The sequence below is a fragment of the Nicotiana sylvestris genome, chromosome 11, assembly GCF_000393655.2.
Source record: "Nicotiana sylvestris chromosome 11, ASM39365v2, whole genome shotgun sequence".
Classification (NCBI taxonomy): Eukaryota; Viridiplantae; Streptophyta; class Magnoliopsida; order Solanales; family Solanaceae; genus Nicotiana; species Nicotiana sylvestris.
In genome coordinates, this window is record NC_091067.1 from 57,162,727 (window position 1) to 57,234,815 (window position 72,089).

The following is a 72,089-nucleotide window of genomic DNA, read 5'->3' on the forward strand; positions in this document are numbered from 1 at the left end:
AGAGTCTTGGGAATCGGTGCGGATACATTCGTACTTATCTTCCAGAGGCTATAAGATATTAGGAAATTACTCTTTGTTCATCTCCTATCGTGCAATTGATGTTGTACTAAGTATATTTATCTTATTCTCTCACAGATGGTGAGAACGCATGTGGCATATTTACCTGAACATGGAGTAGCTGCTCACCCTCTTGCTAGAGGCCAAGGCAAAGGATGAGGGAGGGCTCCAACTCGAGGCAGAGGATGACGACATCCTAGAGTTGCTCCAGTTGTGCCACCAATGGATCTATTGAAGGATCCTGTCATTGAGGAGTAGGACGAGGTGCTTGCATCGGGGCCAGCCCTAGTGGATTTCTTATCTGCGACAGGATTCTAGAAGGTCATGGGTCGTATGCTACGGTTCATGGATTCTATGACTCAGGCTAGTTTATTTCTAGCAGACCTAGCCACATATCAAGTGGGAGGGGGAGAACAGAACCCTACCGCTCTGGCTCCAGGGCATGAAGATGCCATATATTAGACCCCAGGCATATTACACGTGGGCGTAGCCTAGCCAATTGCAACAGCTACACCTGAGCCTAGATCAGCTGCGGCCGGCAAGACGCAGAAGCTATTGGATAGATGGACAAGGCTACTTCCTCCTGTCATTGGATGTGAGGGACATGAGGACCCCCAAGACTTTATTGACTGTTGTGTTGACAAACTGTACACCATGAGGATATTGGAGTCCCACGGGGTTGACATTACCACCTTTCAGTCGGGGGCAAGGCCCGTAGGTGGTGGCAGTTCTATCTTCTCGGCAGGCTAGCAGGTTCTCCTCCCTTCACTTGGGACTAGTTCACACGTATCTTTCTGGATGTAAATATTCCACCTCTTAGAGGGAAGAGTTGCGGTTTTAGTTGGAGCAGCTCTAGTAGGGTCAGATGTCGGTCACCGACTATGAGGCAAGATTCTCTGAGTTGTATCGCCATGTACTTATGATATTCCCCTCCAATGCAGAGAGAGTGTAGAGGTTTGTTGCAGGTTTACATACTGGCATCCAGGCCACTATGTCCTGAGAAGTTGATATGGGGACTTTTTATGAGCTGCTTGTGGAGATATCTTGGAGGACCGAAGGTGTTCGTCAGTAGAGCCAAGAGCAGATTCCGCACGACAAGCAGTTTTAATATTCTAGAGGGTTCAGTGGTGCTCCATCTGAGGGTAGAGGTTAGTTTGTGAAGGGTCAGTCTAGCAAGCCCACATATCCAGCACCGTCGCCTTCTCGAGGTGCTCCAATACGACCCTATTTCAGTGCCATTCCAGAGAGCTCCTACCATCCACCAGTTATCCAGCGTTCCTCCATTGGGTATTCAGGCTATCAGGGTCAGACATCATGTCAATAGTCTACCATTCTGAGAAGTTGTTTCGAGTGCGGGTATCTTGGTCAAGTGAGGAGGTTCTGCCATAGGCTCGGGACAAGGTAGTACAGTAGGTTCCTCAGCCTATTATTATAGCACCACCTATTGCACCAGCCATCCAGCCTAGGGGACATCCTTGAGGTGGAGGCCAATTAGGCGGAGGCCAGTCAGTCGGCGCTCCAACTAGGTTCTACGCATTTCAGCCACACCAGATGCAGTAGCCTCAGATGCCGTGATCACAGGTATTACTTTTGTCTGCGGTCGGGATGCTTCGGTACTATTTGATCCAAGGTCTACGTATTCATATGTTTCATCTCTGTTTGCTCAATTTCTTGGTGTTCCTATGAGTCTGTTACACCCCATGTTTTCATACGTGAGAGTACGTCGTAAGCCATTGATGTAAGCTCGGAAATGAGATTATATTTGGAAGCAAATAAAGTAAGTTAATCATGTTACCTTGGAGGTTATAAATATTTAAGATCATGAATAATGAGTACCAAGAGGGCTGGAAAGATTAAAAGCTAAACCAATTGAAGAAAATAAGTCGTCGAAAGCAACAAGTTTGGAATGTTATAACAAGTACTTTGAGGTGATACTAGGATTCTTAACATGATAAGGAGGTTATTCTATGAGTTATTTAGTCGTATGATATTCATTTTCTATATTTTTAAGGCAAGCAAGTTTTGGAACAAGAGTTGGCAAATGTCATCACAAGTTACATTTATAAATTTGTTGAACGTTAGGTCAAATGTATCTGAGCATTTCTCCAAATATACTTGGAATTATGGGGTGATCTACCTACCAAATTGAAGACCTACGATCTAGTTTCTGACTCATTAAACCGTTTGTCAATATGATCTCGGAGTATAGAGATATTCCAATTTTTGCGAGATTGCGCAGATTGGTAGGTGACAAGTAGGTGCATGACCTACTTGACAAAATGAGAGGACTCAATTGAAAGCCCCAAAGTCGGCCAAGAGGGGACTTTTAAGGGATTATCAACTCATTTATTTCACCAATCTTTCAGACCTTGAAAACCAAATTTAACCCCTGCAAATCCTCCCCAAAAATCCCACACAAACCCTAGGGTATTTCGGGTGTTACGATGTCATTCTAGTGCTGAAAAGTCCGGACAGCTTGCTAGTTTCTCTTTTTCCTTCTTGTAGCCACGTTTAAGAATTGATTTTTGATGAATAAGGACCAGGTTTTGTGAGTTATACTCAGTACAAGGTAAGGTTATGCTTCTCCTTCCATTTTCTATGCGTTTGCGAGTTGTAACTCGATCGTAAAGAATAGACCTAGCGAGTTTCGAAAGAGTGGTATGTTGTTTGTTCTTGTGTCATGCTTGTCTGGTTCTGAACTTATTTTTAAGTTGAACTCATGGCTAATTTATTGTATAAGAGGTATAATTATGTACTTTTGGTTGTTTTTCTCAATCTAAAAGAAAAGACAAGTCAAAATGTGTTTAAGTAAATTGAACAATTAATTTTGAGTTGCTGAACTTGTGGGACTATTTTGTTGGTTGTTTCGTGTTACTATTGGGTTGTCTCTTTTGCTATTGTTTTTATGGAGTTGAGAGGAGGAAGTGTGTGGAGAAATATCACATAATGGCAGGGTTTTTTGTTGGTCATTTGTCGTAACATTTTCCAATTGTTTGACACTATTATGGTTGTCGTGTTGTGTATGAAGTGATAGGGGTATGTTGGGCTATTTGGTGATTGTTTTGACTTGTGTGAAGTCATATATATAGGGGAGGTGATGTCTGTTTCATCGTAAAATAGGTTGTGGTCAATAGCTAATAGTTATGACACTTAAACGATAACAATAGTGTCATTTCTCTTATTGTAGACTAAAGAGTCGTGACATTTGCATAGCTTGAGGTTGGGCAGTACATATACAAGGTATGTGAGGCTATTCCTTTCCTTCTTTTGCATGAATTCGATTGTACATAATGCAATGAACGAGCTTCCAAAGGTCTACTCTTAGAAGCTAGCAGTACTTACATTGTTTCCCTTCTTATGGAACAATTGATGTTAAGGTTGCTTCTCTTATTCTTATGTTATCAATGTTGTTGGTACTTTTTGATTCTTATAATATTCTTGATGAAGAGTTATTCCTAATAACATGTATGGAGAATATCGACCTTACGTCACTCCGAAAGGTTCAGAATATGATTCTAATGCATCCTACATGCATTATTTATATGTATCTATTTTACTCTACCGAGCCGCACTATAGTCGGCCGAGTATGGCACCTATTGTGCAACCACTGATCAGTTGGGTTTATCGAGCTCCACGTGGCGGGGTACAATTCTATCGAGCCTTATGATGGTCGGGTACGTTTTTACCGAGTCCTCTTAGAGGCCGGGTATGATATGATAATGATGATGCCCATAGAGGCGTATATATTTAAAAGTTTTTGTATATATATATGTATTATGCATTTCATGTCAGTAGCCCTAGAGGCACTTAGATGTTACAGCTTGTATCTCCTCTATCTCACTTTACATTACTGTTCTTGTTTATGCTTTCCTGCCTTACATAATCGGTACTTTATTCGTACTGACATCCCTTTTGCCTGGATACGCTGCGTTTCATTTCTGCAGGTTTCGATAGATAGGTTGACAATCGTCCTAGTAGGCTATCAGCTCAGTGGAAGGTGTTTGTGCACTACACTTGCTCCGGAGTTGCCTATTTGGTCGGTATGCTTTGGATATGTATTGATTAGTATGGCAGGGCCCTATCCCAACCTTTATGATTTTATGTATGCCTAGAGGCTTGTAGATAGATGTCAGGTGTATGGATACTTGTATGGCCTTGTCAGCCTTTGTTTTGAGTTTACAAATGGTCATGTCGGCCTTATAGGCCCGTATATCACATGAATTTATTTGTAGATCATGTTGGGTCATCATATGTTGAGTATTCCCTTATGTTTTATTTTAGTTATCTCATGACGGGTTTTCTGGCACATTTACCCATGATAGTATGATAAAAAAGATATGTTATTTGGTACTTGGTTAAGTAAGGCATCGGGTGCCCGTCACGGCCCTTCGGTTTGGGTCGTGACAGAGTCCTTAGGTACTAATCATGTATATGTGTGCACGCAGTGGGCAATTTTATTATTGTGGATCCGATCTATCAGTCTTGTATCATGACTTTCTGTGGTTATGAGACTAGAGAGGATCTTATGTTGCTTGATATGACCATCTTTGAGGTCATCCTGGGCATGGACTGGTTGTCTCCTTATCATGTCGTCATTGATTGTGATGCCAAGAATGTTACCTTGGCGATGCTAGAGTTGCTTTGGTTAGAGTGGAACGGTTCGTCTATCAGTGCATCTATTTGGGTTATCTCTTTTATGAAGGCTCGACGCATGGTCGAGAAAGGTTATTTGGCTAACCTAGATTATGTTCGGGATACGGTCGCAGAGACTCCGATGATTGATTCAGTGACTATAGTCCGGGAGTTCTCCAATGTGTTTCCTTCTGATCTTCCAGGCATGCCATCAGATTGTGATATCAATTTCTGTATTCATTTGGCCCCAAGTACCCAGTCTATCTCTATTACACTATACCACATGGATCCAAAAGAGTTGAAGGAGTTGAAAGAACACTTGAGGAGTTTCTAGCAAAGGGGTTCGTCAGGCCGAGTGTGTCACCTTGGGGTGCACCGATATTATTCATGAATAAGAATGATGGGACTATGCGGATGTGCATTAATTACTGCCCATTGAAGAAAGTTTCCATTAAGAACAACTACTTGTTACCACATATTGATGATTTGTTTGACCGGTTGTAGGGTGGTCTCTAAGATCGACTTGAGATCGAGGTATAATCAGTTGAAGATTCGTGATTTGGATGTTCTGAAGACAGCTTTCCGGACTAGATATAGCCTCTATGAGTTCCTAGTAATGTCTTTCGGTTTGACTAGACGGCGTTTATGGATTTGATGAACCGGGTTGTTACGCCCCGCAATATTACGTCGATATTACATCCCGTAGTATTATATTATGATGATGTTACATCCTGCAGTATTATATTACAATGATGTTACGCCTTGCAGTATTACATTACGATGATGTTACGCTTCGCAATATTAAATTACGATGATGTTGCACTCTGTAGTATTATACGTGAAATTGTCATAATATAATTGACCTCAGTTCAAGGACAAGATTATTTGGAGATTATAAGCATTATGATATTTCAAGCAAGTGATGAGTAAATTCGTGAAGGTGAGAGAGGAAGCAAGTCAAAAAAAAAATTTCGTCCAAGTTTGACATGTTGGGATAAAAATACGACCCGAGCTAAAATACCTGGTATTTATAGACTAGTACCATACAAGGTACTACATGGCCATGATAGTAAGGTGTATAAGGTATGTTAAGGCTATCCTTTCTTTCTTTTTAGCATGATCTATACGACACGAACGAAATAAGCAAATGCACAATTTCCATAAATGACTCTATTCATAAAAGTATTAGAGATGCCTATGTTCTTCAATTCCCATATTTCTTATTATTCAATCATCGTTTCATGGGTCTCAAAAAGTATGTAAATTGATTTTATGATATTAATCAGAGGCATGATGGTCTTATGACATTACGAGAGATTTTATTAACATAATTCTCATGTATTGCATTCATTTATACATGTACATTGACCCATGACCATATGGATTTATATACGTATATATATGTATATTTATATATGTATATGGGATATGGGAAAAGGTTACGACGTTATATATGCACCACCACCGAATCAGCTGGTATACATTGATGATTTTGCCCAGCCGAGATGATATGATGGGGTTCCCTCAGAGGCCTGATGATGCTATGAAACATGTACCTATGCATGACATGATATTCATACGCATATGCATGACACTATAATTATTTCATGATTTACAAAATTATTGTAAGGCCCCGTGAAATTTCTTACCCAGTTATTGTAGCAAGCATAACTTTTCGTTAGTTTCTTCTTCTTTCAATGGAGTTTTGAAGAACTTCATGAATACATCGTCCTCTCCCCAGCCTTTGGCTGTGGGAGAGAAATTTAAAATCATCCCTTCAAATTCATATGCAGCTAGTTTGATCAATAACCAAACAGCAGGACAAGTTACAAAAACAACTTTGAAGCCAAGCGAAGTAGTTAATGGAATCCCAACGCTATTGTTTACAATGGAGGAACGGGAAGATTTTGCAAGGGAGGAAGGTTTGCATCAAGCCATTGTCGTGAAGGTTTCTCCTAATGCTCCAGATTTGCAAGACTTGCGTACAATTTTGCCAAAACTGTTTGGCGTCAAAGGCCAATGTTTGATTGGTCTTCTTGCGCAAAGACAATTACTCATATTACTGGATCATTACGACGACTTCGTAATTTGTCTCACCAGGTCAGTTACTTATTTTATGAGCAAAGAAAAGGAACATCAGGTTAGAGTATTCCCATGGACGATTGGATACATCCCAAAAGAAGAAACACATATGGCAGCGGTATGGATTTCGTTTCCAAGTTTACCCCCTGAATTATTTGCCAGGCGTGCTTTAATGTCCATTGCAGCAACTGTTGGGAAGCCTATTGCTATTGATAAGGCTACTCAACTTAGGTCTAGGCCAAGTACAGCTAGGGTCAAGGTGATCCTTGACATTTTGGACAAACATCCAGAACAAATAAGGCTTAAATATGTTGATGAAGGAACTGGAAAGATCGTTGAACAGCTTCAACAAGTTACTTATGATAATTTACCTCTATATTGTAATCACTGCAAGCATCAAGGACATGACGAATCTAATTGTCGCATCCTTTTAGGAAAAAAACGAGTAGTACATGATGAAAATATGGAGGACGAAGCTGATGCAACATGAGTAATGGAGAAACTACAGGGTGATGCAAGGAATTATCTGAATAAAAAAAAGCTAACCAACAACCGATTGAAGGACCTGGAAAAAATACAAATTCTGGGCAGCAGCATACTTTGAAGGCCACTGTGAATGATGGTAGTAGAGGGGTGGTTGTGAACACGAAGATTGATGACATACAGGTCCAACAAGTGCAAGATCAAGCTGGGAATAAGGTTGAGGGTGTATTCGTAGACCAGGTACAGAAATAATAGACTGTTGAGGATAGGAGGTTGATGGATTTTCCTGCTTCTACTAGTGTGCAACAGGTGATTTTGCAACCTAATGGAGGACAGCAATGTGTTACAGTTGATGAAAAGGTAAATAGTGATTTAGTGGTGCCTAATGCTGGACAAAAGGGAGATGGTGAATGTATACCTGCTGGTAGTTGAATAGGTGTGCAAGTGGTTGATTTAACTACTGGCAATAAGCAACAAGGGTTAGAAGTAGGGGATGCATCTACTCCTAAGAAAGCCAAACTCCCAGCTGATAGACCTACTACAAAAGATTTTGAACGAATGAATGAAGCTACAGTTGGTGCTTTGAACATTGCTACTGATTCAGTTGTTACAATTTCTGGGCAGAATCGCCAAGGGGATCGAAGCAAAACTGATCCAAAGAGTGTTAAGGCAGTGATCAAGGATCTTACGCAGCCTCAATATTGGGTGGACCATCAGGCAACTGCTGCTGTTCCAGCAGCTCCTTTGAGGGTTGGAATTTCTGCTGGTGATCGAGCTAAAATAGGGATTCAAACTCTTAGTATTCAAGGTGTAGTGAATGTACATAATGGAACAAATGTTATCATGGCTGAAGAAAAACTAGCAGGTTCTAATGAACAGGAACAAGCTGGGCAGTCGAAAAAATTTGCAGATGATTGGATAGATGTGATGAGATCTCCTAGTCGACAAGATACATCTCCAGCTGTGAAGGCTAAGCAACAACATTTGAGTGTACCAACATTTCGACAAGATATAATCACTCCAAATTCTTTTGATGCACTTGTACATGAGGAGGAAATTGGAATCAACTCATCAACACTAAATGGTAATATGGTTCAACAGCAAATTGTTCCATGCACTACAAGTGAAACAAATGTCCTACGCAACGAGCTAGTAGCTAAACAAGCACAAAGTTCCAACACTCCAACACTAATTTTTTCCAGTCCACATGTGGAAAAAATCATTAAAGACGCGCAAACTGCAATGATAATGAACACCAATATGGTTAATCCATCAATTGTGACGTTGAGCAAATCCGTCTTTGAAATACCATCACAATCTTTGGAATTGTTTGGAGAGTATGGTATTAAATCTAAATTTTGGGATAACCAACATGAGGATGATGACGATGAATACTGGGGTGCTGGCTTTGTGGGGGAGATGGCAGTTAACTATAAGCAATGGATTGATCAGCGTGAATATGATAATAAAGAAGATCTGGGAATTTAATTTGTGGGGGATTCTGCTGAAGATGGTGAGAGGTGTAGTGGTGATGAAGAGACAGTATTCTCACCAAATTTGCCAAAGTTTGGAAGTTCCTCCAAGCTAGGATCCAGTCACAGGCTTAATGCCACAGCTCCGGAATTCATCCCCAACATTGAGCAACAACAAAGATGCACAAAAGCTGAATCGAAAGGAAAAGCAATAGCAAAGAAATCTGGGCAGCAGCAGCAACTCAATTCAACCACTGTAGCTGGAGTTGTTACTGAATCTGGGCAGCAGCAGCAACTCATTGCAAACACTGCAGCTGGAGTTGTTACTGAATCTAGGCAGCAATATGTGGTGACAACCAAACCAGCTATTATGCAACAGTGGCAACAGGAATATTTGGCTAGCTTTGAATCTGAACAACAACTGCAGATTGCTAACACTCCACTCCAACGGCAGCAGCAAATAGATAACACATCAATAGCAACAGTCCTTTCATCAAATTCAAGACAACAATAGGACATTAATGTAATCAATATGACTGGACAACAACAAAAACAACTTGAAAGCACACCAAGTACTGCAATAATGAACTCAAATGCTGGACAGAAACAACAGGATTCCAGTACTCCTATGATTTCTGAGGAAGATAGAAAACTGCTTGATGCATTGGCAGACTCTACACATCGAAACTCAGTAAGTTCAATGCAAATTGTTAGTACAGGAAATGTGAGTAATTACAGGAATAAAATGCAAGTCATAAAGAAACATCACAACACGACAGCTTTGGCAAATACACAACAAGGAAATGCATTGATGACACAGGACCTCGTCGACAACTATCCTCATCCTGTGAATATGGGTAGAGATATGTATGAGGAAGGAGATGAAGATGCTGTTTTGAAAGAATGCCGTTCACACGCAGCAAAACAAGGCGATTTATCACCTATGCATAGTGGCAAAATAAAGAAACCACATACAAGGAAAAATAGTTGGGACGACAAGGTTAGTGATTTTCTTAATGTTAGGCGACCTCCAATGAGAGTTGCCAAACAAAATAAGGCTGCCCCAACTACGTCAACGAGGTCCAACCGTTCAAAAAAGAAATGATGATTTTTGATTAAGTTTTGAACACGGTTGAGGAAAACAACAAAGAATTACAAATTAAAGATTTTACAAGTTTGGAAAAGAAGGGACAAGAATTAAATTGGTACTACATTCTATTTTACCACTTTCTTAGTATTCTCATTTGTAATATCATCACAGAGTATGTTATAAACTCTGTGATGATCATTGAATATTTGGTCAATTCAAGTTCTTTTTTTTTACATGCTTACTAGTAGGTGAAGCCTTTTCTTTGCCTCAATAGGATTAGTAAGGTAAGGTTTAGCCCGAGTTGTGTTGCCTTAGTCTTATGCTTTTGGAAATTATCCACATGGCTATGAGATTATATGCACTCGTGAGACGTTGCCGACAGCTACACCATGAATCCTCTACATGAGGCTGTCATCATAAGGCAGTGTGAGGCGCAGAGGAGTGATTATATAGCCAAGGCATATGGGTAACACTAACGGTGCTATTGTCCCCCTTATTTATGCTTTTCCTAATTGTTGTATTTTTCTTTTTTCTTTTATTAATAAAAAACTAGCCCTAGGCGCTTCCCTAGAGGATTGCCAAAAAAAAAGAATAGTGTTTTCCAGAAAAGTGCAATTCTGCAGTCAACTCTACGGTCACATAATAGCTATGCGGACCGCATAGTCACCACAGAGTCAGGCAGTATGAAGGTTAATTTTGAGGTCAAATATGCGATCACATAGTCGATATGCGGGTCACATAGTCGTCGCATAATCCCCTTGGAACTTTTGCGAGGAGCGGTTCTATAGTACATTTTGCGACCGCAGAACGGGTTTGCGAACCACATTCTGGTCGTATACCCAGGCAGATTGTTCAGGTTTTTGGAGGCAATTTTGCGGTCCATTCTACGGGCTGCATGTCAATTTTTCGATCGTATATCTGAGTCGGGGTTCCATATTTCTAAATTTTAAACCTGTCCGCCTGTCATTATATTCTGTGCAATAGCTCATTTTGAGCCTATTTCCTGGTGCTTTTAGAGTGAGAGGAAGGGTCTAAGAGAGAGCAAGTGCCTTTCATCAAAATTGCTCCACAAATCCTTGTTAAAAACATTGAAGATAATCAAGTGGAGCACCGAAACCTTCATCCCAGGAGGTAAGAATTAGTCACCTCAGCTCTTAATTTTACACATAGCTATAAGGGGTCATTAGTGAGGAAATCCATGGGGATAGGGGTGATTGCATTGCATGCATGTGTTTTTAGAAGATATGGGGAAATTATAAATAGAGAGGCATGGGGAATGGGCTAAGTGTAATCTTGCATAAAAGGACCATAAAGCCTTAATGAACACTCAATGCTTAATAAAATGCTCAAGTGAGCTTGGATTATGATATTTTCCTTATTATGGGTTCAATTGGACTATATTGCTTAAATAGATTGAAGTGCGAACATTCCGGAACGTTATAGGATTAAGGAAAGCTCAGTTGAGGTATGTATGGCTAAAACTACGTCTTAGAAATCGAGCTCTGTCGGTCTTTGCGTAATTATGGTAAGATTAAAGTTGAATTGTTGTATGGATTGTTGTTTCACATGAATTTGGGGTTGCAACTTTATATGTGTGAAAGATGTGTCTCAATATGATAAATGTGTTATTCTTGATAACTTGAAAGGCTACAAAGAATATGAATCATGTACTGAAATACTTAGACCTTAAATTGAGATTGAAGCTATATATGTTGTGTCCTCTATATGAAGTCTCATCTACACTTACAACTTTATTTGCTCTTGTGTGCACATATTATCCTAAACTACCAATCTAACATTAACATTGGGAATGGTGTGAAATGTGGCCTAGTGCCAAATATATGACGTGATAGTTGTGGCCCCAAGTGCCTATGAAATAATATATGTGATACAAAGATTCAATTGAGATGATTGATGGAAAAGGGAAACGCTTTGGTAAGGCGGCCTAGCTGATCGGGCCGAGATCAGATGCCATGCCGCACACATGGTGGTATTGTGTTGATATTGAAACCCGGATAAAAAGGGGAAATGAGATTGTGATTGAAGTGTATGTCTCAAATGAGGCAACCTAGCCGATCGGGTCGAGATCAAACTCCGCTCAAACTCCGCGGTGGTATAGCGAACAATGATGAACAGTATGAAATGCCCCAAACTTAAGGCTATGGAAACATAATGCGAAAATAGTATGATTCTTCTACATTGATAATGTTGTGATCGTTTAAAGCTTTTGAGTTATACTTGTGCGAAAATAGTATGATCCTTATGTTTGGTATGAAAGTTATTTCTAATTAGATGGTGTTTAGTTATACATACTAGTACTATTCCATGGTACTAACGTCCTTTTGCCGGGGGCACTACATTTTTAAATGAATGTAGGTTGCTCCATTGCGGATAGTGTCGATTGCGTGCAACGGAGTACCTTCTTCTCAAAGCCTTGGTGAGCCCCTTTCTCTTTCAAGGGGTTATATTGCACATCTTTTGTTGTGGACTTCCACTTTTGAGGTATAGCCAGGGCCTTGTTGCCAACATTGTGATGCTTGTCTTTTACATATTTAGAGACTCCGTAGACATATGTGAGGGTTATGTACGGGTGTTGTATGGGTCTACGAACTATGTTGTAATTCTAACTCTCGCTTCTCTAAAGTGTAATTGTATGGAATCTTTGAACTTAACTACTGCTTAACGTTGTGATATAAAATGGACTAACAACGTTGAATGTACTATCTTTCCTCGTCTAAATAAATGAAAGCATGGTTTCCTTATTCATATTGAGTTGGGTAGGAAGTGTTTGATAAGGCTTGCTCAGTTGGGTTCACTCGATTGAGCGTCGGTCGCGCCTCCTAAGGTTGGGGCGTAACAGTTATCCAAACTTACAAATTGAGTCATTTACTCTATATTTCTTACACGTCTATTATGTACTTATTTATGTGCATTACATACTCGGTACATTATTCGTACTGACGTCCCTTTTGCGTGGGGACGCTGCGTTTCATGCCCACAGGTCCCGATAGACAGGTCGAAAGCCCTATCTAGAAGCATATTGTTTGGTATGGCAGGGCCCTATCTCGACCTTTATGTTAGGTGTGTACTCTTAGAAGCTTGTAGATAGATGTTATGTATACGAATGTTTGTATGGCCTTGCCGGCCTATGTTTTGAGTTTACAAATGATCATGTTTACCTTATAGGCTCGTATGTCATATGTATAAGTTTCTATGTTAGGTTGGGTTGTTCTATATTGAGTATTCCCTTATGTTTATTCTGGTTAGCCCATGACGGCCCATTTGGCCCATTTGCCAATGAAAGTACAGTAAGAAAGATATATTATATTGGTACTCGGTTAAGGAACCGAGTGCTCCTTTACGGCACATAGGTTTGGATCCTGACAAAAGTGGTATCAGAGCAGTTTTGTCTTAGGGAGTCTACAAGCCGTGTCTATTAGAGTCTTATTTATGGGTGTGTCGTACACTACACTTATAAGCAGGAGTCTACAGGGCATTTAGGACTATCATTCTTTCTTCTTACTCTAGATTGTGTGGAAGAGCTCAGTTGTAAGAACTAAATTTCCTAAACTCTATCTTATTCATAATATGATGATGCCTACAATTTGGAAAGATGGTTGGTAAGGGGTTGAATATGGCCGTGGAAGAATTGAGTTAGAAGGAACTCGATTTTGCATCAGGCTTATGATGAGTAAATGTAAGGTGTCCAACAGAACATGTGGATACTAAGACATGTAAGCTTCTTGATAAGGATCCCTAAGGCAAGAATACCTATCCACTCTTATGGTAAAAATAATAAGAGAATCGGAAAGTAGACATAAGTTCCAGCAAATAAAAGGAGCAAGGTGAAAAAGGGTATGAGGTACCTAGTTAATGAAAATTATCAGTATTTTCAACTCAGGCAGAAAGATATAAGCATCTTGAGTTACCTTCAATAGTAATAGAGGTATGTACAATTGGTCACACCCATTCCAGTTATGCCCTAGGGGGTTAACAGAAGTAGTATATGAGAAGGACGGGATAGCAAGATCCGAATGGGGTTAGAGTAACCCAACATGATGGATGGATTGACTGAGTTAGTTGATATTTTCGAAGGATATTGCAAATGTGCTAATAGATCTCCTTGTGAGACACCCAGATGCCACACTCTAAAATAGTACAGTTAGATATGAGTACCACAAAGATGGGCACTGGAAGCCTGGAACGGATAAATATTATCTTAGTGTGGATTCCGTGCCCAGTAAAGAGAGAATGTAGGCAATCCGAAAATCTAGTGGATGGAGCAAATGGAAGCTAAAAGAAAAAGAACATCTTATTGATGTTTTCAGAGTAAAGTAATAGACATAAATGTTAGCGGGAAATAAGAAGATACTCAATGAAGCATTATGAGTAAGATATGATACATGGATGACAATGATAGACAAAAAAAGATGATAGTATTAAGGGGTCCATAGTCAAGCGAATGAAAAGTTGAGAGGTGACAGACCTTGAGACAATAAAAGAATATAGGCCATAAAGTCATATCATCATTTTGAAAAATAAGTTCATGACTCTAACATAATTACCAAAAGGAAAAGTTAGACCCCAAAGTAATACCAATCAGTATGGGCTAGTGAACAAGGTAAACTAAACATCAATTAGGGACTGAATGATTTGATAATAGTCGGCATCATGAGAAATTCAGAGTATGTTCATTCAGGAAGACGCTTATTTAAAGCAAGCAATGTGAGAAAAGTTAAGATTAAAGGACTGTATGTGCCAATTACACTAAGTGTCACCATCACGAGTAAGGAATTTTGTTATCTTTGGTACAGAAGGATTACCGCAAAGCTAGTAAAGGTCATTGATGTTATGAAACGACGCCAAAGATGAAGAGGTAAGATATCTATAGATAGATCCTCGTGGCTTCAACTTTTAGTACTCCCCTAAAGGGGGGAAAATAGAGTGATGTGGCATTAAGTTGTTCTAGTGACTATGGAATGATAAAGGAAGAATGCGATAAAAATGAAAAAGAAATGAGATGGCACTTATCCAAATCATATAGATATGCTATTATTCCAGAATATTGTGCAAGCATGATGTCAAGGAGAGGAAGTAAGGGTTCATGCCCGAGTTGTTATTAATAAATATGGAGCCAGTGCGAGACGTAAGTTAAGACAAAGAAAATAGCCCAAGAAAGATTACGCAGAATATTGAGATGAGAATGGGCTAATGAGTAGTTAGTAATTGATCAGGAAGAGCCTAAGTACAGGAGGTTACAGACGAGTCAGTAGATCGTGTAAGATAAACATAGTAAAACCCAATATAGTGAATGCAGCCTCGCAGTTATGACATCGTGATCACTAAGAAATATGTACATAGGAGTTGGGGTAGTTAAAAGTACCATATGAGTGTTACAGAGATAAAAGAGAGTGCCACTAGAAAGTCAGTCAAAATATCAAGTTCAGAAGCAACCCTACAAGCACAAGGGGGTAGAAGTAAGTAACAATGGACAATTATAGGCAAGAAAGGACATTAAAAGGTCCGTCGAGTATACAATGTAATAAGCTCACGGCTTTACAAGAGTCAGAGGATCCTCCCTAAGTACTACAATGAAAGAATAGCTGAGGAAGTAAGAAAGAAGGCTTCAACCTAAGCTCAGTAACCTAAGGAGTAAATAGTCCTATAACAACTGTCTCACAACAACATTGCATGCACTCCATAATAAAATAGCACCTACCGTGGCTAATGAACGGGAAGTAAAATTAAAAGTAGTATTCGAGATCATATGAGTTGCACGAAAACTTTGGCATACATAAGAACTAAGACAAGCTAATTATGCCTGCAAAAAGTGGGCATAAAGACAAGGAAAAGTAATAGATTACGTTAAAAAAAGCTGAGAAGGAACGAAAGGAATTATTCGATCAATGATCCGGAATTAGTTACATTATGAACGCACTTAAAAACTTTTGAGTATTACCCATGCATCATATATGTTGACAATCATACACCTATAGAAAGACTCCGGTATAAGTTAAAAGTAGAAATTGAGTCCAGGTCATAGACAAAGGGTTGAATTGTTAGAAGAAGTATCAACATCATAAGAAGTCAGTATGAAACTCCCACCAAATTGTGTGTGCCCCAAAGGTGCAAGTATTATAATAGAGCTTCAAGTTGTGGACGTGAATTATACCTATATGGAAGGGAGGTCATGAAAGGGATAGAAGATACGATAGAAGATTTTAAGGTAAAAAAAGGGTAAAGGTGAACAATGTACAAGATACTCAAAAGTAGAAGTTGTGAATAGTCCTTACTTCGGATAGAAGGCCAGAAGTGCGGGGATTCAGTATCTAGGAATCATAGCAGCGTCGTGAGTGTCATACCTTCTAGCCTATGGTTTCTAGGTACCAAAACGTATAATTATAGAGTGAAAGAAGAGTTAGAGACAATGTGATGTCTTGATGTTCCAGAAAAGCATAAGGGAATCGATCACAAGCTAAAGTATGATAGAGCGACAAGGTTTTAGAAAGACAAGAGTAAGGATAAGAAGAAGGCAAGTGAGAAGTTAACGAAAATAGATAATTCCTCAGGACTAAGCCTGTGAAAACAAAGAAGCTGATGGTTACTCTAAGTTATAGAAAGCTCATTTTAGCCTGAATGAACTCAAAGGAGTCTAAGACAAGTAGCATTTAGAAGATATGGGATGTTGCCCTGGTAGCAGAATGAGGGTGTAACTGTGATAAACAAAGGATGACGTTTGGGCCTTCGCTTGAGAAATGATTGAAGAAAAATAAAGGGAAAGGGGATTTCATGAATTTTAAGGGACTAAATACCCATATAAGGTGAGTCACATTGGGATGCTATAATGTACTGTTATGGAAGTATAGTATCACCCCTAGGTGGATCAATCTAATCACTCCAAATGTCCCCGATGAGACGCGAGCCCTAGCGGTGGTGTTACAAAAAAGATCAAGTTATCAGTGGTAGATGATGAATCAACATTAAGGTAAATCAACAATAGATTGATAAAAGCTCTACAGTATGAGATGAGATTAGACCATCACTCTTAAGGAAATGCAACGAGAGTAACCTGGAGTTGGTTGCAGACCGCAGTAATGATAAATTGAAGTAAGAATTATGGTATAATAGGACCTACATAGATGCAGTAAAGTCATACGAATGGATAACAAGATCTATGAAATAAGATATGGCCATATTCGCAAGTTCTATAAAGTACCGAGCGAAAAACTTCAGTATACCTATAGATGCCCAGAGGGACATCTTGTCAAGCTATGTATATGTTCACAAATTAAGGCCTAGAGATTGGCTAAAAGTTGGAGAAAAATGGAGAGAAGAGTTGCATAGGAACACTTACAAGGTCTGTATCGTAGAGGCTGCATGATAGAAGGTAGCAACAGTTACGACATTGGAAGGAATTCGATCACAGGTCATGGCGTGGGAAAGAGGCATAAAGGGGGGAATGACCTGCCCTTTGGATTTATTCACAGAACAAATGCCTAAATGGAAAGGATATTAAGGTATTCACAAGAGCTATAAGTTATGAAAATGATAAGAGCATTAGTCAACATTCGAGGACGAATGTTCCAATGGGGGGAATGATGTTATGCCCCACAATATTACGTCAATATTACATCCTACGGTATTATATTATGATAATGTTACGTCCTGCAATATTATATTATGATGATGTTACGCCTTGCAGTAGTACATTACGATGATGTTATGCTTCGCAGTATTAAATTACGACGATGTTGTCTGTAGTATTATACGTGAAATTGTCGTAAGATAATTGACCTCAACTCAAGGACAAGATTATTTGGAGATTATAAGCATTATGCTATTTCAAGCAAGTGATGAGTAAATTCGTGAAGGTGAGAAGGGAAGCAAGTCAAAGAAAATGAATTTTCGTCCAAGTTTAACATGTTGGGATAAAATACGGCCCGAGCTAAAATACCCGGTATGTATAGACTAGTACCATACAAGGTACCACATGGCCATGATAGTAAGGTGTATAAGGTATGTTAAGGCTATACCTTCTTTCTTTTTGGCATGAACTATACGACACGAACGAAACGAGCAACTGCACAATTTCCATAAATGACTCTATTTATAGAAGTATAAAAGATTCCTATGTTCTTAAATTCCCATTTGTCTTATTATTCCATTGTCTATTCATGGGTCTCAGAAAGTACGTAAATTGATTTTATGATATTAATCAGAGGCATAATGGTCTTATGACATTCCGAGAGATTTTATTGACATAATTCTCATGCATTGCATCCATTTATACATGTTCATTGACCCATGACCATATGGCATTATATACGCGTATATATGTATATATATGTATATGGGATATGGGAAAAGGTTACGACATTATTGTAAAGCCCCAGAAAATTTTTCTAAGTAATCTAAGATTTCGTGGTGCCAAGATAAGCTAATTATTTTATCTTGTGTGCAAGTGAGAGTTCATGATATAATGGATATCAATTAGATAGGTTAATAAGTGTATAAGTCATATTATAAGTTGTTTGGGGTCTAAGGAGAGGTCTAAGTCTAATCCAAGTTGGAAAAATTCATAATAGGCTAAGTTGTAAGTGAATGCGCACAAGATCTCACTTTGGACAAGCATATCTCTAGTTATATAAAGTGTTGTGTGATGAAAAACCTATAAAATTAAAGCTTTTTTAGTCTAGTTTCCAACTCATCAAACCGTTTGTCATTTGGAGGTGTATACAGAAAGCTATGACCATTTTACCGGACTTGTGTCAGACGCATGACCGCGGCGCGACCGCGGAAAATCGCGGGAAAACTGGGTGCTTCTGTCTCCGAGCGCGGAAAACCGTGGCCCTGCGTCCAATAGCCCTATAAATACCCAAAAACCGGGTATGGAGCGCCCCTAAGTCATTTTTTTGAGCTAGGGCTTGTTTGGGGAATCCGTCCTATACTTCCCTCCTATGATCCAAGGTAATATTTTTGGAGTATTTTGAGTTGATTACTACTCCTAAACACTTATATTAACAAGGACTAATCTTAAAAATCCATAGATTCCCATTCAAATCCCTAAATTGATCGAGAACACTACAAGTGGGGATTCTTAAGATCCTTACTACAAGAGGTATGTCTATCATCTCTAGCTACTATATGGTGATTATTTTTGTATAATATGTACGTTAGAACTCATGGGATGGTGGTTGGAAACAATAAGTGCCTAACCTAGGTTGTGTTGGTGTTGTAGAGATTGGGAGATGGGTTATTGAGGTATAATTCTTGGGAGTAATAGTATTATGTATACGTGCATATACAAATTACGTTTGTGGGAAGATTGTTGAACATAAATATGTAAAGATTGGGTTGGGGAATGAAGGAAACCTTGTAAATGAGATTTGAAATCAAGATGCTCAACTAGTATTTGATAAAATGCTCAAATGAGCTGAAACCATGAATACCTTCCTAAATTGTGTTCAATTTTGTTATGTCTCAAGTAGATTGGGATTGCTAGAATTTCCGGAATATCATAGTAATTTAAGGAAAGCTTAAACGAGGTATGTATGGCTAAAACCCCCTTTTATTAGAAATTGAGCTCCATTGGCGTTTACAAAGGTGTGGTAAGATTTGAATTGGTTAATGTATTGATTGTTATTGTACATTAATTTATTTGCAATTAACTACACATATACATGAAGGATGTGCCTCAATGTGAGTAATGTACCATTCTTGATAATTAGAGAAGTATGAAGAATACAATTATGTGTTGAAATGCTTAGGCTATAAGCCAAGATAGAAACTGAGAATTATTCATACTAGCTATGTGCCCACTAACATGTACTGCAACTTGAATTACTTTTGTATATGCCTATGATCACAACCTGCAAGATGAATATTGAAAATGGAAAACGATGTGATAATGGTGGCCCTGAGTGCCAGGGAATTGATATGCTATATATATGAAATAAAGATTCAGATGTGATGACTAATGAGAAGGGAACAACGCCTAGATAAGGCGGCCTAGCTGAAAGGGTCGTGGTCGGACACCATGCCACACCTGGTGGTAATGTGCTGATATTGAATTCCGGATAAGGGAAATGAAATAGTGATTGAGATATATTCCTCCAATGATGCAACCTAGCCAGTCGGGTCGTGATCGGACTCCGCTCAAGATAGCGGTGGTATTGAGAACAGTAATGAAGATATGAAAGAAATGCCCCAAATTAAGTTTTGGAAATTATATGAAGGATTGAATGAATTGCATATTTGATTTACTCATGTGATTTACTTGTACTTGCTTGATAGTTCTTTCTAGTAAAATTGTGTTTAGTTATACATACTAGTGCTATTCGATGGCACTAACGTCCTTTTTGCCGGGGGCGCCACATTTTTTTTTGAATGTAGGTGGCTCCATTGCGGATAGTGGTGATCGCGCATAGCGGAGTACCTTCTTCTTAAAGTCTTGGTGAGCCCCTTTCTCCTTCAAGGGATTATATTGTACATCTTCTTATTTTGGACTTTCACTTTTGAGGTATAGTCGGGGCCTTGTTGCCGGCATTGTTACCATGTTTTTTGTATCCTTAGAGGCTCCGTAGATGTTTGTGTGGGTTATGTATGGGTATTGGATAGGTCAATGAACCATCTTGTAACCTTGTAATCTTGCTTTCTTCTACACTATAACTTGTATGGAACCTTGGAAGTTTAACCACGTTTTAAATGTTGTGATATAAAATGAACTAAGATGTTAAATGTACTATCATTCCTAGTTTAAATAAAGGTAAGCATGGCTTCCTTATTCCTATCGAGTTGGGTAGATAGTTGTTGATAAGGCTTGCTCAGTTGGGTTCACTCGATTGAGCGTCGGTCGTGCCTCCCGAAGTTGGGGCGTGACAGTTATATACGCACCATCACCTGATCAGTTGGTATACGTTGATAATTTTTTCAATAGTGGCCGAGATGATATAATGGGATGCCCTCAGAGGCCTGATGATGTTATGAAACATGTACTGATGCACGACATGACATTCATACGCATATGCATGACACTATAATTATTTCATGATTTACAAAGTTATCTAGACTTACAAGTTGATTCATTTACTCTATATTTCATACATGTCTAATATGTACTTATTTATGTGCCTTGCATACTTAGTACATTATTCGTACTAAAGTCACTTTTGCTTGGGGACGCTGCATTTCATTCCCGTAGGTCCCGATAGATAGATCGAGAGTCCTCCAAGTAGGCTATCAGCTCAGCGGAAGATGTTGGTGTGCTCCATTTGCTCCGGAGTTGCTTGCTTGGTCAGTATGATTTAGACGTATATTGTTTGGTATGGCGGGGCCCTGTCCCAACCTTTATGTTAAGTGTGTACTCTTAGAGTGTTGTAGACTGATGTCATGTATATGAATGTTTGTATGGCTTTGTCGGCCTATGTTTTGAGTTTACAAATGATCATGTTGGCCTTATAGGCCCGTATGTCACATGTATAAGTTTCTATGTCACGTTGGGTCATTCTATATTATTGAGTATTTTATATTTATTCTGGTTAGCCCATGACGGCCAGTTTGGCCCATTTGCTAACGAAAGTACAATAAGAAAGATCTATTATATTGGTACTCGGTTAAGTAAGGCACCGGGTGCTCGTTGCGGCCCATAGATTTGGGTCGTGACAAAAGTGGTATCAGAGCAGTTATGTCCTAGGGAGTCTACAAGCCGTGTCTAGTAGAGTCTTGTTTATGGGTGTGTCGTGCAACACACTTATAAGCAGGAGGCTATAGGGCATTTAGGATTGTCACTCTTTCTTCTTACTCTAGATTGTGTGGAAGAGCTCAGTTGTAAGAACTAAATTTCCTAAACTCTATCTTATTCATAATACGATGATGCCTACAATTTGGAAAGATGGTTGGTAAGGGGTTGAATATGGCTGTGGAAGAATTTAGTCTGAAGGAACTCGATTTTGCATTATGCTTATGATGAGTAAATGTAAGGTCTCCAGCAGAACATATGGATAATAAAACGAGTAAGCTTCTTGATAAGGATTCATAAGGCAAGAATACCTATCCACTCTTACGGTAAAAAGAATAAGAGAATCGGAAAGTAGACATAAGTTCCATCAAGTAAAAGGAGCAAGGTGAAAAAGGGTACGAGGTACCCAGTTAATGAAAATTATTGGTATTTTCAACTCAAGCAGAAATATATAAGCATTTTGAGTTACCTTCAATAGTAACAAAGGTATGTACAATTGGTCACAATCATTCCAGTTATGCCCTAGGGGTTAACAGAAGTAGTATAAGAGAGGGATGGGATATCAGGATCCGATTGGGGTTAGAGTAACCCAACATCATGGATGGTTTGTTTGAGTTAGTTGACATTTCTGAAGGATATTGCAAATGTGCTAATAGATCTCCTTGTTAGACACCCAGATGGCAAACTCTAAAATAGTACAGCTAGATATGAGTACTACAAAGATGGGAACTGGAAGCCTGAAACGGATAAGATCTCTTAGTGTGGATTCTGTCCCCAGTAAAGAGAGAATATAGGCAATCCGAAGAGCTAGTGGATGGAGCAAAGGGATGCTAAAAGCAAAAGAACATCTTATTGGAGTTTTCAGAGTAAAGTAATAGATATAAATGTTAGCGGAAAATAAGAAGAGAGTCAATGAAGCATTATGAGTGAGATATGATACATGGATGACAATGGTAGATAAAAAAGATGACAGTATTAAGGTGTCTATAGTCAAGTGAAGGAAAAGACGAGAGGTGACAGGCCTTGAGACAATAAAAGAATATAGGCCATAAAGTCATATCATCATTTCGAAAAATAAGTTCGTGACTCTAACACAATTACCAAAAGGAAATGTTAGACCCCAAAGTAATACAAATCATTATGGGCTGGTGAACAAGGTAAAGTAAACGTGAATTAGGGACTGAATGATTTGATAATAGTTGGCATCATGAGAAATTCAGAGAATGGTCATTCAGGAAGGCGCTTCCTTAAAGCAAGCAATGTGAGCATAGTTAAGATTAAGGGACTGTATGTGCCTGTTACACTAAGTTTCACCATCACGACTAAGGAATTTTGTTATCCTTGGTATAGAAGGATTACCGCAAGGCGGGTAAGGGTCATTTATGTTATGAAACAAATCCAAAGATGAAAAGGTAAGACATTTACAGATAGATCCTCCTGGCTTCATATCTTAGTACAATCCTAAAGGGGGGGGAAATAGAGTGATGTGGCATTAAGTGGTTCTAGTGACTATGGAAAGAATGCGATAAAAAAGTAAAAGGAATGAGATGGCACTTATCCAAATCCTATAAATATGCTATGATTCAAGAATATTGTGCAAGCATGATGTCAAGGAGAGGAAGTAAGGGTTCATGCCCGAGTTATTAATAAATAAGGATCCAGTGCGAGACGTAAGTTAAGACAAAGAAAATAACCCAAGAAAAATTACACAGAATATTGAGATGAGATGGGATAACGAGTAGTTAGTAATTGATCAGGAAGAGCCTAGTTATAGGAGGTTACATACGAGTCAGTATATCGTGTAAGATAAACATAGTAAAACCTAATATAGTGAATTTAGCCTCGCAGTTATGACATCGTGATCACTGAGAAATATTTAGATAGGAGTGGGGGTAGTTAAAGGTACCATATGAGTGTTAAGGAGATAAAAGAGAGTTCCACTAGAAAGTTAGTCAAAATATCAAGTTCAGAAGCAACCCTACAAGCACAAGGGGGTAGAAGTAAGTAACTACGGACAATTATAGGCAAGAAAGGACATCAAAAGGTCCGTCGAGTATACAATGTAATAAGCTCATGGCTTTACAAGAGTCAGAGGATCCTCCCTAAGTACTACAATGAAAGAATAGCTGAGGAAGTAAGAAAGAAGGCTTCAACCTAAGCTCAGTAACCTAAGGAGTAAATGGTCTTATAACAACTGTCTCACAACAACATTGTATGCACTCCATAATAAAATAGCACCTACCGTGGCTAATGAATGGGAAGTAAAATTAAAAGTAGTATTCGAGATCATATGAGTTGCATGAAAACTTTGGCATACATAAGAACTAAGACAAGCTAATTATGCCTGCAAAAAGTGGGCATAAAGACAAGGAAAAGTAACAGATTACGTTAAAAAAAGCTGAGAAGAAACGAAAGGAATTATTCGATCAATGATCCGGAATTAGTTACTTTATGAACGCACTTAAAAATTTTGAGTATTACCCATGCAGCATATATGTTGACAATCATACAGCTATAGAAAGACTCCGGTATAAGTTAAAAGAAGAAATTGAGTCTAGGTCATAGACAAATGGTTGAATTATTAGAAGAAGTATCAACCTCATAAGAAGTCAGTATGAAGCTCCCACCGAATTGTGTATGCCCTAGAGGTGCAAGTATTATAATAGAACTTCGAGTTGTGGACATGAATTATACCTATATGGAAGGGAGGTCATGAAAGAGATAGAAGATACGGTATAAGATTTTAAGGTAAAAAAAGGGTAAATGTGAACAACGTACAAGATACTCAAATGCAGAAGGTTGTTAATAGTCCTTACTTCAGATAAAATGCTAGAAGTGCGGGGATTCAGTATCCAGGAATCATAGTTGCATCATCAGTAGCATACCTTCCAGCCCATGATTTCTAGGTACCAAAAGGTCTAATTATAGAGTGAAAGAAGAGTTAGAGACAATGTGATGTATTCATGTTCCCGAAAGGCATAAGGGAATTTATCGCAAGCTAATGTATGATAGAGTGACAATGTTTTAGAAAGACAAGAGTAAGGATAAGAAGAAGGCAAGTGAGAAGTTAACAAAAATGTATAAGTCCTCGGGACTAAGCCCGTGAAAACAAAGGAGCAGATGGTTCCTCTAATTTATAGAAACCTAAATTTAGCCTTACTGAACTAAAAAGGAGTCTAAGACTAGTAGCATTTAGAAGAGATGGGATGTTGCCCTGGTAGCTGTCATGGCCCAAAATTCGAGGAGCGCGACCGGCGCTCAACCGAGTAAACCCGACTGAGCAAGCCTATTGGATTTCATTCTACCCAACCTAGTTCATGAATAAGGAGGGAATGTTATCCCATTTTATCAAAAACTGAGCAATCTTCCATTAGAAACTCCCATTTCATTTTCCGTAATGACATCATTCATAGTTTTCCAAAATATTACAAGTTTACAAGTTTAATGAAAAGCATGCTTGTCAAATACTAACATTTCTAGTCCTGAAGCCCAACACCAACTAGCACTCACAAACAGTCTATGAAGCCTCTAAATACAATAGAAAAGAAATAGGGAAACGCTGGCAACAAAGCTCCGGTTATACCTCCAAAACGTGATGAGAAAATGAACAGAAAATACATGACATGACCCCGGGATAGAGTGGGGCTTACCAAGTCTGCTGGAAAGATAATACCTCTATCACTGGCCGATGTTGTTCGCTGCGGAACCACCTGTATCTTGAAACGATACAGCACCCCCGGCAAAAATGACGTTAGTGTCGTCGAATAGCACTAGTATGTACGGCTAAAAGTCCTCTTTCAAAATAGAATGCCCATATAAGCTGAAACGACACATAGAAGCAGCAAGTCCCAATCAACAATATCCAAATAACTAATTGAAACATAATGATTTTCAAGTAAGAAAATAGTATATATATATTTGGTTGGGAGATCATTAGCACCGATATTACCACCGTCTTTGTTAGCACGGAGTCCGATCATGCCCGATCGGATAGGCCATCTCCCCATGGAACAATGTAGATTGGCATTGTGATGCAAAAGAAAGTTGTCACAAGAATAGTACCACCATGTGCGCAACATGGAGTCTGATCTCCACCCGATCAGCTAGGCCGTCTTCCTACATATGCCGTGTGGGTTGGCTTTTTCCTTCAAATACACAGGTATTGGTTTCACCATACTTTGGGGGAATAGTCACGAGTTCACCAATATTTCAAGTTCATCCCAAGTCACACTCCACTCCTACACCGGCACGTGTAGTTTCAGGTGTGGGCCTTATGACCCACCATTCCTCGGTATTGCTAATGATACTCCCAAAATCATTTTTGATTCGATTTAATATTGCACACAATTGTAGTATAAATACAAGTATACAAATATAGCATAAATGCAACCATGCTTACCTTAATACCTTTCACATTTTATATTCTTTTTATTAATGTTCTCAATCTCTCCCGATAACAGTATCTCTTTGGCCCTTTGGGCCTTTCACAAGATTCATCTTTTTTTTTCATGGCACGAAGACCGTATTTGGTTTTTCCACATTTTCATCCTTTTATTTCCAAGGATCACCAACCAATATCAATGTACCAAATATTCCGGGAATCATTTATTTTCGAGTCAATAGTAATAGAATCATCAAGCATAAAGGATTCATCCCAAAGGGGGTCATGACAACCAACAATTGAAATACGCATAAAAGTTATAAGAAAGCAATCACCTCAATTATCCTTGAATTACCCCTTGTTCCATCATGACAAATGCATAACTTCAACATAGGAATGTGTACGGACTAGCATTACATTGAATATATTTATAAAGAAAAGCATTATCTAAAATAGCCACTTGTGAGTATAGTTCATGTACAAGGCCGTTAGGCCATTCTATTTTTGGAAGTTAGTTCATAAGAGTTTAGTCAAGACTTATTTCATAATCTGTTTCACATATTGTCATTTCATAGGCATCACTACGCACAAATATAACTCAAGTCCTTAGCAAGTTATCCACATTCATTTTCCACAATTCGTTTAATGCATTTTCAATCATCTTTATAAATTATTAACAAATAGAAATATTCAGTTAAGGCATTTAGTACACATAAGATCAACTAGGAGCATTTAAACAGATCGAATTCTTCTCACCCAATTAGTACACTAACCTTCATATAAAATGTGACTCAAGGTTATACAATCTTGGTAGGCAAACCACACTTAAACTTACAAAAATAATATGAAATTCACTTCTGAGAGAGAAAGTTTAGCCTACATACCTTGATTAAGTTTTCCTTAAGTTACTACGACATTCCGGAAATGCTAGCAATCCCAATCTACCTTGAGACATAACAAAATTGAATACAAATTAAGAAGGTATTCATGGTTTTAGCTCATTTGAGCATTTTATCAAATACTAGTTGAGCATCTTGACTTCAAATCTCTTTTACAAGATTTCATTCATTCCCCAACCCAATCTTCACTTATTTATGTTCAATGATCTTCCCACAAACCTAATTTGTACGTGCATGTATACATAATACTATTACTCCCAAGAATCGTACCTCAATAACCCATCTCCCAATCTCTACAATACCAACACAACCTAGGTTAGGCACTTATGGATTCCAATCACCATCCCATGAGTTCTAACGTACATATTATACATAAATAATCACCATAGAGTAGTTAGAGATGATAGACATACCTCTTGTAGTAAGAATCTTGAGAATCCCCACTTGTAGTTTTCTTGATCAATTTAGGGATTTGAATGGGAATCTAAGGATTTTCAAGATCAATCCTTGTTAATATAAGTGTATACGAGTAGTAATAAACTCAAAATACTCCAAAAACATTACCTTGGATAATAGGAGGGAGGTATGGGACGGATTCCCCTGGATAAAGCAAGCCCTGGGTCAAAAAAATGGCTTACAAACTCTCCATACCCGGTCTTGGGGTATTTATAGGGCTGCTAGGCACGTGACCACGGTCAAACTGCGCTTGGGACACAGTGGCTTGGTCTGGCCGCGCTCGGAGGCAAAAATTATCAGTTTTCCCGTGGTCGCACCGCGGCCGCGCTGCGGACGTGCATCTGACATAGGTCCGGTAAAATGGTCATAACTTTCTGTATACACCTTCAAATAAAAAACGGGTTGATGCGTTGGAAACTAGACTCAAATTATTTAATTTGATAGGTTGTGCATCACACAACACCTTATATAACTGGAGATATCATTGTCCAAAGTGAGGACTTGTGCGTACTCATTCACAACTTTAGTCCATTATAATTTTCAAACTTGACTTAGACTTAGGCCTCTCCTTAGACCCCAAATCAATTATAATATAACTCATACGCTTATTAACATATCCAATTGATATCCATCATATCATGAATTCTCATTTGCACGCGTGATAAAACAATTAGACTACCTTGGAACCACGAAATCTTAAATTACTTAGCAAAATTTTCTGGGGCATTACATTCTCCCCCCCCTTAGGATCATTCGTCCTCGAATGAGGATTATAGTCCGCCCTAAATGCTTAACATAGTATATCCCCCTTTTTTTCACCTACCTCAAGTTCCTAAATTTTAACTAACTCCCAACTTTTTCATAAATTTCGGCAGAGTCTCCTTTGTAACTAGGCCTATCCACCTACCAGAGAACTACCAAAACCATCCTAACAACTCATCCACAACTCAACAAAGCACCACAAGGTATATATCCATAACACTAATCTCTGTATTACAAGCACTACATTATCATAATGTTACCTGAACATGGACTGCACATTCTTTAATCACAACACCTATAAGGTACCTTTCAAATCAAAACCAATTGTTATACAATCAAGCGAAAATATTTTCTTTCTATGACACTTTCAGCCTTCAAAGTGGCCTCCTCGTCTTACAAGCTTTGCCATAACACATTTACGGAAACAATCCCAAACTCCAAACTTATCTAACAAGGATGACAGCTAGATACCTCGCATAAGCTAACTTTCCATTAACTTCTCCTTTGATAATTCTCACCAGAATGATATATCAAAGATTCCCAATTACCTTTATAGACATAGATACATGGAACATCGGAACCATGGAGGGAAACGATAAGATGGAGAGGGGGGGCAGGGGACATCATACTCATAACTTGATCCATCTTTTTCAAGGTTCCATAACTTCTGAAGTGCACTACACCTACTTCATCCTTATGGACAATTCACATAGCATCTTCCTAGAGGGAACCTTGAGAACAGCTTGCTTACTTTATTTGACACTAAATCTCTATGCCGGACACCCGAGTCGAACACTTAGTGACTTTTAACCATTATTCTGTGAGGGGCTAGAATGAATAAGACTATAGAGTTCCTACCCGATATGATTGACCATGGAATGACGCTACCTTTTGACATGTTTGAACCCATACCCTTAATAGATTTACCATAAATAGGAACAACGAGGTTCGACATTGGACTGGAAATATCTCAAGAATTCATCAATGCAGATGTGTTGAGCACGATGTCTTATGATGTTATATTATTTTAGGAAACATTAAGCTTACTATGGATCATGATGTCACGATTAATCATTGAGATGAAATCATTTGTTTGAAACAATGAGGCATAGAGTTTAGATGACACATCGGCAATAGAAATCATTTATGGAGGTATATTCAAGTACGTGCCCCCAGTCATCTTCTGGAGTGTAGGAAAGATCTTATCAAGAATGAGAATACTCTGGCACGTTGAATGAGATAGGGGTTTTCAAAATATAAAGCTGAATTACATTCCTAACATTAATTGACACAAGGAATATGTGCCACAAGCCCATGAGAATGAAATAGAAGTTAAACACTCGTGAGATTACTATAATTCAAACCGCTCAACCCTCCCCGATAGTTGATCCTATACAAGACTACTAAAGATACGACAACTTGTCTTTCAAATTAATATGCTATGTGTCAAACCCGTGACATCTAATATGAAACTCTTATGATAAAATCCACATTGCTAGGACTTCTCAATAGTGGGGGGGAGGGGATCATGTGCTGGCTGGAGAGGGAATGAACTGCTTCCTATGAGATTGACATAGTTCTGCTATCATAATTCTCTAGTTGCGATACCGGGTGTAAAGCCCCAGAAAATTTTGCTAAGTAATCTAAGATTTTGTGGGGCCAAGATAAGCTAATTATTTTATCTTGTGTGCAAGTGAGAGTTCATGATATAATGGATATCAATTAGATAAGTTAATAAGTGTATAAGTCATATTATAAGTGGTTTGGGGTCTAAGGAGAGGCCTAAGTCTAAGCCAAGTTGGAAATTTCATAATAGACTAAAGTTGTAAGTGAATGCGCACAAGACCTCACTTTGGACAAGCATATCTCCACTTATATAAAGTGTTGTGTGATTCACAACCTATAAAATTAAATCTCTTTGAGTCTAGTTTCCAACACATCAAACCGTTCGTCATTTGGAGGTGTATACAGAAAGTTATGACCGTTTTATCGGACATGTGTCAGACGCGCGACCGCGGCAAACCGCGGGAAAACTGGGTGTTTCTGTCTCCGAGCGCGGCAAACTATGGACGCGCGCCCAACAGTCCTATTAATACCCCAATACCGGGTATGGAGCGCCCCTAAGTCATTTTTTGAGCTAGGGCTTGTTTGGGGAATCTGTCCCATACTTCCCTCCTATGATCAAAGGTAATATTTGTGGAGTATTTTGAGTTGATTACTTCTCCTAAACACTTATATTAACAAGGATTAATCTTGAAATTCATAGATTCTCATTCAAATCCCTAAATTGATCAAGAACTCTACAAGTGGGGATTCTCAAAATTCTTACTACAAGAGGTATGTCTATCATCTCTAACTAATGTATGGTGATTATTTATGTATGATATATACATTAGAACTCATGGGATGGTGATTGGAAACCATAGGTGCCTAACCTAGGTTGTGTTGGTGTTGTAGGGATTGTGAGATGGGATATTGGAGTATGATTCTTGGGTGTAATAGTATTATGTATACATGCATGTACGAATTACGTTTGTGGGAAGATTGTTGAACATAAATACGTAAAGATTGGGTTGGGAATGAAGGAAACCTTATAAATGAGATTTGAAATCAAGATACTCAATAGTATTTGATAAAATGCTCAAATGAGCTGAAACCATGAATATCTTCCTAAATTGTATTCAATTTTGTTATGTCTCAAGTAGATTGGGATTGCTACAGTTTTCGATATATCGTAGTAATTTAAGGAAAGCTTAAACGAGGTATGTATGGCTAAAACCCCCCTTTATTAGAAATTGAGCTCCGTTGGCGTTTACGAAAGTGTGGTAAGATTTCAATTGGTTAATGTATTGATTGTTATTGCGCATTAATTAATTTACAATTAACTACACATATACGTGAAGGATGTGCCTCAATGTGAGTAATGTACCATTCTTGATAATTAGAAGTATGAAGAATACAATTATGTGTTGAAATGCTTAGGCAATAAGCCAAGATAGAAACTGAGAATTATTCATGCTAGCTATGTGCCCACTTACCTGTACTGCAACTTGAATTTATTTTTGTATATGCCTATGATCACAACCTGCAAAATGAATACTGAAAATGGAAAACGATGTGATAATAGTTTCTTAAGTGCCAAGGAATTGATATGATATATATATGAAATAAAGATTCAGATGTGATGACTAATGAGAAGGGAACAACGCCTAGATAAGGCGGCCTAGCCGATCGAGTCGCGGTCGGACACCATGCCGTACACATGGTGGTAATGTGATGATATTGAATTTCGGATAAGGGAAATGAAATAGTGATTTAGATATATGCCTCCAATGAGGCAACCTAGCCGGTCGGGTCGTGATCGGACTCAGCTCAAGATAGTGGTGGTATTGAGAACAGTGATGAAGATATGAAAGAAATGCCCCAAATTAAGTTTTGTAAATTATATGAAGGATTGAATGAATTGCATATTTGATTTACTCATGTGATTTACTTGTACTTGATTGATAGTTCTTTCTAGTAAAATTGTGTTTAGTTATACATACTAGTGCTATTCGATGGCACTAACATCTTTTTTGCCGGGGGCACTACATTTTTTTTTGAATGTAGGTGGCTCCATTGCGGATAGTGCCGATCGCGCATAGCAGAGTACCTTCTTCTCAACGTCTTGGTGAGCCCCTTTCTCCTTCAAGGAGTTATATTGTACATCTTCTTATTTTGGACTTTCACTTTTGAGGTATAGTCGGGGCCTTGTTGCCGGCATTGTTACCACGTCTTTTGTATCCTTAGAGGCTCCGTAGACGTTTGTGTGGGTTATGGATGGGTATTGGATTGGGCAATGGACCATGTTGTAACCTTGTACTCTTGCTTTCTTCTACACTATAACTTGTATGGAACCTTGGAAGTTTAACCACGTTTTAAATGTTGTGATATAAAATGAACTAAGATGTTAAATGTATGATCTTTCCTAGTTTAAATAAAGGTAATCATGGATTCTTGGGTAGATAGCGGTTGATAAGGCTTGCTTAGTTGGGTTCACTCGATTGAGCGCCGGTCACACCTCCCGAAGTTGGGGCGTGACACCGGGCCACTTCACGGGAAACTTCAATACCAAGAACAAAGTGAGCTACTTATTGCAGAACAATTTAAGTGAGCACTAAAGTCATATTACAATGGGCAAAGAAAAGATCTTTTTATGGCGGATTTGTGAAAACCTCAAATTTCTCAGAAGCTTATACAGACAAACGATCTACTTCAACTGGTATGAATACATCTGATAGGAGCTGAGATAGGCTCTCATGTTATCAGATAGTGAAAATACTTTGTGATAATATGGACGAAGGAGCAAAGTGATTGTTTGAAACAAAGAAACTACCTACACCAGGGAGAAAAGAGTGACTCAAGAAGGATCACAACACTGTGCTTCTTTACATTGCATTTGGCACCATATAGGCAAATTTTTACGACGGTTCATGCGTAACCACAAGTGAGTAGATGCTATCCATTTGAATAAAACGACCTGTAAGAAATTTATCAGATATAGTTCCTTGGTAAGGGTCTAGGAAAGCAAGTGGAAATAGTTACCCTCGGATTCCGACTCAATTTAGGAAATCATCATGGGACTCAATTCCTCATGAGGCTGCGAGTAAGATAATTGAAATAAAGAGGCTTCATGAATAATGCATCCCGCTCAAAGAGTAGATACACATAATGGATCATAAGGTTGCCCTGACTCTATCCCAAATCCCATAGAAATGTAAGGATTGACATATGATAAAGCGAAACCGGTGTCAATTAGAACATATACACCACGAGATTGAAAAGTCAATATACCTGTAACCATACCCGAAAAAACCTCCGACCTTTGATGTCCCTTCATAACATAGAACCTGTCGGGCCCTCCCAAGATCTGAATACTACCCCTGACTGCTCCACGTCCTGAAGGCGCTATAGATAAAGTAGCTGAAGAACTGGCTGGCTGTGCCACACCCCTGCCCATGATCCGGCAAGATGAATGACAATCTCTTTGAAGGTGTCCTGACATACCACACCGGTAGCATACATTTGTACCATAGCGACATACTCTCGGATGACATTTCCCACATTTCACACAACGGGAACGAGGTCCACTAAACTAACTCGCCCCACCGACCTGATACTCACCATTTTTGCATACATTATAAACTTCCCCCTTATCCTTCCTCTAGGCTTCCGATGTGGGAGTACCAATTCCAATATTGGTTTGATGTGCAGGACCTTGGAATTGCCCCGATCTACCACCCCAAACACGTGGCTGGGCATACTCACAACATATCGTCAAATATTCCTTCCCACATATCAGGTAGACTAGGATAGGTGTACCTAACCTAGGGCATTTATTCTTCTTGTACCCCTCTTTCCACAATTGTAACATATCTCGAGAGTCATCCAGCATATCTCCAAGTGATGCTTCTTGTAAACTGAACAATCCGGCTCATTAGCACCAACAACCCTATTTCGTTTCTTAGATGCTCTCACTACATGCTCTGGCGATGCGGTGACATTGGCAGGGACAAGGACACTTCCCTTAGAAATAAGTTCTTCCAAACCTTCCACGGCTTGGCGCATCCTCCCTATGAACTCATGCGCAATCTCCCCCAAATTCAATGGCGGGGTTATTACTTCCTCGCTGCTTCGGACTCGTGGATTACTCATCTAGAAAGAGGGACATAACAAGGAAATTAGATCTCTACCTTGAGCTCTATGGCACGATCCGGAATATCAAAGAAGAGTGGAATGCCTAAATGTCCAAATAGCCGTCAACTTATAGATGTGGTTGACAACACACCGATAAGAAGGACTCTACTAGAAACGGCTCTGAGACATCATAGGACACTTTAAAACCTTAGTCTCTGATACCAAGTTTGTCACGCCCCAAAATCCGATGAGTGCGACCGGCGCTCTAACGAGTAAACCCGACTGAGCAAACCTATTGGATTTCATTCTACCCAACCTATTTCATAAATAAGGAGGGAATGTTATCCCATTTTATCAAAACACTGAGCAATTTTCCATTAGAAACGCCCATTTCATTTTCCGTAATGACATCATTCATTGTTTTCTAAAATATTACAAGTTTAATGAAAAGCATGTTTGTCAAATACTAACATTTCTAGTCCTGAAGCCCAACACCAACCACCACCCACAAACAATCTACAGAGCCTCTAAATACAATAGAAGAGAAATAGGGAAATGCCGACAACAAGGCTCCGGCTATACCTCCAAAACGTGATGAGAAAATGAACAGAAAGTACATGACATGACCCCGGGATGGAGTGAGGCTTACCAAGTCTGCTGGAAAGAGAATACCACTATCACTGGCCGATGTTGCTCGCTGTGGAACTACCTGTATCATGAAACGATACAGCGCCCCCAGAAAAAAGGATGTTAGTGCCGTTGAATAGCACTAGTATGTAAGGTTAAAAGTCCTCTTTCAAAATAGAATGTCCATATAAGCTAAAACGACACATAGAAGCAGAAAGTCCCAATCAATAATATCCAAATAACTAATTGAAACATAACGATTTTCAATAAAGAAAATAGTACATATATATATATATATAGGGCTAGGAGATCACTAGCACCGATATTACCACCGTCTTTGTTAGAACGGAGTCCGATCACGCCCGATTGGCTAGGCCATCTCCCCACAGAACAATGTGGGTTGACATTGTGATGCGAAAGAAAGTTGTCACAAGAATAGTACCACCATGTGCGCAACATGGAGTCTGATCTCCACCTGATCAGCTAGGCCGCCTTCCCACATATGTCGTGTGGGTTGGCTTTTTCCTTTCAAATACACAGGTATTGGTTTCATCCCACTTTGGGGGAATAGTCACGAGTTCACCAATATTTCAAGTTCATCCCAAGTCACACTCCGCTCCTACACCGGCACGTGTAGTTTCAGGTGTGGGCCTTATGACCCACTCTTCTTCGGTATTGCTAATAATACTCCCAAAAACATTTTTGATTCGATTTAATATTTTACACAATTGTAGTATAAATACAAGTATACAAATATAGCATAAATGCAACCATGCTTACCTTAATACCTTTCACATTTTATAGTCTTTTTATTAATGTTCTCAATCTCTCCCGATAATAGTATTTCCTTGGCCCTTTGGGCCTTTCACAAGATTCATCTTTTTTTTCATGGCACGAAGGTCGTATTTGGTTTTTCCAAATTTTCATCCTTTTATTTCCAAGGATGCCCAACCAATATCAATGTACCAAATATTCCGGGAATCATATATTTTCGAGTCAATAGTAATACAATCATCAAGCATAAAGGATTCTTCCCAAAGGGGGTCATGCCAACCAACAATTGAAATACGCATTACAGTTATAAGCAAGAAATCACCTCAATTATCCTTGAACTATCGCTTGTTCCATCATGACAAATGCACAACTTCAACAGTGGAATGTGTACGGACTAGCATTACATTGAATATATTTATAAAGAAAAGCGTTATCTAAAACAGCCACTTGTGAATATAGTTCAGGTACAAGGCCTTTAGGCCATTCTATTTTTGGAAGTTAGTTCATAAGAGTTGAGTCGAGACTTATTTCATAATCTGTTTCACATGTTGTCATTTCATAGGCATCACTAGGCACAAATATAACTCAAGTCCTTAGCACGTTATCCACATTCATTTTCCACAATTCGTTTAATGCATTTTCAATCATCTTTATAGATTGTCAACAAATAGACACATTCAGTCAAGGCATTTAGTACACATAAGAGCAACTAGGAGCATTTAAACAGATCGAATTCTTCTCACCCAATTAGTACACTAACCTTCATATAAAATGTGACTCAAGCCTATACAATCTTGGTAGGAAAACCACACTTAAACTTACAAAAACAATATGGAATTCACTTCCAAGAGAGAAAATTTAGCCTACATACCTTGTTTAAGTTTTCCTTAAGTTACTATGATGTTCCGGAAATTCTAGCAATCCCAATCTAATTTGAGACATAACAAAATTGAACACAAATTAGGAAGGTATTCATGGTTTTAGCTCATTTGAGCATTTTATCAAATACTAGTTGAGCATCTTGATTTCAAATCTTCTTTACAAGACTTCCTTCATTCCCCAACTCAATCTTTACTCATTTATGTTCAACAATCTTCCTACAAACCTAATTTGTATATGCACGTATACATAATACTATTACTCCCAAGAATTATACCTCAATAACCGATCTCTCAATCTCTACAACACCAGCACAACCTAGGTTAGGCACTTATTGTTTCCAACCACTATCCCATGAGTTCTAACGTACATATTATACAAAAATAATCACCATATAGTAGCTAGAGATGATAGACATACCTCTTGTAGTAAGAATCTTAAGAATCCCCACTTTTAGTGTTCTCGATCAATTTAGGGATTTGAATGGGAATCTATGGATTTTCAAGATCTATCCCTGTTAATATAAATGTTTAGGAGTAGTAATCAACTCAAAATACTCCAAAAACATTACCTTGGATCATAGGAGGGAGGTATGAGACGGATTCCCCTTGATAAAGCAAGCCCTAGCTCAAAGAAATGGCTTAAAGACTATCCATACCCAGTCTTGGGGTATTTATAGGGATGCTAGGCGCGCGACTACGGTAAAACCGCGCCCGGGACGTGGTGTCCGCGCTCTTACCGCGGTCTAGCCACACTCGAAGGTAGAAATTATCAGTTTTCCCGCGGCCGTGCCGCGGACGCGCATCTGACACAGGTCCGGTAAAATGGTCATAATTTTCTGTATACACCTCAAAATGACAAACGGTTTGATGCGTTGGAAACTAGACTCAAAGAGCTTTAATTTGATAGTTGACCATCACACAACACCTTATATAACTGGAGATATGATTGTCCAAAATTAGGTCTTGTGCTTACTCATTCACAACTTTAGTCCATTATGAAATTTTCCAACTTGACTTAGACTTAGGCCTCTCCTTAGACCCCAAATCACTTATAATATAACTTATACACTTATTAACATATCCAATTGATATCCATCATATCATGAATCCTCATTTTCACGCGAGATAAAACAATTAGCCTACCTTGGCACCACGAAATCTTATATTACTTAGCAAAATTTTCCGGGGCATTACAATAGCAGAATTAGGGTGTAACTGTGATAAATAAAGGATGACGTTTGGGCCTTCGCTTGAGTAATGATTTGAAGAAAAAAAAATGGGAAAGAGGATTTCATGAATTGTAAGGGACTAAAAAACCTATATAAGGTGAGTCACATTGGGATGTTATAATGTACAGTTATGGAAGTATAGTATCACCGCTAGGTGGATCAATCCAATCACTCCAAATGTCCCCTATGAGATGTGAGCCCTAGTGGTGGTGTTACAAAAAAGATCAAGTTATCAGTGGTAGATGATGAATCAACATTAAGGTGAATCAACAATAGATTGATAAAAGCTCAACAGTATGAGATGAGATTAGACCATCAATCTTAAGGATAAGCAACGAGAGTAAACTAGAGTTGGTTGCAGACCTCAGTAACGATAAATCGAAGTAAGAATTATGGTATACTAGGACCTACGTAGATGTATTAACGTCATACGAATGGATAACCAGATCTATGAAATAAGATATGGCCATATTCGCAAGTTCTATAAAGTACAGAGCGAAGAACTTCATTATACATGTAGATGCCCAGAGGGACATCTTATCAAGCTCTGTATATGTTCATAAAGTAAGGCCTAGAGATTGGATTTAATTTGGAGGAAAAAGGAGAGAAGAGTCGCATAGGGACACGTACAAGGTCAGAATCGTATAGGTTGCATTATAGAAGGTAGAAACAGTTACGACATTGGAAGAAATTTGATCACAAGTCATGGCGTGCGAAAGAGGCCTAAAGGGGGGAATGCCCTAGCCTTTGTATTTATTCACAGAACAAATGCCTAAATTGAAAGGAGACTATTAAGGTATTCACAAGAGCTATAAGTTATGAAAATGATAAGAGCATCAGTCAACATTATAGGACGAATGTTCCAAAGGGGGGAATGATGTTATGCCTCACAATATTACGTCGATACTACGTCCCGCGGTATTATATTACGATGATGTTACGTCTTGCAGTATTATATTACGATGATGTTACACCTTGCAGTATTACATTACAATGGTGTTACGCTTTGCAGTATTAAATTACGACGATGTTGCACTCTGTAGTATTATACGTGAAATTGTCGTAAGATAATTGACCTCAGTTCAAGGACAAGATTATTTGGAAATTATAAGCATTATGCTATTTCAAGCAAGTGATGAGTAAATTAGTGAAGGTAAAAGGGGAAGCAAGTCAAAGAAAATTAATTTTCGTCCAAGTTTGACATGTTGGGATAAAATATGACCCGAGCTAAAATACCTGGTATTTATAGACTAGTACCATACAAGGTATCGCATGGACATGATAGTAAGGTATATAAGGTATGTTAACGCTATCCCTTCTTTCTTTTTGGCATGATCTATAGTACACGAACTAAACGAGCAAATGCACAATTTCCATAAATGACTCTATTCATAGAAGTATTAGATATGTCTATGTTCTTAAATTCACACATGTCTTATTGTTCTATCATTTGTTCATGGGTCTCATAAAGTACGTAATTTGATTTTATGATATTAATCAGAGTCATAATGGTCTTATAACATTCCGAGAGATTTTATTGACATAATTCTCATGCATTGCATTCATTTATACATGTACAGTGACCCATGACCATATGGTGTTATATACTCATAGATATGTATATATATGTATATGGGATATGAGAAAAGGTTTCGGCATTATATACACACCACCACTTGATCAGCTGGTATACGTTGATGATTTTTCCCACAGTGGTCGAGATGATATAATGGGATGCCCTTAGAAGCCCTGATGATGTTATGAAACATGTACCTTTGCAAGATATAACATTCATATGCATATGCATGACACTCTAATTATTTCATGATTTACAGAGTTATCCAGACTTACAAGTTGAGTCATTTACTCTATATTTCTTACATGTCTATTATGTACTTATTTATGTGTCTTACATACTCGGTACATTATTTGTACTAACGTCCCATTTGCCTAGGGACGTTGCATCTCATGCCCGAAGGTCCCGATAGATAGGTCGAGAGTCCTCCAAGTAGGCTATCAACTCAGCGGAAGATGCTGGTGCGCTCCATTTGCTCCGGAGTTGCTTGTTTGGTCAGTATGATTTAGATGTGTATTGTTTGGTATGGCAGGGCCTTGTCCCAATCTTTATGTTAAGTGGTGTACTCTTAGATGCTTGTAGACAAATATCATGTATATGAATGTTTGTTTGGCCTTGCCGGCCTATGTTTTGAGTTTCTAAATGATTATGGTGGCCTTATAGGCCTGTATGTCACATGTATAAGTTTCTATGGTAGATTGGGTCATTCTATATTGAGTATTCCCTTATGTTTATTCTAGTGAGCCCATGATGGCCCGTTTGGCCCATTTGCAAACTAATGTACAGTAAGAAAGATATGTTATGTTGGTACTCGGTTAATTAAGGCACTGGGTGCTCGTTACGGCCCATAGGTTTGGGTCATAACACGGGTGTTCATGCGATATATTGATTCATTTGTTATTGTCCCCATTGATGACGTTTTGATCTATTTGCGTGGCATGGAGGAGCATGAGCAACATTTGAGAGTGGTGCTTCAGACCTTGCGGGAACAGAAGTTATATGCTTAGTTCTCCAAGTATGATTTCTAGTTAGATCTATGGGATTCTTGGGCATGTTGTATCAGGCAAGGGTGTTAAGGTAGATCCCAGGAAGATTGAGGCAGTTCAAAGTTGGCCTCATCCGGCCTCAACGACTGAGATCGGGAGCTTATTGGGGTTAGCAGATTATTGTTGCCAACTTGTGGAGGGCTTCTCATCTATTGCAGCACCTTTGACTAGATTGACCCAGAATGGTGCTCCGTTCCAGTGGTCTGATGATAGCAAGGCGAGCTTTCAAAAGCATAAGACAACTTTGACTACGGCACTATGTCTAGTGCTGCCTTCCGGTTCATGGGTGTATATTATGTATTGCAGTGCTTCACACATTGGCCTAGGTTGTGCATTGATGTAGGAGGGTCAAGTTATTGCATACGCTTCACGTCAGCTGAAGCCCTATGAGAAGAATTACCTCGTGCACAATTTTGAGTTAGACGCAATAGTTCATGCTCTCAAGATCTAGAGGCATTATCTTTATATGATGTCCTACCACAATATAAAGGAATAGAGCAAGAGACTCAAAGAAAGAAAACTAAATCATAGATACGCAAGCAGAGGGATCTCAATTTGAGGCAGTGTGGGTAGCTTGAGTTACTAAAAGATTATGATATTATCATCCTTTATCATCAGGGCAAGGAGAATGTGGTTGCGTATGCCTTGAGTAAAAAGGCGGAGAGCATGGGTAGTTTGGCATTCATTTTAGTAGAGGAGAGGCCATTAGCTTTTGACATTCAGTCCTCGGCTAACAGACTTGTGAGGTTGGATATTACAGAGCCCAGCTGAGTTCTTGCATGCATCATTGCTCGGTCTTCATTATTTGAGCAGATCAAGGCTCGTTAGTTTAATGATCCGTAGTTGTTAGTTCTTAGGGAGACGGTACTGCAGGGTGGATCTAAGGAGGTTACTACCAGTGAGGATGTTGTTCTACGACTCCAGGGTTGCCTAGGTGTTCCTAATGCTGATAGGTTGAGGGAAAAGATTCTAAAAGAGGAACACACTTATCGGTATTCTATTCATCCAGGTGCTATGAAGATGTATCACGACCTGAGGCAGCATTATTGGTTGCGTGTAAGGCCCCGAAAAATTTCGCTAAGTAACATAGGATTTCGTGGTGCCATGTAGGCTAATTATAATATTTTATGTGCTATTAACATGATGGGAGTCAATTGGATTTGGTAAATAAGTGTATAAATCTTATAATAAGTAATGTGGGGTCCAAGGAGGGACCTAAGTCTAAGACAAATCGGAAAATTTCATAATGGGCTAAAATTCCAAATGAGTTTTCACAAGTCCACACTTTGAACAAGCATATCTAAATATATATAAGGTTTTGTGTGATGAAAAACCTATCATATGAAAGGTCTTTGGGTCTAGTTTCCAACGCTTCAAACTGTTCATCAATTGGACATTCCTACACCATGTTATGATCAAATTACCAAAGGCTGGAAAAAATGTGATCTTGTGTCATTTCTGCGATTGCAAAACCATTATGCAGTCCGCATAATTGATCTGCGACTGCAAATCTGGTCGCAAACTGGACCAGTGTAGCCCAGTTTTGGGCACTAGTTCCGCAATGCATTTTGCGACTCACATTCCTGTTTTACGGTCCATTATGCGATCGCAGACCAGATTTTAGAGGCTTATTTTTCCTATTTTTATAACCTGGCCCCATTTTAATATATAGGCTTTGGGGCTTCATTTGGGGTCATTATTCTACTGATTTTAGAGAGAGTTGAGAGCATGTAGAGAGAGAAAGAAGGTGCCTAGCTTATAATCACCCAAATCTTGCTCAAGGTCTCAAGAATCAAGGAAGATAACCACTTGATTGTCCTCCATCTGGGTAAGTCCTTCTTCCAAGATTTCATGTAACAGGTTAACGGTTCAAATATGTGGTAGGAATTAGAAATAGTCCATGCATGTGGGACTAAGTTGTAGTATGTGATAGTAAAGAACTAATTTGGGTAGTTCATGTTAAAATTGGTTGAGGGAAGAAGGAATTTCCATTTTCAGACCTTGTAGACTACTTCACATGTTAGGTGTTTGATGAAATTCCTAAGAGAGTTACACCATGGGTAATCTTCCTAATTATTAATCGATTCCTGCTATATCCGTATAGACTGTTATTGCTAGAGGTGTTGGTGGATTGTAGAAACTTAAGGAAAAGCTCTTTGAGGTATGTATGGCTAAAAACCCCTCTTCTTAGAAATTGAGCTTCCATGGTGTCCGTGCAAATGTTGTAAGTCTGAAACTTTATTGATGTAGTAGTTGTTATATCAAATGAATTGATGTCGTGAGAATGTTTGTGGAAGGCGCGTATCCATATGTTTTATATGCTATTCTTCGTAAAATTGAGGATACTTGAAGAACGTGAACTATGTGCTAAAATGCCTAAATTTCAAGTCAAGGTTATATTGTGATTATTATGCCGAACTAGATGAATTCCTCTCTATGCTTATAACTTGAATTGCTCTTGTATGTGCCTATAATCTTAAATGGCAAGGTTTATGTTTAAAATGGGGCTAATGTGAAACGTGAGTGATCTCAAATGAGGTAGCTTAGCCGATCGGGCTGTGATCGGACTCCGCTCAAGAAAGCGATGATATTGTGAATGATGATGCAATAATATGGGATGCCCCAACCTAAAGTTACGGAAATTATGTGAAAGCTATGTGATTCCTTTTATTTGTTGATGTAGTGATTGTTTAAAGCTTTTGTTGAATCCTTATGATTTCTTTGTTCTTCTATGGTTGTTCTTTGTAATGAGATGGTGTTTAGTTATACATACTAGTGCTATTCGATGGCACTAACGTCCCTTTTGATGGGGGCGCTACGTCTTTAAAAGGATGTAGGTGGTTCCATAGCAGGCAGTGTTGGTCGCAGCTAGTGATGCATCTCCCTTTCAGTTGACTTGGTGAGCCCCACTTCATTTCGGGGTCTTGTACCATTGTTTATCACGTACTTTATATTTTGAGGTATAGCCGGAGCCGTGTTGCCGATATTTCTATATTACTCTTCAGTTGTATTTAGAGGCTCCATAGACAGGTTGTGGGTGGTGTCGGGTATTGAAAATTTGAACTAGATATGTTGTTATTTGGCAGAATGTTTCCTTCGTATCTATTAATTGTAATAATTTGGTTAGTATGGCTGAACTGTTAATGAAAGACAAAGAAAAAAACTGTCGATGTAATGCTCATAAAGTAGAATTTATGGAGTTCATCGCCTTGTTATTTAAAAATTAATTTTTGGGTAGAATGAATCCTAATAGGATTGCTCAGTCGGTCTTGCTCGGTTGAGCACCGGTCGTGCCCCTCGGTTTTGGGGAGTGACAAACTTGGTATGAGAGCCTAAGGTTTTAAAGTTTCCTAGGATGTCTCGGAGTCGTGTCCTAAGTAGAGTCCTTCTTATCGGTATGTTGTCGACCATATCTATAAGTTGGAGGCTACTTAGACATTTACGAATTTCACCCTTCTTTGATACTCCAGATCATGCAGTAGAGCTCAAGATAGGGAGCTTATTTCCTCGCTATGTCTTATTCCCAAGATGAGTAATCTTGATACCATAATCCATGAGTTTATAGCAGTAAGGAGGGAATGACCCCACCATTGAATCCGGATGAGATTTCCCAAGAGTTTGTTAGGAAAATGTATCGGGCCATGGAGGGATTGGTAGAACTTGTTGCTAAAGGGGGTACCCTTGTTCCTATTAATGTCATTGTACCACCGGATCATGTAGTACATTAGTATGTTGTCAATGTATGTTACAGATATGGAGTCAGAGTGCATCAATTAAGGCACTGCCCCGCCAATCTAAAGTTACCAAGTAAGTCACTCTTTGCTATATCATTATGAACACCGCACGGTTTCTTTTTTGTATATGTGCATCCATATTGAAGAGTTCTCATAAACATGGTCTTAATAAGATGTTGAGTCATAAAAACTTGTGTGTACCTACTCCTTGAAGGAGACATATTATTTGTGAATCCTCTCTATCACAAATTCTCTTATTTACATCCTCTTGTGGAATTAAGTTCTATAAATACGTCTTTGAATGGAGTTATAACTCTAGGATTAATACTTCCCACTTTCTTTCCTAAATTCTCATAGGGGACTACATCTGATGAATTTGTTAGAAAATCTTTTTATGGACAACGTCTACTTATTTGTGCCTATACATGCACCGTCGTAAAGTTTACCTATGTGGTGTCAAGTTCCATGTAAAGCATCCCAGTGTTGCGATCCTTCTCGAGTCACTCTTTTACTCACCTGTGTATATGGCTTATATGGTTTGAACAGTCACTCTACCCTCTTGCAGGTATCATTATGAAAGCTTCTCACTGTCTAATAACATAAGAGCATACCTTAACACCTATCACATGAGTGCATGTTAATCGAAATGGCCACCGTGTGCATAAGGTCTCTCTAAAAATTGAGATAGTCACATCCTCATCATAGGAAGATCTTTTGTCGTCATCTTAGTATAACTTTCGTGTCCACTTGGGACATCCCGCAGTAAGTAGCTCACTTTGTTCCTAGTATCATGGTTGCCCATGGCGTGTCGTGTATTACAGTTGGGAGTTAAAATAGCAGAAGCATGTCCAGCTCATAACAAATATTTATTTTCCCTTTACACCTCCACAACATGTGATAATTGTGTTCCTTATTTAGTGGATTCATTGTGCTATTTTCCTCACACTTGTTCGATAACCATGAGAGAACATATCCTTCTATGTGTCATTGTAACACTTCCTTTCTCGTAAGGACCCTTACTAGGCTCTCCATCAAGACCAAGCACACCTTTGGGGTTATCGTAGCACAACGCCTGTTTCTCCTGTTTTTTGTCTTTCATTAGCATCTGGGTATTTCTCAAGTCAAAATACATGGAGAACTTATTATGAACATCTGCAAACCTTCCATGATTATTTTATACTATCTCATTGGGTTCCCACCTCACTTCAAGTTCATCAAGGGTTGATAGCATGCCGCAATTGCTGAGCTTGAATGATCTCCTTTCGATAATGGATTATCTACACATGTGCTAGTCCATCTACTTACCAGTCTAACTCTCGCCTTTTGGTTTTGGGTTGACGAAGGAGCAATACACCTAGTAACACGTTCATATGTCAAAGCCTTTCTCTCATTCAAGTCTTATAGCATCTTCCAATGTGGCTTATAATAGCTAGTTGTGTAGTGTGTTGTAGTACTTCATTGTGAAGTAGAGTTGCTAAGCATAATTGGATTTTTTAATTCTGGAGCTATACATCACGTGACTACATATAGAGATCTCCTTTCAAAAAAAAATTAGCTTCTCGGAATCCCTTATATTACCAACCTTCCTAGTGGTTACAATGTAGTGGTTACTTCCATAGGCTGCCTCACTTTCTTTTCATTTACCTTGCATTATGTGTCGTTTCTCCATATTTTTCAATACGATCTTATCTCATTTTCTAGACTAGCTATCCAACTATATGATTCGATGCAATTCACCTCACTTTTATGTAATCTACAAGCCCCCCTTTTCTAAAAAGGACACTAGAAGTGGGTAAATCCCCCTTTACTATGGACTTCTAATGTCTTCAACTCAGTTTAAGCTTATTGGTTCCAAATTGTGCTCTTTAGTTTTGCTGCCCTACTATCTATTTCATCAGATAACTCTCATTGTAAAACTCATTTTATGTTTTATGGCATCAAAGAGGAAGTCTCATAGCATCAAGGATGGGGATATATTCCTTTTGTTAGAATAAATAAACATTGCTTGTATTCCTTTTAGATGTTCTTCTAACAACCATTTACCTGCTCTGCTTGTCCCTGTGACTAGATAACCTAGGTTACTTTTCCTCGATAAATGCATTAAGACGTCTCACTCTTTCAAACTTATCCATGTGGGCACTTTGAGGCCCTGTTCTGTACCAACTCGTAATGATTTTAAGTACTTTCTCGCCATTGTTAACGATTTTCTAAGGCTACGTGGGCTCGTCTCATGGGTTCCAAAAGTAATGATTTCTCCTAAGTTCAAGCTTATACTACCATGATTTCAAACAAAAGTGTGTCCCCTTTTCAAAAGTCTTAAATGGGTCGGATTGTATGGGTTATGTGGCCTTCTGTTCACTCGGCTTCTAGGATTATTGACGATATCATTGTCATGTATGGGGAGTTTTGCTACACCTGGTATTCCACCTTCCTGAGTGGATAGGAGAGTTATTTGTCTTTCTCCCCGGAGCATCATGTTAACTAGTAGAACCCCTCTAACCAATACATGATTTCGTCCCAATATTAGGATGTCCTGGCTATGTGGTTCCACTCGTGAAAGGTTGAGATTAGATGCCTTCAGATTTCTGCACATATCATGAGCATATTGATTTGGAAGACAAGTTGTCATATCTTTAGTTCTTTCATATAGGATCAATTATCAGGAAGGGTTAAGCTATTTGAAATATGATAATCTCATAAGTGCTCAACTTCTTTTCATCCTCATGGGCTTGTGGCATAGATTCATTGTGTCAGTTAATATTAGGAGTGTAATTCAACTTCATGTATTTTGAAAACCATATCGCATTCAAGGTGCCAGAGTATTCTCATTCTTGATAAACTGATTTTCCCTACACTCCAAGAGACGACTGGATCACGTACTTGAATATTCCTCCTTAATGATTCCTATTGCCAATGTACAACTTACCCCTATGCCTCATTTGTCTAATAATTGATGTCGTCATAATGATTAACCATGTCAGTATTGTTAGTAGTAATCTTTGTGTCTCTTAGCACACAACCTCATGAAATACTCTACTCAGCACATTAATGGGTTCCTGAATAATTCCAGCCCGATCTTGAACTCCGGTGCTCCTCATTGTATTAAATCTATTGGGTATTGAAGGTTCAAACATGTCAAAGAGGGAGAATCCCCGTGTGATCGCATATATTCAATAGGTAATTTTTATGGTCAGTTCAGGATAGCACATCATAGTGTAATTGTTGAAGGTCATCAAAGGTTTAGTGTGGGTGTTCGCGTACAGATTTAGAATTTAGGAGGGTGAACAGGTTATTCCCAATATTTTCCCATGAAGATGTTATGTGAATTGATAATGAAGGGTACATAAGTGCATCTCCCATTAGGCTGCACTAGGAGTATGACGTTTCCCCGTAGCTGTTTCTCATGTATTTCAGGTTTTCATATGTCTATGTTGTTGATACCCAATTTTTCCTCAAATTATTTTAAATTTGCATATAGACCATCAAAATTAGGTTTTCATAACAATTGGTTTTTTTCTATAATTTTCCTCATATTTTACTAATCCATTTTTTATTTATCTAGTATTTTTATCTCTAATAATTAATTATAAATTGCATTACAGATGATTTCAAAAGCATTCTTTGATTTAATATATCATTTTTTGTCCTATTAAGACCAAATGTATTTCACAAATTAGCCAAACTGGCACTATCTGGTTATAATTGCAATGACTTTGCAATTATGGCCTAATTATATATTTTGTGCTATGTTTTTACTCAATAATTAGTTATTTATATTGTTAATACTAATAAGTCATTTTAATTTAGTTTATTAAGCATCAATTTCATTTTTTTATAATTATTAGCCATTTTTATAAATTATTTATCTATTTTTATGGGGTATTTAACAACTAGCCATTTTTAAATTTCAATTCTAGCCTAATTAACCAAGACCCCTAACCCAATAAACTAGCCCAGTTACCCAGCCCAAACTTAAAATCCTACACGGCCCAACCCTCGTTCGATCTGAGTCGTTGATTAATTCAAATCAACGGCCCGGGTTAATACTTACCATATTAACCCATAAATGACTACCCCCATTTCTCATTTTTCCTCCATCTCACTTCTCACCCGTCTCTCGGAATCCTCTCAAATATTTCTAGAACCTTTGTCTCCTAAGCTCTGTCTCTTCCCTCTTCGGCCATCTCCTCGCCAGAAACTATGAAGCTTCCACCTCTCATCGACCTTACAAATTCGTATTTCATAGCTGTGTCACCGGTGGAGGCTCTCAAGTGACCCTGAGGCGGTCCACTCCCATCTCTGGTCTCATGCCATGTTTTTCGACCACCTATGGCCGTTCGAGTAAGATCTCTACATTTTCCGGCCAAAGGCCGGTGATATTTCAGGCTCTTTTCTCCTCCTTTGGGTTTTCTCTGGAAACCTAGCTTTAAATCCTCCGATCTTTTTATATCTGTGATGGACCTATGTGTCTTTTAAGGTTCTCACCTGTTTTCCTCAAAAGATTTCTCTGATTTCAAACGATTTCCTCATTTTCTAGACTAGGGTTTCAAAACCCTTTTGCAAAAACGATTTCTTTCTGATTTTTAGCAATTACTTTGTGATTTTAGCATGTTTAAACATCACCTGAGTCTTTCCTTTTGCTTGATTCATTTTTGTTAAGAAACCCTAATACTTCTGGGTTTTCAATTTGAAGTATAAGTCTGTTTGCGATGTGTTTGCATGTCTCTCATGAACATTTTAGGTTTCATGTATGTTCTCTATGATCTTGTGCTTCCTGCTCTAATTTGTTCTTAGGGTTTCTCTAATTTTTGTTCAACACATGTTATTAATCGTTTAATAGGTACGACTCTTTGATTTATTGATTGTTCACATAATAATTTATATTGATTTTTGTGACCTGCGATATCTTCCCTGAATCTGTGATTTTGTGTATTTTCCTTGTAATTCTATACTGATTTTTCGAATGGCTTCCTTATTTTTGTGATACTTTCCTTAGTTAGTGCTGATTCCCTGTGATTTTCAATCTCATTCGTGATTCTTGGAACTAACTTTCAAAATTAAAAGCGTACTCTACCTTATTTATTTGCACAAATATGTTGTTAGTTATTTAACATGTACTTTCCTTACTTGAAAATATTTTGTACTTAGTCCTTATTACATGTTACATGCTTTTACTACTCCTATTATGGTAAAATCAGTCTTATAAGTAATTCTTTTCCGTATTTGATACAACTTGTACCTGTTTGAACTATGACTCCCTAATTGAAGGGAGTCCGGGTCTTTAATTGATTCTGATTTGTATTATTTCCATAATTGTGCTAAGTCAGTACTTATTACCTTATTTTCCTGCCTGTTCTCAAACTATAAATACTCTACTCTCTATTTAGCAAAACGGATGAACAATTCTACTGTTCTGAACTCTCTCTTACATACATACATGCATACTCTCTTGCTTCTCTTGTTGTTTACTTGATACTCAGTCGGCTGCAAATCAAAACTAAGTGATTACATTGCTCTACTGCTATATATGCAGTTACAAGTTGTCATGTATTTGCACGTTCATAAAGTAATGATTACAATAATTACTCATAATTACAATAGTATTGAAGGAAAGCGGTAAAAGAAAGCATTAGAGAAAATAAACAAAGAGCCAAGTCAGTTTCGTAATAGAAGAGAAATAAAGACATTAAATAAAGGCAATAAAGAAGCAGTAAAGTCACAAATAATATGAGATGGTAAAAGCCTAAAAGAAGTATCCCCAGCAGAGTCGCCACGCTGTCGCGCCCCCTTTTTCTCGCAAAATCGGGCTTGTGACATTTAGGAGGACAAGTCATTCCCTTTTGGGAATTGGGTTTTAGAACTTGAAGAGTCGCCACCTAATGATTAAGTGCATTAGGAGACTAAGAAGGGTTTGAGTTTGAAGAACCAAAGTCTAGGTAAGGGCTAGAAATTATCTCGAGGGGAAGGTGTTAGGCACCCCTCAAGATCCACTAGTGTGGTTCCCGGCCATGTGACAATTGTGACTTCACAAAATCAAGTAAGCAATTAAGGGCCTCAAATAGAAGTGGATTTTCACATATTATTGCAAGCAAATTGAAAGCTTGGAGAGAATAAGGAAAGCAGAAATAGTTCGGACAATAAGACAAGTTAAAAGAAAGGGGGTCCTAGGTTTACAAAGAATATGGATCACATCAATGCAATACCCGGCAATCGCTCCTTAGAAGAGGGGTTGTACGTGGTATTAGCGCATCGGTCATCATATCTATATCTACCCTTTCCCACCCCGTTAAGGTATTAAGCGCGGAATAGTATCGTTACTTATTGCATGCTAGTACCCGCCTCAATCCTATCAGTCCCGGAGGCATTTGGGACTACTAGTCCTAAAGGGAAGGAAGATTTGGTTTTCAGAGTTTTAAAAGGACAAATTCTAGGGTGACAATCAAAACATATAAGGCAGGTATGGGAGAACACATAACAGTTTAAAGGGCTCAAATAGGCCTCCTCAACTTAACGACAGATTGTTTAGCATGTCTTGCATGTATTGTTTATGGTCTGAATTAAATTAAAGCGTAGGATAGGCTGATTCATCACATATTTCTCAGATGAGGAGTCCGAATTAGCCTTCCCTGGTTGTAATTTATCAAAGACTGATGCAGTTAATCAATTATCTATTGGCTTGCCTAGGTGAAACTAATAGGCATGATATCTAATAGTGCTTACTCCGATTTTAAAGAAGGCTTACTGATTGTGGAAAACACATAAGTTCTGCGGATGTTAAACGGCATTACAACTAATTTTAGACTTGTAGATGAAATAAACGAATCGGATTCAACTGGTTACTCCTATAGGCATGATTTCTAGGCGTTGTTGGTTTTAAGACGATTATAAAAGTGCAGGAGTCCTATAGACATGGTATCTAGAATGAAACTTATTATTACTTAACCTATAACGGTTTGCCTAAGGATAGATGTAAAATGCATAAGTGTCGAAGACCTATAGTCATGATTTCTATATGCAGAAGTGCAGAAAAACCTATAGACAGGATTTCTATATGATGTGCGAAAGTGCAGAAAACCTATAGACATGATCTCTATGTATGCAGAGGTGCAGAAAAACCTACAGACGGGATTTCTATATGATATGCAGAAGTGCAGAACTTGTGAATAGTAACGCCTATGAGCATGCTATCTACCCTTTTCATACATAAGTGACCCTCCCCTTTTCACTAGAACCCTATAAGTTATTATAACATATTACAGACCAAAATGAATTAAGAAAAGTAAAATTACATCAGAAATTAAGCTACAACGAAGGAGCCTAATTCAGACTCAAGGTCCAACAATATGAGGTGAACCAACTTCCAGGATCAAGTTTCCAAAGCCTTCTCTTATTTGGGATGTGTCAAAGTTCCTCAAGAACCTCAAATGGACTCCAAGCAGTGCTCACAACCCAAATATATTGCAGAATTAAGAGCATAGTGCAGTGTGGAAATGCCAGCCCTCAGATGTCCAAGTTTAGAGGGAACTCAAGATCCCAAAGCAAGGCTCATAAGAGGGGGGGCAGAACTTAGAATCTAAGAGTAAGTGTAAGTGCACAAGGGGGAATTGGGGAGAGCCATGGCAGGCTAGTGGTCATGCCCAGCATTCAGGAGTGATGGCACACCCCTGACTAGCCTATTAGCCACATTTGAGAGTTGGGATCCATTGAGGATCAGGTTCAGACCTAAGCAGCAATTTGGATGTTGTCAGTCCATGAACCTTAACTCAAACACATAGAAGGGAGTGGGGGTATAGGGAGTTCATAACAAACAGCAGATGCAAAAAGAGAGTAGCATACTCAATACATAACATGAATAGCAAAGTAGACAGGAGTGTAGCAACTGTAAAATAAACACATAGGGATGGTGCTGAAATCGAAATTAGGGCATACCAGTTTCAGGGAAACAAATAAGTGAAAGTTGAAGTCTTGTAAACCAAATTGCAAGCAAACAGTACAAAAGATCTCAGAAGAGAGTAGAGTATTGAAATTGAGAGGTGTGTGTGTAAAGTATTGAATTCAAAGTGTTGAACTGAAGGTTCAAGGTGTCTAAGTGCAGAAGGCTCATGCCCCTTTTATAGTGCAGAAAACAAGTAAGAAAAGGTAAGGGAATAGTTTGCAATCAATCACACAGAATCTCCCTTTAGTTAAGGGATTCTGATTTCAAATGGGTAGAAGAAAATTAAGGAAAGTTTTGGATTAAAATCTTTTCCAAAGTAGTACAAGAAGGGAAAATACATAGAAACTATTTAAGGAAAGAGTTTGACAGCAACACAGTTTGTGCAAATAAGGAAAGGCAATCAATTATCAGCCAGTAAAAATCCGAAAGTGAGTTTTGGTATGAATGAATCCAACTAGAAAAGGTGAACAAAGGTTTAATTAAAGAAAATCAGTAACAATCAATCAAACCCTATTAAAAGAAATTCGGAATCAATCGATAGTTGGCAAAACCTCTTTTGAAGGAAGAATTCCTCATATATAAAGCATACAGACATGTCAAACAAGAAAGAACTGTCATGCTAATTAGAAAGAATCTAGCATAGAAAGGTTCAGAGTAACAAACAAAGAGGCTCAAATTCAGTACATAGACTCAGACTTAGTTCGAGAGAATCTAGGGTTCCATAATAGAACCCTAGTCCAAACATAAGATCAAACTCTCCAAAACCCCAAATCCTAGGGTTTTCAACTCGAATCAGATGCAGAGACGAGAAGACAAATAACTGAAACAGGCTCAGAGGTCTCTTTCATAGGCTCATGAGAAAACAAACAAGTAAAATAGTAGGTTCGAAACAAACATAGTGAAAAAGCTGATTTGAAGCATAAAGAACATGTTTTAAGAAAAGCATGGAACTTAAACAAGTTCAGAAGACAAAGAGGTAGCATAAACTTAAGGAAACAGTAGATGAAACATGTTTAGAAAGAACTCAAACAAAGTCCAGAAGAAGGCAAATAAGAACTAAGAGCTTAGTAGAAATTACAGTAAAGGAACACAGGGTTAAACAAACACATAAGATAAATGTGTGAAAGCATGATAAAGAAACCAGTAGAAACAAGAACGGAGCACAGTAGAAGAATATGCATAATAAGGCAAACCTAAGAACACAGGAGAAGGACATGCGAGGTAGAAAAGAGAACATAAAAACGTAGCATAGACAGATTCACACAAAGAAAAGAAGAAGAGGAGTCAGAAAACATTTTAAAACTTTTTTCAGAAACCCTAAATCGAAGAGAAACAAATTTTGAAAGAGAAGATTTAGGAAAACGTTTTAAAATTCCAGTAGAACACAGATATAGCATAGATCTAAGAAAACAACCATAGAAAACCTCGAATAGCTTAGGGTTTCAAAGAAACCCTAGAAATGAGAAAGGCTTGGAAGAAAATCTGATCCTGAGTCAAAAAGACTCATATTGCTTGAACACGCCGGAATTATGGCCGGAGAAGCCATAAATCTATAGATCTGAGAAAGATCTGAAGAGAGACATTGGAGTCGGGCCTCGAAGCTTCGAACAACCATGGTTTGATGGTGGAGGGGGGTGAGTACCAACCATCCATAGCCTGAGAAGTCACGGATTCCGGTGGAAACATGGTAGAATAAGGTGGGAGATAACTAGGGTTTCAGAGAGCTTGAGAGTGTTTTGAGAAACGAAGGGTTTCAAGGAGGCGGGTCAGGTGAGAATGAGGTAGATTAGGGTAGTCGTTTAGGTTTAATTATGGAAGGGCGAGTCTTGGCCGTTGATCTTGAGTGATCAATGGTCCAGATTTAAGTGGTAGGTGGGGAACGGGTTGGGTCGTTTGTAATTGGGTCGTGGGTTGGATCCAGATTGAAACTGGGTTGGTTTTAATTTGGGCGGAATTGGGGTCAAATTGAGGTTAAAATTGAAAGGAAATGAGGCTGTAATTGAAATAGAAATAGGCTAAATGTTAAATAGCCAATTTTCCTCTTTTATTTTGTAAAAATAGTGAAAAAGACTTTAAAAACAAACTAAAACTACTGACCAAACTAATAACGCATAAATATTGATTTAAAATATTGAAACCAATTTTACAATTATAGAAATGCTATTAATTTTAAAATAGGCTATAATTGCAATTATATGCAATTTAGTCTTTTAAATACCAAATAAATTGTAAAAATATACAAAAATTATCTTAACTATATTTTGGTATAAATATGGGAATAAAATAAATTATTCACCAAAATTGATGATTTTGAGAATAATTATGGATTTTGTACTTCTAAAATGGATAGTAAATTGATTTTAAAAACTCTTCAAAAGATTGGAAAAATACTAAAACACTTGGGTATGCTTATGTATGCATATATATGCTATTTTGAAAGTATTTTGTATATAAAATACATAGGGAAAAATTGGGTATCAACACAGCTCGAATCGCAACGCGACTCGGAGACTGGACCCCAAAATTGCAATATGCCTAAGGGCACGGCATAAGTGCCACTGTCGCCGGCCAGAAACTCAATGAAATTTAAGGGTCGATTACAGCTTGAATCGCAACACGACTCGGAGACTGGACCCAAAAACTGCAACATACCTAAAGGCACGACATGAGGGCCACTATCGCCAGTCCGAAAATACTTTGGGGTCAATTAAAGCTTGAGTCACAACATGACTCGGAGACTGGACCCGAAGCTGATTGAAACAACCAAACGCCTAAGGGGGGGAAATAAAAACCATCATCGTTAGTCCGAACAAAAGCAAAACTCGAGGTATATTAAGCTTGAGTCGGATCCCAACTCGGAGACTGAACCCGAAGACAATCAAAGCATGCAAGCCTAAGGGCATATCCGGGATCGAATCGACCCAATGGAAACTCCAACAAGCAGCAATACAGAAGTTACAAGTTGCAGGGTTTCCCCTCTTATTACTACATATTGATAACGAGCGCAACCTCGGCTTGCATCGTATAATGAAAGTTATATATACACAACAAAGAAGGCAGGGAATATTTGTTCCCCCTTTTTTTCTGGAAGCTACGGTCTGGCGGTCTCCTCCTCATCATGCTCATCATCGGATATCAGAAACTTGGAATCAAACTCCTCTCCTTTGGCTTATCCGATCTCCTCCGAAAGATCGACGCCTCTGGTATGAATCTGCTCGAGGGTCTCCCTCCGGGACCTGCACCTCTCATACTTCCTACTATTGTTTGCATGATCGAGGGCCTTCTTCAGCTCAGCCTTAGCGACAGCAACACTCCTTGAATGAGCCGCCATTTTTTGCTTCGCCCTGTTATTATTCATTACAACCTCGGCCCGGATGTTCACCACCTCGATTTTTGCTCTTGATAGCTCGAATGAGAGTCTCGCGATCATCTTCGCCCGAGCAGAATCATTCGCACGAGCGGCCTGAAATTGCGCCTCAAGAACGGATGTCGCGGCCTGAGCCCTCTCTTTGGCCTCAGAATGGGAACTAACACGCGCTTGCAGCTCAGTGAATTCACGGTTGGCTTTGCCGACCTCACCCCAGAGTTGTCCCAGCTCATCTGCCTTGTCCTTCAACTAAAATGGAAACACGTCAAAGACGACAAGACAAAAGGGGGAATACAGGCCAGTGCGGAATGCAGAATACCTGTTTCTCCGAGGGCCTCCCGGGCACGGCTTTGGTCCGCCCCATGCCGTAAAGAAATGAGATCATTTTCCTTTTCTGCATAGAGAAGTTTGAGGGATTTTTCCTTTTCTCGAGCCTCCCACAATGAGGCCTCATAACGAAGCAGCTCGGCTTTGAGCCTATCAAAAGCCTGAAGAAGAAAAGCCAGGTGAGTAAAGGGAAGAGAAAGGAGCACGGGGCCAGAAAATCCCTACCATAGCCGAAAACCCACCACAAGGCCAAGACGATGAGCCTCACTGAGGGCCAAAGCAACATCCAATGGTGCACCAATCCCGGAAGCTGTCGGCCGACCGAATCGCTTCCCCTCAACCGCTGCGGAGAAGGCGCCTCACCGCAAGCCTTCCTGCACCACGGAACACCTTTCCTTTTGCCAGCGCTCCTTGATTCCTGGGCCAGTAATCTCTCCTCCTCCCTCGGGGAACCCAGTCTTGCCTCGAATAAACTCCCGGCACCTGCGATAGAGTAATCGCGCAAATCAGCAAAAAGGAAACCATCCCTAAAAAAGGGGGACACCATGCACCTACCATAATGCTTCGCCTTCCATCTCCCTTTTGAAAGATCTTGCCACTGGCACCTATCGTGAGCCCAGCAAGCTGCCAGCCTATGAGACCATTCGGCTAGATCAGGGACCTCACCGGGCAACCAATGAGTTACTATAAACAAAGGACAGAAAGGCATCATTATGAGGGCCAACCTCATATGAAGATAAAGATAGTTCGAACAGAGTGCTTATGTGCGGAGTTCCATTTCTCAGGAAACAGTAAGAATTCTCCGGGGATAATATCGGTCGTCCGGACTCGAACGAACTGACTTATCCATCCACGATCCTCATCCTCCTCACTGCCGATCGTAGAAGCTCGAGTGGACCTATGTTGAAGAGCAACTAGGCCTCGGTAATGTAATGGTCGGTACAACCTTATGATATGACTAATGGTAAACTCTATCCCGGCCTTATCAGCAAAATATCTCATCGACTGCACTATCCACCAGAGAAAGGGATGAACTTGCGCCAACTTTACTTGATACCTTCTACAGAAATCATGCACGACCCAGTTCGGGGAACCCATTACGAGAACATGGGTATACACGCTCAAGAAACCCTCAACATACGTCATGATGCTCTCCTCGGGGGAAGGTACTTGTAGAATCACACCTTTCCCCCATCCGCACTCTCTCCTGATTGCCCCAAGTTTCTCCTCCCTTACCGATGAAATAATCCTTGACACATGCTCCCGATGGCCCGGAACATTGGGAGGCTTCCTCGATGTGGTGACCCTTTTCGAAGCAGCACACCCCGGGCCTCGTTCCCCCAGCATTTGGGGTGAGCCACTTTTGCTGACCGAAGGTGGAGCATGGGAAGGACTCCCCTTCATTCGAGGATCAGGTGTCGAAACAGCAGCCATGACTACAGCAAAATAAGAAGAAGAAGAGGAAGATCCAGGTAAAACTTCCTGGAGCAAAGAGGTGGAAGGACTCACACAAAGCTCCGGGCTCTGCAAAGGAGATAGGCTTATCAAAGATTGCAAAATCGCTGCTTGAAAGGCGGATAGACAAATATATAGGGTCCAGAAAACAACTACTCAATTACCCAAGAAGGCCAATTAATTCTGGCCGCGTTAACGTCACCTTCTCCTTGGGGAGTGCACTAGTAGGATCACCTCAGGCTCCCACATAACTCATAAAATCAAGGGACCTTGGGAGATCCCCGACGTCGCAAATATTAGTTCGGAGGAGCTACCGACTCAACCTCGGAACATGGCTCGGGGCCCCTAGTCCGTCCTACGAAAAGGCTCCAAAAGGCCGATACTCGATGCTTGGAAGCAAAAAATAAGAGGGGGAAAGCAATAAGAAGGACTACTAGAATAAAAGCTCCTTTCATATATTGAGAAAAAGGAAAAATGCCTTTTACTATTCGTCTCCTAGGAGGGCGAACACATGGAACTAAAAAGAAGGCATACAAAAAAAAAGGGCTCGGAGACTACTCCTCGCCGCTATCATCTTCACCCCTATCGAGGGAAATCAAGAGCCCCAGTCTTCCCTCCGTCATGCGATCCTCCTCCAGGTCGGCAGACAGCTCGAAGCCTCTAGCCTCTAGCCTCAAGTTCTTCCAGGACCTCCCTCTTCGCTTTCGCTTTGGCATGCTCGACAGCTCAGACCAATTTCTGCTCAGCCACCAGGGATATGTCACGAACCATTGCACGCGATATGGCCGCATCCTCCTTATAAGCGGCAGCATCTCGTTCGACCTCAGACTTAGTTGCGGCCAAAGTAGCAATCTCCCTACGAGCATCCAAAAGAAGGCCACGGGATGTCGCCAATTCCCTGGTCATAGTCTCGCTCTGCTCCCTCAGCCCGGAGACCTCCGCTTCCAATTGACTAATCCACGAGCTACTCTGCTCGACCTACAATGAAAGGAAAGACGGTGAATATGTGAATACAGGACATGTGTGGATACGGAGTAAAAGAGCAGGTATGAGCAAGGCAGAATACCTGAGCAGCAAGAGCAGCCTTCTCCCGAAGCGCCGCCTCCAAAGAGGCCTGAAGCTCCCCCAACTCTTTATCTCCTAGGTGCCACGAGCCTCCGAGTCTTGTAGTTTCGAAGCAATTTTATTACGCTCCTTCTTGTGGCAAGAAAGTTCCCTACGAAGACGAAGGATGGCATGATCATACATCTCTTTACACTGCAGCGCAACGAGAAAGTTAAGGAAGATAATGAATAATGCCCGAGAGCGAAAAGAAACGTGCAAGGAAAAGTTATTACCTACTGTAGGGACTCCTCCACCTTTTGGCGGCACCAGAGACATCGAGATCAGCTCTGTCGATTACGCCATCAAAAACGTTAGCAATGAGCCTCCCCCTCTGAAAGGAGTACCAACCGTGACACTGATCATCCTTTCAGCATCCCTCAGCTCTCCTGATGAGACTGGAAAGTTCTAAATAAGATCGTTCGGGTCACCGATTTCTCCAAATAGCGACCCATGTTCTTGGAAAGCCCCGAACCCTGACCCATCAGGACCAATGGTCCTGCTAGCAGAAACTACATCGAATCTGGCCGCACGATTTGAAGCTAAATCAGCGTCCTCTTCGAGGACCCCCGGCTCCTTAGCCCTACCGGACCCAGCCATCCCAGACTCTGCAGCCTCTGATTGGGGCACCTGTACATCTCTCGCGCTCGACCTCGTTCTCCTCCTCAATGGACTTACATCATCGTCCTCCCCCTCAACATCAAGGTTCAACCCAAAGGTTAGGGCAGCAGTTCCATCAGGACGAGCAGTGGCTGCCCTGTCTTTCCTTTTCTTGTTCATATCAGGCCCCAAGGCCTCTGCTTCACCGTCGCGGGGTGGCCTCATCTGCATATTCTCGCCAAGGCCTGCACCAACACAATAAACACGATACGTTGTTGCTTAGAGCTCGGAAGGGAACACAAAATGCGGAGCACAAGCGGTAAAGAAACCTCACCGTGATTCTTAGCCACCCAACGCTCCTTAGCCATGACGGTCCAAGACCGAAGACTATACGGGAAACTTTCATCCAAACGCCTGATCCATCCCGCCAAATTTGGGACCACCTCGGGATGCCAAGCAGCGACTGGGGAGAGCACAAAGGGGTTATCGTGACAAACAAAAGGTTAATTGAGAAGTGGCTAGAGGGAAGTTCACTTACGTCGATCGTTCCATCGCTCTGGAAAAGGAATCCTCCGGGCTAGGATGATATCTGAGGTCCTCACTCGAATAAACCTGCTCATCCATCCCCGGTCCTTTCCCTCATCATTTGTGAAGAAAGATTTTTTGGACTGCTGTCGAAGCTTGATTAGGCCTCGATACAACCGAGGGCGATACAATCTGATCAAATGGCTAAGGGTAAAAACCTCACCTGTAACCCCTTCGATGAAGTGCATGAGCATCAACACGATCCTCCAAAAGGTTGGGTATATCTGACCGAGGGTCACCCGATATTGAGCACAGAAGTCAAGGATAACCGGATTGATTTCCAAAGGAGGAGATTCGACAGATTTATCAGGACCCAGGGGTGAATGGGTAAGTATATATGTAAAGAAAGCCAGCCTTGAAGTCGGTAATGTTGTCGCTGGGGTAAGGAATATCAACCTCCACTACCTTGCTCCATCGACAATCCTCCTTCACTTTGTCAGCATCAGTCACGACGCTAACATATCGAGATACATGCTCACATCGACCCGGTGTAAACGAAGGAGTCTCGATGTTGAAATCATTCAATGTGTCAATATCGAGAGGGGTCCATTGCTCTAAATTAAGAACCAATTTGTTTTCCCCCTTAGAAATCAGGACAATGACGCAGTATCATTTCATCGACAGACCGTCCTCGACGTCCTGGCCATGAAAAATGGTAAAACATTTCTGTGAAGAGAGGGAAAGAAGTAAAGGTATCAAATAGCAAAATTCTGATTTACGGGCCTGAAGGAAGGGTGAAGATGGGGAGTATCTAGCAACCGGAGCATTTATAGGAATCGCTGGGGAAGCAAAAGAGACGAGCCTATGGCAGTTCGTTGGTTTCTCAGTTATCGCATTTGACGGTGGCCCTGCACGGTTCCCTGGGACATGGCAATTAATGCTCTTAGATGGTTGACGTCATGGCAATAATGACCTCAAGACGACGATTCAATATCGTTTCCTATTATTTCGTTCTAGGAAATGCGGAGACTATCTGTATGCGATGAAGTCAGGGGAATCCATTTCTCGCCATTAAGGTATATTTGGAATGTCATGACAGTATCTCGAGGTTGTGGGATCATGATCGGGCTCCCTATCTCGAGAATCATCTGTGTCCTTGTAGTGGCTCCGAGGTTAAGGGATCTATCCGCGGCCCAGCAAGAGTTACGAAGACGGGGGACTCCCGAGGCAAGCAGCTAGAATCAATAGGCTCTAGTGTCTCATCTAGCCGTCCCATCCCCGTATCTTTACATTTAATGCATTATGTACCATACCGTGTTCCCTCGCCTATATAAGGGGACCCATACCATTTTGTAGCGGGCTGATGTTGCTCTATTTCTCCACAAGTGCAATAATATCTCTCCCTCTATCTCTCTCTTTTCTTCTAAGTTGTTCGTTCTTACTGGCCTGAGGCCAGTTCAACATTTATCCTTCTATTATTTGTTCTTCACTACTTTGCTCAATAATGGTAACATAGAGCCTTGCTCGATAAGATCTCTGCCTGTTATCCCATTCCTGACCGCCCCCGATAGTTCGAGATCGATACTAATGTCGACCCCGAGGTCCTATCGACCATCTATGCACCTGGTCAATAGGCCCCTTTAGTTTGATTACTGCCTCGTTTTAGATCGCTTTTCATCATTATACTTAGCATTCTTAGCATCAACTGCTCCAAAAACTAGCTCGGGAATAGATCACATTTTTTTAGAATCTCATTTACAAATTTAATTGTTGTTACCATTTTCACGGTAAACAATGACCTTGTTCAACTGCCAATAATCTATACACATCCTCATCGATCCATCCTTCTTCTTAACAAACAACACTGGCGCACCCCAAGGCGAGACACTAGATCTAATAAAGCCCTTATCAAGCAAGTCTTGCAACTGCTCCTTCAATTCTTTCAACTCAGGCGGGGCCATACGATATGGTGGGATAGAAATGGGTTGAGTGCTCGGAGCCAAATCAATGCAGAAGTCAATATCCCTGTTGGGTGGCATACCCAGCAGGTCTGAAGGAAATAACTCAGGAAACTCACGAACAACAGGCACAGAATCCATAGAAGGAATCTCGGCACTAGAATCACGAACATACGCCAAATAGGCCAGACATCCCTTATCAACCATACGTCGAGCCTTCATATATGAGATAAACCTACGGGTGGAATGACCAGGAGTCCCTCTCCACTCTAAACAAGGTAAACCCGGCAAAGCTAAGGTCATAGTCTTGGCATGACAGTCCAAGATAGTGTGGTAAGGTGATAACCAGTCCATCCCCAATATGACATCAAAATCAACCATGTCCAAAAGTAATAGATCTACTCGGGTCTTAAGACCCCCAATCACAACTATACATTAACGATGGACACAATCTACCACAATAGAATCACCCACCGGTGTAGACACATATACAGGAGCACCCAAGGAATCACTAGGCATGACCAAATATGGTGCAAAATAAGATGACATATAGGAGTATATAGACCCTAGATCAAACAGAACTGAAGCATCTCTACTACAATCCAGAATAGTACCTATGATAATTGCATCGGAGGCCTCAGCCTCAGGCCTGGCTGGAAGAGCATAACATCGAGGCTAGGCCCTACCACTCTAAACTACATCTCTGGGATGGCCTCCTGCTGGTCGGCTTCCACCTCTAGCGGCCTAACATCCACCTCTAATACCTCTACCTCCACCTCTAGCACCTCTACCTCCACCTCTAGCTGGCTGAGCGGGCGGTGGAACACTCGATGCCTGAACCATGGAATAGGAACCCTGCTGTTGAGAGCTGCTAGGTGCTCGAGGGAAAAATCTAGCAATATGCCTCGTATCGCCACAAGTATAACAAGACATCGGTTGCTAAGACTGTTGACCCTGACGGCCTGAATAACCACCTTGAAAACTCTGGAGCGGTGGTGCACTGATAGGAACTAGTGGTGCACTGTAGGGAAGCTGATCAGAATACTGCATATGAGAATCATGGCCACATGGAGCACCGTGAAAAGCCTGAAGTGCTGAATGAAATGGCCTGGAAGGATGGCCCCTACTAAAAGAATCCCTTCCTCCAAACGAGGCACCACTGAACCTGCCCGAATGACGAGGCCTCTTGTCAGACCCCTGACCACTCCCCTGTGATAGAACCATCTCAACTCTCCTGGCCACATTGGCCACATCCTGAAAAGAAATCTCGCTCCCTGTCTCCTTAGCCATCTGTAATCGAATAGTCTGAACGAGTCCCTCAATGAACCTCCTCACTCTCTCTCTCTCTCTCAGTGGGAAGTATAAGAAGAGAATGATGGTACAAGTCAATGAATCTGGTCTCGATTGAGTGATGGTCATAGAACCCTATTGGAGACGCTCAAACTGCCTCTGATAGTTCTCCCTCTTAGTGATAGGAAGAAACTTCTCCGGAAATAGCTGAGAAAACTTATCCCAAGTCAAAGCCAGTGACCCAGCTGGTCTAGCCAAACAATAATTTCTCCACCAAGTCTTGGCGGATCCAGAAAGACGAAAAGCAACAAAGTCAACCCCATTGGTCTCCACTATTCCTATGTTACGTAGAACCTCATGACAGCTGTCCAAATAATCCTGGGGATCCTCAAAAGATATACCACCAAAGATAGTAGTGAAAAGCTTCGTGAACCTGTCCAACCTCCACAAGGCATCAGCAGACATAGTTGGCCCCTCACCGGTCTGTGCCACAATACCAGGTTGAATTGCCCCAACTGGCTGAGCTACTAGAGTCTGAAACTGGGGAGTCATCTGCTCTAGGGTGAGAGTAGTAGGAGTCTGGGCTCCTCCTTCTACCTGAGAGACAGCTGGTGCTACAGGAAGCAAACCTTCCTGGGCGACACTCTCCATAAGGCCCACTATACGGACCAGAACATCCTGAAGTACTGAGATGGTGATGAACCCCTCTAGGACCTGAGCTGGTCTTGCTAGAACTGTCTGGGCTGGAACCTCATCGTCAAACTCTACTTGAGGCTTCACCGCTGGTGCTTCTGCTCGAGCTCTAGGCTGAGCCCTGCCTCTGCCTTGGGCCCTAGCACAACCTAGGCCTCTTCCCTTCGCAAGAGCGGCTACTGGGGGCTTGGGCTGCTGGTCAGCTGATGAAGTGGTACGTGTTCTCACCATCTGTGAAAGAATAGAGTGAAAGTTCAATTAGCATTTAGAAATCAAGTAGCATGACAGGAAAGAATAGATGTGAAGTTTTTACTAACTCTGTAGCCTCTGGGGATAAATACAGACGTCTTCGTACCAATCCCTCAGACTCTATTAAGCTTGTCCGTGAATTATGAGACCTAAGCAACCTAGAGCTCTGATACCAACTTGTCACGACCCAGATTTTTCACCCTCGGGAATTGTGATGGCGCCTACTAGTGAAAGCTTGGCAAGCCAATTATTCCAATTATTTTACCCTTTTCATTTTTAATCCCTTAACAATTGTGAGCTAACATTTTATAAACAGCGGAACTAATAAAGCGGAAGAATGAACTGTAACAATTTAAACTAATACCGATACGAATCCATAAACATAAACCACCCAGAACTGGTGTCACAATCTCACGAACTATCTAAGAAGACTACAAATAGGGTCTGAACAAGAAAGTACATGTCTGTCTCTAAAATAGAAAAGAATAGAAATAAACTAAATAGGAAAGGGATGCCAAGGCCTGCAGACGTCTGCAGGACTACCTCGGGTCTCTGCCACTGGACTGAAGGTAGCAACCTCACTGTGGTCCAAAAGCTCCAGCACAGGGATCTGCACGCAGTGCAGAGTGGAGTATCAGCACAACTGACCCCATGTGCTGCTAAGTGCCGAGCCTAACCTCGGCAAAGTACTGACGAGGCTAGGACGAGACTACCAAATAAACATGTGCAGTTATACCATATACAGTAAGTAATAATGACAGAAACTAGTAGTTAAAGATGGGAAGGGGAAACCTGCTCGGGGGAATATCATGTACAAACAGAAATTCAGTAAAGGAGCATACATAGCACCAAAATTCAACTATAAGCAAGAATAAGGAAATCAATAACACGTGCACGGCATCACCCTTCGTGCTTTTACCTCACATAATCATGGCACGGCATTATCCTTTATGCATTATCACTCATATTGTGGCACGGCATCACCCTTCGTGCTTTTGCATTTACAGTATCGGCACGACATCACACTTCATGCATTAACACTCACTCACAAATATCACCCACGGCATCACCCTTCATGCTTTTACACTCTTCCTTACCCAAGCAACAATCACAAAGCAATTTGGGCAAGGGAATCAATAAAATCACGATAGAATCCCGGCAAGGGAACAATAGTATATCAATAATATCCCGACAAGGGAAACAATATCATGAGCAATAACAGCCCGACAAGGGAAACAATATCAAAAGCAATAACATCCCAGCAAGGGAGACAATATCATAAACCTCTTCTCTTTTCCACAATTACTTCACAACTCAATTCTCAACTTGAGCCACCGCTCTACAATGTTCAGTTAACCAAGAATGCTTCCATAAGCCTTGTTCAACATTAGAAATCATCATATTAAGCATGGACAGTACAAAATGGAATTAGATCAATCATAGTATAAGACTCACGTGCATGCTTGACACCGACGTATAGATACTCGTCACCACACCTATACTTCGTACTCAGCAATCAACACATAGCAAATAAGACCACGACTCATATTCCCTCAAGCTAAGGTTAGACCAAACACTTACCTCAATTCCACGAACACAATCAACCCTCAACTACCATTTTACCCCTCGATTCCACCACCAATTCACTTGTATAAATGATTTGGAAGAGTTGGTGCCTTTGAAAAACCGCCCAAAGATGTTTTAGGGTTTGAAAAGTTGTAAAAATGAATGAAATCCCATCTGAAATTCCACTTAATAGGTCTCTGATGTCGCAATTGCGACCAGGGGTTTGCAATTGTGAACCCTTAAGAAACATGTCACCTTCGCATCTGCGACCAGGGGTTTGCAATTGCGAACCTTGGGAATTTTTACAGTCTTCGCAATTGCGAAGAAATGGTCGCAATTGCGACCCTGCCCCTTTCGTATTTGCAACCAAAATGTCGCATTTGTGATCATGGCCTGCCCAGGCTTGGTTCACATTTGTGACACCTGGGTCACAACTCCCATGCCTGAGAACTTCGCAATTGCGAAGCCTGATCTCGCAATTGCGAGATCAGAGGCCTGGGCAAAAATACTAGATACTTGCAATCTTTCTTAAGTCCAGTTTCACTCTTCGGCCTATCCAAAACTCACCCGAGCCCACAGGGCTCCAAACCAAACATGCACGCAAGTCCAAAAAAATCATATGGACTTGCTCATTCGATCAAATCATCAAAATAACATCAACAACTATGAATTAAACCTCAAATTCATGAAATTACTCAAGAACATCAAAAATTCCATTTTCTAAAATAAATGTCCGATTTATACTAAACGAACTTTGATTCTTACCAAACTTCACAGATTCAACTTAATTATTATATAAGATCTGTACCGGGCTTTGGAACCAAAATACGGGCCTGATACCATCAATTTCAAACATCTTTACATTTCCAAAAACTCTTATAGTTTCAGTTAAACAATTTCTTTCAAAAATTCATTTCTCGGGCTTAGGACCTCAGAATTTGATTCCGGACATACGCCCAAGACCCATATTTTACTATGGACCCTATGAGACTATCGGATCATGGGCCCGGGTCTGTTTACCAAGAATGTTGACCAAAGTCAACTTTTATCAATTTTAAGAGCCAATTTCCTTATTTTACTTAGTTTTCACATAAAAGCTTTCTGAAAACATGCTCGGACTATGCATGCAAATCGAGGTGAGACAAAAAGTGGTTTTTAAGGCCTCAGAACAAAGAATTTACTTTCAAAACGAGTGATGACCTTTTGGGTCATCACATGTTGGCTAGGGAGCCATTGCTTGTAAACTTGGTATTGCCTCAGTGAGGGCTTATGATTTCGGGGTTTCTGAACCGGAGGTCATGCGTCCTTGAGTTATTGATACCCGTCTCTGAGTGTTTGGGACGTTTTTGGCTTTGGAGTCGTTTTGTGATCTTGATGTTACCTCATTGAGGGCTTATGAGTTTGAAGCTCTGACCTGGGGGTCAAACAGCTTTGAGTTATTGACGCCAGTCCCAGAGTATTCGGGATGTTTTTTGGCTCTGGGCCATTTTTTGCAAAAAGGTACCAGGCTTCCTTGAAACATGAAATGCTTTGATGAAGGAGAAAGTGTTTTTTGATTACTTGGTACAAGTATACACGTTTTTGCTGTTACGGGCTCGGTTGTTCTATGCGGACACAGTTCGTTCGACCTTTTGGCCCGGTACATTATTTTCCTATTGAGACCCCACTTAGTGCATCTTGGCTTCTCCGAGACCCCATTTAGTGCATCTTGGCTTCTCCGAGTAGGTGACCTTCCGGGGGGATGCCCCCCAGTATTTGAGGTTGATTGAAAAAGAAGCCTTGAATACTTTTTGGGTCTTCCTTAGGTAGCATATAGATGTTGCCTCGTTAAAAACCTTGCCAGTAAAACCCTTCTTGGGATAAAAACCCAGTTGAAGGAAAAGAGTGAAATACATGCTTTTGAAACCTAAGGCCTTCGAGTTGGGAAGCGCTTCGGCCGTTTCGATTGGATACCTGCATTCAGGTTAGTATAAAATGTAACTAAAAAAGGGGATGGACATACCTTAATGCTGACGGCGCTTCGGATCTCGCTGTGATTCAATCGCCTGTTATGAGGACTCGGTACGGTCCTTTATTTTGTTTAGTCAGGGGTAGCCGAGAGTGTAGCTTATTAACTCTATTTTACTGTTTGCTTATCCTTTGGCTCCTTCGAAGGTGGAGGTACTAGTGTCGGCGCCACATCGTGTACTACGAACATCTCCCTTACTGCATGTTGTTCTCCGTACATTGTTTTTATTCCGTCCTTTGTTGGGAACTTCATCATTTGATGAAGGGTTGATGGTACTGCTCTCATGCAGTGTATCCATGGCCTTCCGAGCAAGGCATTGTATATCATGTCTCTTCGATGACATGGAATTTGGCATTTTGGGTTGTGTCGGCCACGTTGACTGGGAGGGTGATTTTCCCTTTTGTTGTTTCGCTCTCCATGTTGAATCAGTTGAGGACTCGAGAGGCAGGCACGATATGGTCAAGCAGTCCGAGTTGCGCCACCACCCTCGACCTGATAATGTTGGTCGAGCTACATGGATCTACAAGTACACGTTTAATATAAAATGTATTTACAAGGGAAGAGATTACCAGTGCGTCTTTGTGAGGCTAAGACAAGGTCTCAATGTCCTCATCGATGAATGTGAGAGCATCCTCGGGTATGTAACCCCGAGCTCGCTTTTCTCTAGTGATGGATATTTTTGTTCTTCTGATCATGGGTTCTTGTGGGGCATCGATGCCTCCCAAGATCATGTGGATGACATGTTGTGGCTTATTTGTTTCGTTCTTCTTGGTTGCCTCTCTTTCCCGGAACTGATTTTTGGCTCGGTCGCTGAGGAATTCTCGGAGGTGACCTTTGCTGAATAGTCGGGCTACTTCTTCCCGGAGCTGGTGGCAATCCTCGGTCCTGTGGCCGTGCGTGTTGTGAAATTCACACACTAAGTTATGATTTCTTTGCAAAGGATCTGATTGTACCGGCCTAGGCCACCTAGTGTCTCTGATTTTGCTAATGGAAAATATGATGTCTGAAACATCGACATTGAAGTTGTATTCTGACAAGCGAGGTGCCTCCATTGGCCCTGTGTGCCTATCGAACCTAGCTTTGCTGACGAGTCCCCGAGGGTTCTACCCTCGGTCCGTTCTTCGATCATTCCGGGGTATGTTACGCCTCAGGGCGTCTCTCCTGTCTTCGGTGTATGGCTGGTACCTTTCTTTATTTGGCTTTGGCTCTTTTGCCAGAAGCCTGCTTGGGTATACAGAGCCCGATGGGGCTCCTAATTGGTCGTCCTCAACCCTGATCTTTGATTAGTATCGGTTGTGGACATCCGACCAAGTCACGACGGGGTATTCAACCAAATTCTGCTTCAGCTGTTTCGAAGCCACCGAGCTTCGTTCGTTCAAAACTTGAGTGAAGGCCTACACTGCCCAATCGTTGGAAACTGGTGGTAGTTTCATTCGTTCCATTTGAAAACGAGATACGAACTCTCGCAGTATCTCATTCACCCTCTGCTTGATCTTGAAGACGTCGGATTTCCTTATTGTTACTTTGATGGCACCAGCATGTGCCTTTATGAAAGAATCTGCTAGCATGGCAAATGAATCTATCGAGTTTGGGGTCAGGTTGTGATACCACATCATTGCCCCTTTAGAAAGCGTTTCTTTTAATTTTTTCAGTAGGACGGACTCGATCTCGTCGTCCTTTAGGTCGTTGCCCTTCATTGCGCAAGTGTAAGCAATGACGTGTTCGTTGGGGTCCAAGGTTCCGTTGTACTTCGGAAACTCGGGCAGTCTGAATTTTTTGGAATGGGTTTTGGGGCCGCTTCCTACGGGAACGACTTTTGCACAAACTTCTTCGAATCTACACCTTTCAGAATCGAGGGTGCGCCCGGAATTTGATCGACCCTGGAATTGTAGGTCTCTACCTTCTTGTCGTTGGCTTCTATCTTCTTCTCGCCCGACTCGACCCTCTTTGCGAGGTCCTCGAGCATCTTTACGATGGCGGGGTCGGCTACCGACCCATTATTGCTTGATCTCTCTGGTACCTGCTCGGCTGGGGGAGCCGTCCCCGGTGCTACCGTGCTGGGAGTTTTCTGGTGACTTTGCAGCTGAGCAATAGCCAGCTGTTGTACCTGTACGTGAAGGCTAACCTCCCGTTCTTCCCTAGTTGGGATTTTCTGAGCTTCTTGTTGGCCTCCTTGGTGCACGCTCCTATTAGTGTGGGAGCTTATATCGACGTGTTGGGAATCGCGTGAGACCGCGTCCACGGGAATTGGTTCTAGTGCATTCTCAGTGTTTCATGGTGGTACACCAACACCTGGAACATCCACACCATTCTCTCCATGGTCCTCAAGACTGTTGTTTACTGAGCTAGACATTTTGACCTGAAATCAAAGATCTTGGACAAGAAAAAGTGTGAAAAGTAACTTGCGTTATGTAGTTAAACCAGCAAGAAAATAATCACTATTATTTTTAGCCCCACGGTGGACGCCAAACTTTTTACCGTGAAAATGGTAATAATAATTAAATTTGATTTTGTGGTTCTAAAAATACGTGATCTATTTTTATGCTAGTTGTTAGACAATGGATGCTAAATAAAAGGTTAGAAGGCAAGGTTATAGCTTAAAAACGATGTAATAGTCAAACCAAACGGTTGGAGATCGGGGCCTCTAGGTCGAGTTAGGTGACCGGCTTGGAGCGATCGAGGGAGGATTAACAATTATTAGAGCTACGGCGGTGGCTCTTTATGACCAATGATAAGCAATAAATGGTGTAATGGGAGCAAGAGAATATGTAAGAAAGCAGAGAGAATATTCTTTTATATTCAATATTGAGCATCAGATGTCTACAAAATGACAAGGATCCCCTTTATATATGAGAGAGTATCTTAACATAGTACAAATGCATTTATTACAAAGATAAAAGGCTGGTACAGCCATATGATGTCATGGTACAGGTTTGGACTAGCCTAATAGGCTTTGTCAGCTCTAGTCACGTGCCTTGGGGACCTCACACCGATCTAGCGACGCCACTGATTTACCCTGCCTCGAGGCCGACCGTTGTTTACGCTACCTCGAAGTAGATTACTGAGAATCCTCGAGGCCAGAGCACTGACCTAAGCTTCGAGCCTTCGGGAGGTAGTTTCTTCGAGGCGCCTAGGTGACCGAAAAATCGGACCATCGATTTTGCCGTATACAATACTATTAGGACTACAAAAGCTCCCTATATCACTAAAGGGTCCAAAAATACTTCTTTTCACTAACTACCGTCTAACGTGAAAAAAGACTGACAATTACTCACCTAATAAAACCAAAAAGGAAATAGTATAAGAAATAAAATAAAAATTTTAAAAAAAGAAGAGAAAAAAAAAATTCGAACAGTAGAAGTACTCCAAATTGAATTGTGGAGGGATAAAATTGCTTTAAACTAAACTGTAGAGGGACAATGATCCAACTGTGGAGAATATATAATTAAGTTAGAAAAAAAATATCACATGGCATGCCGTATGGCATCAATGTGGAAAAATTGTTATAGCTTCATTCTATGTTAGAAGGCCGTTAGTGGAGGGTAGTTTTGTACCCTTAGATAACGAAAAGGGTTCTTTTGTCCCGATAATATAATCTAGGGTTAAATTGAACTTTTAAATAGTAAATGGGCAAATTTTGACCCTTTCCCCGCAGTAATATATGTTGCACTTTCAGCAAGTACGAGTACATCAAACAAACAAATCAATTCAACAAAGAATAACTTTATTCAGTCTCCTATGGAGTCCATTTAAAAATAATACATATATGTTTACCAAATCCACTAATGTCTTTTCTGAATGATAAAAAACATCATAAAAGATAATAAAAAATTCAGGAAACAGATGTACACAAGATACCAAACCGCTGATAAATTAGCATGTATACAACAATCAATCACCCAGATGTGCATATTTTACAGAGATTTATCTACAACAATAGCAAGCACCAGTGTCACGGACCTCATCTGAAATGACCAAGAAAATGACACGCTAGCTACGAATGATGACCCAGCAATGCACCTTGCAAATTCTTCACAGCACTGTCATAGTTAACAAAACCCATAAACCAAAACTCGTGATTGTCAACTGAGATAATCTGGATGTACTTTTCAGCTGGATTGATCTTACTAGTTGACGGAGTAATGGCTTTGAGTTGATCTACTGGGAGAACCACCTACAATAGAAAAAACTCTCGCTTAATTATCAAGCAGTTAACCAAATAGCAGGAGTCTGTACAATCAACAACGTGAGCAGACAAAAAGTACGAAAGAGCCTTATAACAGAGAAGTAACAGGTCCGCTACAGTAAAGTTTAAGCAAAGCTAACAAAAGGTCTCGGCTTGACATCATAGAATCATGAGGCAGATAACGCATGTGCATGACCCCAGAATCTCTATTTGATGATCAGGAATTTGCAAAAGCAAAGAAATGAGAATAGGCATTGTGCAGCAACAAAGGAAAACTATAAAGATTTTTTGCATCTAGATATGCATATGTCAAAAGCAGCATCGGAAAATTCAGCCCAAATAGGCAGATAACAAAAGATCCTAGTGTTATTTGGCAAAATGCTGAGCTCCGTTTAATATTAAACAGATTACAGACACGTCCATCCACATTAAGAATAAATGATGTAAAATTCTGAGCGAGAGAATAGAAAATTATCTCCAACAACTATTGCACATTATTACTCCATTTATATCTTAATAAATTTTGATCCAAAGGATTGCTTACTAAGATAGATTATGCACTTATACTTACTCTCTTCAATAGCAGACAAGACAAATTGTAAATTCAGTGAGATGTTCAGTTCCCTAAGGATATCAAGACAATCAAGAAGTGATCGGGAAGGACAGGAAACTGCGTGGGATGGAAAAAAAAAAGGAATGACTTTACAACGAATCAGGAACCTATATTTTGATTCCCATTACTCAATCCTAATTCCAACGCAAGCAAAAAAGATTACCACTTGGTCAATATATCATTTAATTTCGCACAATGGCTACACCAAAGTTAATATGAATTCCATTTGCTACATCTAATCCTCTTCCTTCGCTGTCGTCCTTTGGCGGAAAAAAAATTACCAAAACAAGGGTCGGAGCACCCCCATCCCCATGATATTTCCACCATGCCTCCAGGGGTTAGCTCAAATATAAAAGGTTGAGGGACTTGTGTCTTAGGTCAAAGGTTTGGCCCCGAGACAAGTGAACCAACTCTGGTATTTAATTGGAGAAGGGTAGAGGAGCGAGCCTATAATCCCTGAGTTTCAAAGATTGCATTGCCCAAAGGGTCGGCTCCCGATGGATTTCTCGGTCACCCCAAAAAAACAAACCATCATTATTAACTGCTCAATATCACACCACACCATAGGCCTCTACACCTCTCTTTGCATCACAACCATATTCCTCTTCCACAACTTCTAA

General features: G+C 40.2%; 2 protein-coding genes across 2 annotated transcripts in view; both read right to left on the bottom strand.

Moving 5' to 3' along the window:
• Window positions 1-54,700: 54,700 nt before the first annotated feature.
• On the bottom strand, window positions 54,701-58,060 carry LOC138881066 (uncharacterized). Its single transcript, XM_070161266.1, has 7 exons — window positions 58,022-58,060; window positions 57,871-57,937; window positions 57,747-57,820; window positions 57,413-57,658; window positions 56,597-56,749; window positions 55,589-55,708; window positions 54,701-55,147 (listed from the first exon to the last, which is right to left on the bottom strand). The coding sequence occupies exons 1-7, from the start codon at window positions 58,058-58,060 to the stop codon at window positions 54,701-54,703; spliced, it is 1,146 nt and encodes a 381-aa protein (XP_070017367.1).
• Window positions 58,061-70,377: 12,317 nt separating this feature from the next.
• Window positions 70,378-72,089, bottom strand: part of LOC104233223 (GEM-like protein 1) — a 15,686-nt gene continuing 13,974 nt past the window's right edge. Inside the window, exon 4 of the mRNA XM_009786587.2 lies at window positions 70,378-70,844. Within this exon, the coding sequence (XP_009784889.1) occupies window positions 70,665-70,844 (180 nt within the window). The 3' untranslated portion in view covers window positions 70,378-70,664. The remainder of the gene's footprint in view (window positions 70,845-72,089) is intronic.

What these genes read in the sequence shown, in the direction of transcription:
- LOC138881066 (XM_070161266.1), bottom strand. Translation starts at nt 58,060, where the DNA reads ATGTCTCTGGTGCCGCCAAAAGGTGGAGGAGTCCCTACA. An exon ending in TTCTTGCCACAAGAAGGAGC is followed by an intron (nt 57,821 to 57,870) that starts GTAATAAAATTG and finishes CGTGGCACCTAG; the next exon opens with GAGATAAAGAGTTGGGGGAG. An exon ending in AGGCTGCTCTTGCTGCTCAG is followed by an intron (nt 57,659 to 57,746) that starts GTATTCTGCCTT and finishes CTTTCATTGTAG; the next exon opens with GTCGAGCAGAGTAGCTCGTG.